We start from the raw sequence: 70,101 nt of genomic DNA, 5'->3' as shown, positions 1-70,101 counted from the left end.
ATGCAGGGAATCTGAGGCAGGGAATCTGAGGCAGGGAATCTGTGGCAGGGTATCAGAGGCGGGGAATCAGAGGCGGGGAATCAGAGGCGGGGAATCAGAGGCAGGGAATCAGAGGCGGGGAATCAGAGATACGGAAAGAGAGGCGTGGAATCAGAGGCGCGGAATCAGAGGCAGGGAATCTGAGGAGGGGAAACCGAGGCAGGGAATCAGAGGCAGGGAATCAGAGGCAGGGAATCAGAGGCAGGCAATCAGAGGCAGGGAATCTGAGGCAGGGAATCTGAGGCAGGGAATCTGAGGCAGGGAATCAGAGGCAGCGAATCTGAGGCAGGGAATCTGAGGCAGGGAATCTGAGGCGGGGAAACAGAGGCGGGGAATCAGAGGCGGGGATTCAGAGGCGCGGAATCAGAGGCAGGGAATCTGAGGAGGGGAAACCGAGGCAGGGAATCAGAGGCAGGGAATCAGAGGCAGGGAATCAGAGGCAGGCAATCAGAGGCAGGGAATCTGAGGCAGGGAATCTGAGGCAGGGAATCAGAGGCAGGCAATCAGAGGCAGGGAATCTGAGGCGGGGAATCTGAGGCAGGGAATCTGAGGCGGGGAATCTGAGGCGGGGAGTCTGAGGCGGGGAATCTGAGGCGGGGAATCTGAGGCGGGGAATCTGAGGCGGGGAATCAGAGGCGGGGAAACAGAGGCAGGGAATCAGAGGCGGGGAATCAGAGGCGGGGAATCAGAGGCGGGGAATAAGAGGCGGGGAATCAGAGTCGGGGAATCAGATGCAGGGAATCTGAGGCAGGGAATCTGAGGCAGGGAATCTGAGGCAGGGAATCGGAGGCGGGGAATCAGAGGCGGGGAATCAGAGGCGGGGAATCAGAGGCAGGGATTCAGAGGCGGGGAATCAGAGATACGGAAAGAGAGGCGTGGAATCAGAGGCGCGGAATCAGAGGCAGGGAATCAGAGGCAGGGAATCATAGGCAGGGAATCAGAGGCAGGGAATCAGAGGCAGGGAATCAGAGGCAGGGAATCAGAGGCAGGCAATCAGAGGCGGGGAATCTGAGGCGGGGAATCTGAGGCATGGAATCTGAGGCGCGGAATCTGAGGCGGGGAATCTTAGGCGGGGAATCTGAGGCCGGGAATCTGAGGCGGGAAATCTGAGGCGGGGAATCTAAGGCGGGGAATCTGAGGCGGGGAATCTGAGGCGGGGAATCTGAGGCGGGGAATCTGAGGTGGGGAATCTGAGGCGGGGAATCTCAGGCGTGGAATCTCAGGCAGGGAATCTGAGGCGGGGAATCTGAGGCGGGGAATCAGAGTCGGGGAATCAGAGGCGGGGAAACAGAGGCAGGGAATCAGAGTCGGGGAATCAGAGGCTGGGAATCAGAGGCGGGGAATAAGAGGCGGGGAATCAAAGGCTGGGAATAAGAGGCAGGGAATCTGAGGCAGGGAATCTGAGGCAGGGAATCTGAGGCAGGAATCAGAGGCGGGGAATCAGAGGCAGGGAATCAGAGGCGGGGAATCAGAGGCAGGGAATCTGAGGCAGGGAATCTAATGCAGGGAATCAGAGCCGGGGAATCTGAGGCAGGGAATCAGACGCGGGGAATCAGAGGCGGGGAATCAGAGGCGGGGAATAAGAGGCGGGGAATCAGAGGCGGGGAATCAGAGGCAGGGAATCTGAGGCAGGGAATCTGATGCATGGTATCTGAGGCGGGGAATCTGAGGCGGGGAATCTGAGGCGGGGAATCTGAGGCGGGGAATCTGAGGCGGGGAATCTGAGGCAGGGAATCTGAGGCAGGGAATCTGAGGTGGGGAATCTGAGGCATGGAATCTCAGGCGGGGAAACAGAGGCAGGGAATCAGAGGCGGGAATCAGACGCGGGGAATCAGAGGCAGGGAAAATGAGGCGGGGAATCAGAGGCGGGGAATCAGAGCAAGGTAATCTGAGGCAAGGAATCTGAGGCAGGGAATCTGAGGCAGGGAATCAGAGGCGGGGAATCAGAGGCGGGGAATCTGAGGCGGGGAATCAGAGGCATGGAATCAGAGGCGGGTTATCAGAGGGGGCAAATGAGATGTGGGAAACTAGATGCAGAGAAAGAGGCACGGAAATAGAGGAAGGCAAAGAGAGGCAGGGTATCTGAGGCAGGGAATCTGAGGCGGGGAATCAGAGACACGGAAAGAGAGGCGGGGAATCAGAGGCGCGGAATCAGAGGCAGGGAATCAGAGGCAGGGATATAGAGGCAGGGAATCAGAGGCAGGGAATCAGAGGCAGGGAATCAGAGGCAGGGAATCTGAGGCGGGGAATCTGAGGTGGGGAATCTGAGGCGGGGTATCTGAGGCGGGGAATCTGAGGCGGGGAACCTGAGGCGGGGTATCTGAGGCAGGGAATCTGAGGCGGGGAATCTGAGGCAGGGAATCTGAGGCGGGGAATCTGAGTCAGGGAATCTCAGGCAGGGAATCAGAGCCGGGGAATCTGACGCGGGGACTCAGAGGCAGGGAATCATAGGCAGGGAATCAGAGTCGGGGAATCAGAGGCGGGGAAACAGAGGCAGGGAATCAGAGTCGGGGAATCAGAGGCTGGGAATCAGAGGCGGGGAATAAGAGGCGGGGAATCTAAGGCTGGGAATAAGAGGAAGGTAATCTGAGGCAGGGAATCTGAGGCAGGGAATCTGAGGCAGGAATCAGAGGCGGGGAATCAGAGGCAGGGAATCAGAGGCGGGGAATCAGAGGCAGGGAATCTGAGGCAGGGAATCTAATGCAGGGAATCAGAGCCGGGGAATCTGAGGCAGGGAATCAGACGCGGGGAATCAGAGGCGGGGAATCAGAGGCGGGGAATAAGAGGCGGGGAATCAGAGGCGGGGAATCAGAGGCAGGGAATCTGAGGCAGGGAATCTGAGGCAGGGAATCTGAGGCGGGGAATCTGAGGCGGGGAATCTGAGGCGGGGAATCTGAGGCGGGGAATCTGAGGCGGGGAATCAGAGGCAGGGAATCTGAGGCAGGGAATCTGAGGTGGGGAATCTGAGGCATGGAATCGCAGGCAGGGAATCAGAGCCGGGGAATCTGAGGCGGGGAATCAGATGCGGGGATTCAGAGGCGGGGAAACAGAGGCAGGGAATCAGAGGCGGGAATCAGAGGCGGGGAATCAGAGGCAGGGAAAATGAGGCGGGGAATCAGAGGCGGGGAATCAGAGGCAGGGAATCTGAGGCAAGGAATCTGAGGCAGGGAATCTGAGGCAGGGAATCAGAGGCGGGGAATCAGAGGCGGGGAATCTGAGGCGGGGAATCAGAGGCATGGAATCAGAGGCGGGTTATCAGAGGGGGCAAATGAGATGTGGGAAACTATATGCAGAGAAAGAGGCACGGAAATAGAGGAAGGCAAAGAGAGGCAGTGTATCTGAGGCAGGGAATCTGAGGCGGGTAATCAGAGACACGGAAAGAGAAGCGGGGAATCAGAGGCGCGGAATCAGAGGTATGGAATCAGAGGCAGGGATATAGAGGCAGGGAATCAGAGGCAGGGAATCAGAGGCAGGGAATCAGAGGCAGGGAATCTGAGGCGGGGAATCTGAGGTGGGGAATCTGAGGCGGGGTATCTGAGGCGGGGAATCTGAGGCGGGGAATCTGAGGCGGTGAATCTGAGGCGGGGAATCTGAGGCGGGGAATCTGAGGCAGGGAATCTGAGGCGGGGTATCTGAGGCAGGGAATCTCAGGCAGGGAATCAGAGCCGGGGAATCTGACGCGGGGACTCAGAGGCAGGGAATCATAGGCAGGGAATCTGAGGCAGGGAATCTCAGGCAGGGAATCAGAGGCGGGGAATAAGAGGCGGGGAATCAGAGGCGAGGAATCAGATGCAGGGAATCTGAGGCAGGGAATCTGAGGCAGGGAATCTGAGGCAGGGAATCAGAGGCGGGGAATCAGAGGGGGCAAATGAGATGTGGGAAACTAGATGCAGAGAAAGAGGCACCGAAATAGAGGCAGGCAAAGAGAGGCATGGTATCAGAGGCAGGGAATCAGAGGCGGGGAATCAGAGATACGGAAAGAGAGGCGTGGAATCAGAGGCGCGGAATCAGAGGCAGGGAATCAGAGGCAGGGAACCAGAGGCATGGAATCAGAGGCAGGGAATCAGAGGCAGGGATTCAGAGGCAGGGAATCAGAGGCAGGCAATCAGAGGCGGGGAATCTGAGGCGGGGAATCTGAGGCGGGGAATCTGAGGCGGGGAATCTGAGGCGGGGAATCTGAGGTGGGGAATCTGAGGCTGGGAATCTGAGGCGGGGAATCTGAGGCGGGAAATCTGAGGCGGGGAATCTGAGGCGGGGAATCTGAGGTGGGGAATCTGAGGCGGGGAATCTGAGGCGGGGAATCTGAGGCGGGGAATCTGAGTCGGGGAATCTGAGGCGGGGAATCTCAGGCGGGGAATCTGAGGCAGGGAATCTGAGGCGGGGAATCTGAGGCGGGGAATCAGAGGCGGGTTATCAGAGGCGGGGAAACAGAGGCAGGGAATCATAGGCGGGGAATCAGATGCTGGGAATCAGAGGCGGGGAATAAGATGCGGGGAATCAAAGGCAGGGAATAAGAGGCAGGGAATCTGAGGCAGGGAATCTGAGGCAGGGATTCTGAGGCAGGAATCAGAGGCGGGGAATCAGAGGCAGGGAATCAGATGCGGGGAATCAGAGGCAGGGAATCTGAGGCAGGGAATCTAATGCAGGGAATCAGAGCCGGGGAATCTGAGGCAGGGAATCAGATGCGGGGAATCAGAGGCGGGGAATCAGAGGCGGGGAATCAGAGGCGGGGAATAAGAGGCGGGGAATCAGAGGTGGGGAATCAGAGGCAGGGAATCTGAGGCAGGGAATCTGAGGCAGGGAATCGGAGGCAGGGAATCAGAGGCGGGGAATCAGAGGCAGGGAATAAGATGCGGGGAATCAGAGGCGGGGAATCAGAGGCATGGAATCAGAGGCGGGTTATCAGAGGGGGCAAATGAGATGTGGGAAACTAGATGCAGAGAAAGAGGCACCGAAATTGAGGCAGGCAAAGAGAGGCAGGGTATCATAGGCAGGGAATTAGAGGCGGGGAATCAGAGATACGGAAAGAGAGGCGTGGAATCAGAGGCGCGGAATCAGAGGCAGGGAATCAGAGGCAGGGAATTGATGAAGGGCATCAGATGAAGGGAATCTGAGGCAGGGAATCAGAGGCAGGCAATCAGAGGCGGGGAATCTGAGGCGGGGAATCTGAGGCAGGGAATCTGAGGCGGGGAATCTGAGGCGGGGAATCTGAGGCGGGGAATCTGAGGCGGGGAATCTGAGGCGGGGTATCTGAGGCGGGGAATCTGAGGCTGGGAATCTGAGGTGGGGAATCTGAGGCGGGGAATCTCAGGCGTGGAATCTCAGGCAGGGAATCTGAGGTGGGGAATCTGAGGCAGGGAATCAGAGTCGGGGAATCAGAGGCGGGGAAACAGAGGCAGGGAATCAGAGTCGGGGAATCAGAGGCTGGGAATCAGAGGCGGGGAATAAGAGGCGGGGAATCAAAGACTGGGAATAAGAGGCAGGGAGTCTGAGGCAGGGAATCTGAGGCAGGGAATCTGAGGCAGGAATCAGAGGCGGGGAATCAGAGGCAGGGAATCAGAGGCGGGGAATCAGAGGCAGGGAATCTGAGGCAGGGAATCTAATGCAGGGAATCAGAGCCGGGGAATCTGAGGCAGGGAATCAGACGCGGGGAATCAGAGGCGGGGAATCAGAGGCGGGGAATAAGAGGCGGGGAATCAGAGGCGGGGAATCAGAGAGGGAATCTGAGGCAGGGAATCTGAGGCAGGGAATCTGAGGCGGGGAATCTGAGGCGGGGAATCTGAGGCGGGGAATCTGAGGCGGGGAATCTGAGGCGGGGAATCTGAGGCAGGGAATCTGAGGCAGGGAATCTGAGGTGGGGAATCTGCGGCATGGAATCTCAGGCAGGGAATCAGAGCCGGGGAATCTGAGGCGGGAATCAGACGCGGGGATTCAGAGGCGGGGAAACAGAGGCAGGGAATCAGAGGCGGGAATCAGAGGCGGGGAATCAGAGGCAGGGAAAATGAGGCGGGGAATCAGAGGCGGGGAATCAGAGGCAGGGAATCTGAGGCAAGGAATCTGAGGCAGGCAATCTGAGGCAGGGAATCAGAGGCGGGGAATCAGAGGCGGGGAATCTGAGGCGGGGAATCAGAGGCATGGAATCAGAGGCGGGTTATCAGAGGGGGCAAATGAGATGTGGGAAACTAGATGCAGAGAAAGAGGCACGGAAATAGAGGAAGTCAAAGAGAGGCAGGGTATCTGAGGCAGGGAATCTGAGGCGGGGAATCTGAGGTGGGGAATCTGACGCGGGGTATCTGAGGCGGGGAATCTGAGGCGGGGAATCTGAGGCAGGGAATCTGAGGCGGGGTATCTGAGGCAGGGAATCTGAGGCGGGGAATCTGAGTCAGGGAATCTCAGGCAGGGAATCAGAGCCGGGGAATCTGACGCGGGGACTCAGAGGCAGGGAATCATAGGCAGGGAATCAGAGTCGGGGAATCAGAGGCGGTGAAACAGAGGCAGGGAATCAGAGTCGGGGAATCAGAGGCTGGGAATCAGAGGCGGGGAATAAGAGGCGGGGTATCTAAGGCTGGGAATAAGAGGCGGGGAATCAGAGGCAGGGAATCAGAGGCGGGGAATCAGAGGCAGGGAATCTGAGTCAGGGAATCTAATGCAGGGAATCAGAGCTGGGGAATCTGAGGCAGGGAATCAGACGCGGGGAATCAGAGGCGGGGAATCAGAGGCGGGGAATAAGAGGCGGGGAATCAGAGGCGGGGAATCAGAGGCAGGGAATCTGAGGCAGGGAATCTGAGGCAGGGAATCTGAGGCGGGGAATCTGAGGTGGGGAATCTGAGGCGGGGAATCTGAGGCGGGGAATCTGAGGCGGGGAATCTGAGGCAGGGAATCTGAGGCAGGGAATCTGAGGTGGGGAATCTGAGGCATGGAATCTCAGGCAGGGAATCAGAGCCGGGGAATCTGAGGCGGGGAATCAGACGCGGGGATTCAGAGGCGGGGAAACAGAGGCAGGGAATCAGAGGCGGGAATCAGAGGCGGGGAATCAGAGGCAGGGAAAATGAGGCGGGGAATCAGAGGCGGGGAATCAGAGGCAGGGAATCTGAGGCAAGGAATCTGAGGCAGGGAATCTGAGGCAGGGAATCAGAGGCGGGGAATCAGAGGCGGGGAATCTGAGGCGGGGAATCAGAGGCATGGAATCAGAGGCGGGTTATCAGAGGGGGCAAATGAGATGTGGGAAACTAGATGCAGAGAAAGAGGCACGGAAATAGAGGAAGGCAAAGAGAGGCAGGGTATCTGAGGCAGGGAATCTGAGGCGGGGAATCAGAGACACGGAAAGAAAGGCGGGGAATCAGAGGCGCGGAATCAGAGGCAGGGAATCAGAGGCAGGGATATAGAGGCAGGGAATTAGAAGCAGGGAATCAGAGGCAGGGAATCAGAGGCAGGGAATCTGAGGCGGGGAATCTGAGGTGGGGAATCTGAGGCGGGGTATCTGAGGCGGGGAATCTGAGGCGGGGAATCTGAGGTGGGGAATCTGAGGCGGGGAATCTGAGGCGGGGAATCTGAGGCAGGGAATCTGAGGCGGGGTATCTGAGGCAGGGAATCTCAGGCAGGGAATCAGAGCCGGGGAATCTGACGCGGGGACTCAGAGGCAGGGAATCATATGCAGGGAATCTGAGGCAGGGAATCTCAGGCAGGGAATCAGAGGCGGGGAATAAGAGGAGGGGAATCAGAGGCGGGGAATCAGATGCAGGGAATCTGAGGCAGGGAATCTGAGGCAGGGTATCTGAGGCAGGGAATCAGAGGCGGGGAATCAGAGGGGGCAAATGAGATGTGGGAAACTAGATGCAGAGAAAGAGGCACCGAAATAGAGACAGGCAAATAGAGGCATGGTATCAGAGGCAGGGAATCAGAGGCGGGGAATCAGAGATACGGAAAGAGAGGCGTGGAATCAGAGGCGCGGAATCAGAGGCAGGGAATCAGAGGCAGGGAACCAGAGGCATGGAATCAGAGGCAGGGAATCAGAGGCAGGGATTCAGAGGCAGGGAATCAGAGGCAGGCAATCAGAGGCGGGGAATCTGAGGCGGGGAATCTGAGGCGGGGAATCTGAGGCGGGGAATCTGAGGCGGGGAGTCTGAGGTGGGGAATCTGAGGCTGGGAATCTGAGGCGGGGAATCTGAGGCGGGAAATCTGAGGCGGGGAATCTGAGGCGGGGAATCTGAGGTGGGGAATCTGAGGCGGGGAATCTGAGGCGGGGAATCTGAGGCGGGGAATCTGAGTCGGGGAATCTGAGGCGGGGAATCTCAGGCGGGGAATCTGAGGCAGGGAATCTGAGGCGGGGAATCTGAGGCGGGGAATCAGAGGCGGGTTATCAGAGGCGGGGAAACAGAGGCAGGGAATCATAGGCGGGGAATCAGATGCTGGGAATCAGAGGCGGGGAATAAGATGCGGGGAATCAAAGGCAGGGAATAAGAGGCAGGGAATCTGAGGCAGGGAATCTGAGGCAGGGATTCTGAGGCAGGAATCAGAGGCGGGGAATCAGAGGCAGGGAATCAGATGCGGGGAATCAGAGGCAGGGAATCTGAGGCAGGGAATCTAATGCAGGGAACCAGAGCCGGGGAATCTGAGGCAGGGAATCAGATGCGGGGAATCAGAGGCGGGGAATCAGAGGCGGGGAATCAGAGGCGGGGAATAAGAGGCGGGGAATCAGAGGTGGGGAATCAGAGGCAGGGAATCTGAGGCAGGGAATCAGAGGCAGGGAATCGGAGGCAGGGAATCAGAGGCGGGGAATCAGAGGCAGGGAATAAGAGGAGGGGAATCAGAGGCGGGGAATCAGAGGCATGGAATCAGAGGCGGGTTATCAGATGGGGCAAATGAGATGTGGGAACCTAGATGCAGAGAAAGAGGCACCGAAATAGAGGCAGGCAAAGAGAGGCAGGGTATCATAGGCTGGGAATTAGAGGCGGGGAATCTGAGGCAGGGAATCTGAGGCAGGGAATCTGAGGCGGGGAATCTGAGGCGGGGAATCTGAGGCGGGGAATCTGAGGCGGGGAATCTGAGGCGGGGAATCTGAGGCAGGGAATCTGAGGCAGGGAATCTGAGGTGGGGAATCTGAGGCATGGAATCTCAGGCAGGGAATCAGAGCCGGGGAATCTGAGGCGGGGAATCAGACGCGGGGATTCAGAGGCGGGGAAACAGAGGCAGGGAATCAGAGGCGGGAATCAGAGGCGGGGAATCAGAGGCAGGGAAAATGAGGCGGGGAATCAGAGGCGGGGAATCAGAGGCAGGGAATCTGAGGCAAGGAATCTGAGGCAGGGAATCTGAGGCAGGGAATCAGAGGCGGGGAATCAGAGGCGGGGAATCTGAGGCGGGGAATCAGAGGCATGGAATCAGAGGCGGGTTATCAGATGGGGCAAATGAGATGTGGGAACCTAGATGCAGAGAAAGAGGCACCGAAATAGAGGCAGGCAAAGAGAGGCAGGGTATCATAGGCAGGGAATTAGAGGCAGGGAATCTGAGGCAGGGAATCTGAGGCAGGGAATCTGAGGCGGGGAATCAGAGGCGGGGAATAAGAGGCGGGGAATCAGAGGTGGGGAATCAGAGGCAGGGAATCTGAGGCAGTGAATCTGAGGCAGGGAATCGGAGGCAGGGAATCAGAGGCGGGGAATCAGAGGCAGGGAATAAGAGGCGGGGAATCAGAGGCGGGGAATCAGAGGCATGGAATCAGAGGCGGGTTATCAGATGGGGCAAATGAGATGTGGGAACCTAGATGCAGAGAAAGAGGCACCGAAATAGAGGCAGGCAAAGAGAGGCAGGGTATCATAGGCAGGGAATTAGAGGCGGGGAACCAGAGGCGGGGAATCAGAGGCGGGGAATCAGAGGCGGGGAATAAGAGGCGGGGAATCAGAGGTGGGGAATCAGAGGCAGGGAATCTGAGGCAGGGAATCTGAGGCAGGGAATCGGAGGCAGGGAATCAGAGGCGGGGAATCAGAGGCAGGGAATAAGAGGCGGGGAATCAGAGGCGGGGAATCAGAGGCAGGGAATCTGAGGCAAGGAATCTGAGGCAGGGAATCTGAGGCAGGGAATCAGAGGCGGGGAATCAGAGGCGGGGAATCTGAGGCGGGGAATCAGAGGCATGGAATCAGAGGCGGGTTATCAGATGGGGCAAATGAGATGTGGGAACCTAGATGCAGAGAAAGAGGCACCGAAATAGAGGCAGGCAAAGAGAGGCAGGGTATCATAGGCAGGGAATTAGAGGCAGGGAATCTGAGGCAGGGAATCTGAGGCAGGGAATCTGAGGCGGGGAATCTGAGGCGGGGAATCAGATGCGGGGAATCAGAGGCGGGGAATCAGAGGCGGGGAATCAGAGGCGGGGAATAAGAGGCGGGGAATCAGAGGCAGGGAATCGGAGGCAGGGAATCAGAGGCGGGGAATCAGAGGCAGGGAATAAGAGGCGGGGAATCAGAGGCGGGGAATCAGAGGCATGGAATCAGAGGCGGGTTATCAGATGGGGCAAATAAGATGTGGGAACCTAGATGCAGAGAAAGAGGCACCGAAATAGAGGCAGGCAAAGAGAGGCAGGGTATCATAGGCAGGGAATTAGAGGCGGGGAATCAGAGGCGGGGAATCAGAGGCGGGGAATCAGAGGCGGGGAATAAGAGGCGGGGAATCAGAGGTGGGGAATCAGAGGCAGGGAATCTGAGGCAGGGAATCTGAGGCAGGGAATCGGAGGCAGGGAATCAGAGGCGGGGAATCAGAGGCAGGGAATAAGAGGCGGGGAATCAGAGACGGGGAATCAGAGGCATGGAATCAGAGGCGGGTTATCAGATGGGGCAAATGAGATGTGGGAACCTAGATGCAGAGAAAGAGGCACCGAAATAGAGGCAGGCAAAGAGAGGCAGGGTATCATAGGCAGGGAATTAGAGGCGGGGAATCAGAGGCGGGGAATCAGAGGCGGGGAATCAGAGGCGGGGAATAAGAGGCGGGGAATCAGAGGTGGGGAATCAGAGGCAGGGAATCTGAGGCAGGGAATCTGAGGCAGGGAATCGGAGGCAGGGAATCAGAGGCGGGGAATCAGAGGCAGGGAATAAGAGGCGGGGAATCAGAGACGGGGAATCAGAGGCATGGAATCAGAGGCGGGTTATCAGATGTGGCAAATGAGATGTGGGAACCTAGATGCAGAGAAAGAGGCACCGAAATAGAGGCAGGCAAAGAGAGGCAGGGTATCATAGGCAGGGAATTAGAGGCGGGGAATCAGAGATACGGAAAGAGAGGCGTGGAATCAGAGGCGCGGAATCAGAGGCAGGGAATCAGAGGCAGGGAATCAGAGGCAGGGAATCAGAGGCAGGGAATCAGAGGCAGGGAATCAGAGGCAGGGAATCAGAGGTGGGGAATCTGAGGCGGGGAATCTGAGGCGGGGAATCTGAGGCGGGGAATCTGAGGCGTGGAATCTGAGGCGGGGAATCTGAGGCGGGGAATCTGAGGCGGGGAATCTGAGGTGGGGAATCTGAGGCGGAGAATCTGAGGCGGGGAATATGAGGTGGGAAATCTGAGGCGGGGAATCTGAGGCGGGGAATCTGAGGCGGGGAATCTGAGGCAGGGAATCTTAGGCAGGGAATCAGAGCCGGGGAATCTGAGGCGGGGAATCAGAGGCGGGGAATCTGAGGCGGGGAATCTGAGGCGGGGAATCTGAGGCGGGTAATCTGAGGCGGGGAATCTGAGGCCGGGAATCTGAGGCGGGAAATCTGAGGCGGGGAATCTGAGGCGGGGAATCTGAGGTGGGGAATCTGAGGCGGGGAATCTCAGGCGTGGAATCTCAGGCAGGGAATCTGAGGCGGGGAATCTGAGGCGGGGAATCAGAGGCGGGGAATCAGAGGCGGGGAAACAGAGGCAGGGAATCAGAGTCGGGGAATCAGAGGCTGGGAATCAGAGGCGGGGAATAAGAGGCGGGGAATCAAAGGCTGGGAATAAGAGGCAGGGAATCTGAGGCAGGAATCAGAGGCGGGGAATCAGAGGCAGGGAATCAGAGGCGGGGAATCAGAGGCAGGGAATCTGAGGCAGGGAATCTAATGCAGGGAATCAGAGCCGGGGAATCTGAGGCAGGGAATCAGACGCGGGGAATCAGAGGCGGGGAATCAGAGGCGGGGAATAAGAGGCGGGGAATCAGAGGCGGGGAATCAGAGGCAGGGAATCTGAGGCAGGGAATCTGAGGCAGGGAATCTGAGGCGGGGAATCTAATGCAGGGAATCAGAGCCGGGGAATCTGAGGCAGGGAATCAGATGCGGGGAATCAGAGGCGGGGAATCAGAGGCGGGGAATCAGAGGCGGGGAATAAGAGGCGGGGAATCAGAGGTGGGGAATCAGAGGCAGGGAATCTGAGGCAGGGAATCTGAGGCAGGGAATCGGAGGCAGGGAATCAGAGGCGGGGAATCAGAGGCAGGGAATAAGAGGCGGGGAATCAGAGGCGGGGAATCAGAGGCATGGAATCAGAGGCGGGTTATCAGATGGGGCAAATGAGATGTGGGAACCTAGATGCAGAGAAAGAGGCACCGAAATAGAGGCAGGCAAAGAGAGGCAGGGTATCATAGGCAGGGAATTAGAGGCGGGGAATCTGAGGCAGGGAATCTGAGGCAGGGAATCTGAGGCGGGGAATCTGAGGCGGGGAATCTGAGGCGGGGAATCTGAGGCGGGGAATCTGAGGCGGGGAATCTGAGGCAGGGAATCTGAGGCAGGGAATCTGAGGTGGGGAATCTGAGGCATGGAATCTCAGGCAGGGAATCAGAGCCGGGGAATCTGAGGCGGGGAATCAGACGCGGGGATTCAGAGGCGGGGAAACAGAGGCAGGGAATCAGAGGCGGGAATCAGAGGCGGGGAATCAGAGGCAGGGAAAATGAGGCGGGGAATCAGAGGCGGGGAATCAGAGGCAGGGAATCTGAGGCAAGGAATCTGAGGCAGGGAATCTGAGGCAGGGAATCAGAGGCGGGGAATCAGAGGCGGGGAATCTGAGGCGGGGAATCAGAGGCATGGAATCAGAGGCGGGTTATCAGATGGGGCAAATGAGATGTGGGAACCTAGATGCAGAGAAAGAGGCACCGAAATAGAGGCAGGCAAAGAGAGGCAGGGTATAATAGGCAGGGAATTAGAGGCAGGGAATCTGAGGCAGGGAATCTGAGGCAGGGAATCTGAGGCGGGGAATCAGAGGCGGGGAATAAGAGGCGGGGAATCAGAGGTGGGGAATCAGAGGCAGGGAATCTGAGGCAGTGAATCTGAGGCAGGGAATCGGAGGCAGGGAATCAGAGGCGGGGAATCAGAGGCAGGGAATAAGAGGCGGGGAATCAGAGGCGGGGAATCAGAGGCATGGAATCAGAGGCGGGTTATCAGATGGGGCAAATGAGATGTGGGAACCTAGATGCAGAGAAAGAGGCACCGAAATAGAGGCAGGCAAAGAGAGGCAGGGTATCATAGGCAGGGAATTAGAGGCGGGGAATCAGAGGCGGGGAATCAGAGGCGGGGAATCAGAGGCGGGGAATAAGAGGCGGGGAATCAGAGGTGGGGAATCAGAGGCAGGGAATCTGAGGCAGGGAATCTGAGGCAGGGAATCGGAGGCAGGGAATCAGAGGCGGGGAATCAGAGGCAGGGAATAAGAGGCGGGGAATCAGAGGCGGGGAATCAGAGGCAGGGAATCTGAGGCAAGGAATCTGAGGCAGGGAATCTGAGGCAGGGAATCAGAGGCGGGGAATCAGAGGCGGGGAATCTGAGGCGGGGAATCAGAGGCATGGAATCAGAGGCGGGTTATCAGATGGGGCAAATGAGATGTGGGAACCTAGATGCAGAGAAAGAGGCACCGAAATAGAGGCAGGCAAAGAGAGGCAGGGTATCATAGGCAGGGAATTAGAGGCAGGGAATCTGAGGCAGGGAATCTGAGGCAGGGAATCTGAGGCGGGGAATCTGAGGCGGGGAATCAGATGCGGGGAATCAGAGGCGGGGAATCAGAGGCGGGGAATCAGAGGCGGGGAATAAGAGGCGGGGAATCAGAGGCAGGGAATAAGAGGCGGGGAATCAGAGGCGGGGAATCAGAGGCATGGAATCAGAGGCGGGTTATCAGATGGGGCAAATAAGATGTGGGAACCTAGATGCAGAGAAAGAGGCACCGAAATAGAGGCAGGCAAAGAGAGGCAGGGTATCATAGGCAGGGAATTAGAGGCGGGGAATCAGAGGCGGGGAATCAGAGGCGGGGAATCAGAGGCGGGGAATAAGAGGCGGGGAATCAGAGGTGGGGAATCAGAGGCAGGGAATCTGAGGCAGGGAATCTGAGGCAGGGAATCGGAGGCAGGGAATCAGAGGCGGGGAATCAGAGGCAGGGAATAAGAGGCGGGGAATCAGAGACGGGGAATCAGAGGCATGGAATCAGAGGCGGGTTATCAGATGGGGCAAATGAGATGTGGGAACCTAGATGCAGAGAAAGAGGCACCGAAATAGAGGCAGGCAAAGAGAGGCAGGGTATCATAGGCAGGGAATTAGAGGCGGGGAATCAGAGGCGGGGAATCAGAGGCGGGGAATCAGAGGCGGGGAATAAGAGGCGGGGAATCAGAGGTGGGGAATCAGAGGCAGGGAATCTGAGGCAGGGAATCTGAGGCAGGGAATCGGAGGCAGGGAATCAGAGGCGGGGAATCAGAGGCAGGGAATAAGAGGCGGGGAATCAGAGACGGGGAATCAGAGGCATGGAATCAGAGGCGGGTTATCAGATGGGGCAAATGAGATGTGGGAACCTAGATGCAGAGTAAGAGGCACCGAAATAGAGGCAGGCAAAGAGAGGCAGGGTATCATAGGCAGGGAATTAGAGGCGGGGAATCAGAGATACGGAAAGAGAGGCGTGGAATCAGAGGCGCGGAATCAGAGGCAGGGAATCAGAGGCAGGGAATCAGAGGCAGGGAATCAGAGGCAGGGAATCAGAGGCAGGGAATCAGAGGCAGGGAATCAGAGGCGGGGAATCTGAGGCGGGGAATCTGAGGCGGGGAATCTGAGGCGGGGAATTTGAGGCGTGGAATCTGAGGCGGGGAATCTGAGGCGGGGAATCTGAGGCGGGGAATCTGAGGTGGGGAATCTGAGGCGGGGAATCTCAGGCGTGGAATCTCAGGCAGGGAATCTGAGGCGGGGAATCTGAGGCGGGGAATCAGAGGCGGGGAATCAGAGGCGGGGAAACAGAGGCAGGGAATCAGAGTCGGGGAATCAGAGGCTGGGAATCAGAGGCGGGGAATAAGAGGCGGGGAATCAAAGGATGGGAATAAGAGGCAGGGAATCTGAGGCAGGAATCAGAGGCGGGGAATCAGAGGCAGGGAATCAGAGGCGGGGAATCAGAGGCAGGGAATCTGAGGCAGGGAATCTAATGCAGGGAATCAGAGCCGGGGAATCTGAGGCAGGGAATCAGACGCGGGGAATCAGAGGCGGGGAATCAGAGGCGGGGAATAAGAGGCGGGGAATCAGAGGCGGGGAATCAGAGGCAGGGAATCTGAGGCAGGGAATCTGAGGCAGGGAATCTGAGGCGGGGAATCTGAGGCGGGGAATCTGAGGCGGGGAATAAGAGGCGGGGAATCAAAGGCAGGGAATAAGAGGCAGGGAATCTGAGGCAGGGAATCTGAGGCAGGGATTCTGAGGCAGGAATCAGAGGCGGGGAATCAGAGGCAGGGAATCAGATGCGGGAAATCAGAGGCAGGGAATCTGAGGCATGGAATCTAATGCAGGGAATCAGAGCCGGAGAATCTGAGGCAGGGAATCAGATGCGGGGAATCTGAGGCTGGGAATCAGAGGCGGGGAATCTGAGGCGGGGAATCTGAGGCGGGGAATCTGAGGCGGGGAATCTGAGGCGGGGAATCTGAGGCCGGGAATCTGAGGCGGGAAATCTGAGGCGGGGAATCTGAGGCGGGGAACCTGAGGCGGGGAATCTGAGGCGGGGAATCTGAGGCAAGGAATCTGAGGTGGGGAATCTGAGGCGGGGAATCTCAGGCGTGGAATCTCAGGCAGGGAATCAGAGGCGGGGAATCTGAGGCAGGGAATCTGAGGCTGGGAATCAGAGGCGGGGAATCAGAGGCGGGGAATCTGAGGCAGGGAATCTTAGGCAGGGAATCAGAGCCGGGGAATCTGAGGCGGGGAATCAGAGGCGGGGAATCTGAGGCGGGGAATCTGAGGCGGGGAATCTGAGGCGGGGAATCTGAGGCAGGGAATCTGAGGCCGGGAATCTGAGGCGGGAAATCTGAGGCGGGGAATCTGAGGCGGGGAATCTGAGGCGGGGAATCTGAGGCGGGGAATCTCAGGCGTGGAATCTCAGGCAGGGAATCTGAGGCGGGGAATCTGAGGCGGGGAATCAGAGGCAGGGAATCAGAGGCAAGGAATCAGAGGCAGGGAATCTGAGGCAGGGAATCTAATGCAGGGAATCAGAGCCGGGGAATCTGAGGCAGGGAATCAGACGCGGGGAATCAGAGGCGGGGAATCAGAGGCGGGGAATAAGAGGCGGGGAATCAGAGGTGGGGAATCAGAGGCAGGGAATCTGAGGCAGGGAATCTGAGGCAGGGAATCTGAGGCGGGGAATCTGTGGCGGGGAATATGAGGCGGGGAATAAGAGGCGGGGAATCAAAGGAAGGGAATAAGAGGCAGGGAATCTGAGGCAGGGAATCTGAGGCAGGGATTCTGAGGCAGGAATCAGAGGCGGGGAATCAGGGGCAGGGAATCAGATGCGGGGAATCAGAGGCAGGGAATCTGAGGCAGGGAATCTAATGCAGGGAATCAGAGCCGGGGAATCTGAGGCAGGGAATCAGATGCGGGGAGTCTGAGGCGGGGAATCAGAGGCGGGGAATCTGAGGCGGGGAATCTGAGGCGGGGAATCTGAGGCGGGAAATCTGAGGCGGGGAATCTGAGGCGGGGAATCTGAGGCGGGGAATCTGAGGCGGGGAATCTGAGGCGGGGAATCTGAGGTGGGGAATCTGAGGCGGGGAATCTCAGGCGTGGAATCTCAGGCAGGGAATCAGAGGCGGGGAATCTGAGGCAGGGAATCTGAGGCAGGGAATAAGAGGCGGGGAATCAGAGGCAGGGAATCAGAGGCGGGGAATCAGAGGCGGGGAATCAGCGGGAGGAAAAGAGATGTGGGGAAAGAGAGGCAGAAAAAGAGGCGCGGAATTAGAGGCAGGGAAAGAGAGGCGGGGAATGAAAGGTGGGGAATCAGAGGCGGGGAAACAGGCGGGTAAACAGTGGCAGGTAAACATTGGTGGATAAATAGAGGCGGGGAAAGAGGCGGGCAAAACATAGTGGTTGAAACTTGTGTGTTTAAAATGAGGTACACAAAACAGATCAAACAGTGTTGTTGAAATTGAGGGAGGGAAAGACAGGCACGGAATGAGTGGAGGGGAAAGAGTGGAGGCGAAATAGAGGCGTAGAGACAGAGGTGGGGAATCAGAGGCGGTGAATCAGAGGCGGTGGAACAGGTGGGTAAACAGAGGCGGGTAAACATAGGCGGATAAATAGAGGCGGGGAAAGAGATGGGTGAAACATAGTGGTTGGAACTTGTGTGTTGAAAATGAGGTACACAGAACAGATCAAACAGAGTTGTTGAAATTGAGGGAGGGAAAGAGAGGCGCGGAAAGAGTGGAGGGGAAAAAGCGGAGGCGAAAGAGAGGGATACAGACAGAGGTGGGGAATCAGAGGCGGGGAATCAGAGGCGGGGAATAAGAGGCGGGCAATCAGTGGCAGGCAATCAGAGGCGGGGAATCAGAGGTGGGGAATAAGAGGCCTGGAATCAGATGCGGGGAATCAGAGGGAGGGAATCTAAGGCAGGGAATCTGAGCCAGAGAATCAGAGCCAGGGAATCTGAGGCAGGGAATCAGAGGTGGGGAATCAGAGGCAGGGAATCAGAGGCAGGGAATTGATGAAGGGCATCAGATGAAGGGAATCTGAGGCAGGGAATCTGAGGCAGGGAATCTGAGGCAGGGAATCTGAGGCAGGGAATCTGAGGCGGGGAATCTGAGGCGGTAAATCTGAGTCGGGGAATCTGAGGCAGGGAATCTGAGGCAGTGAATCAGAGGCATGGAATCAGAGGCGGGTTATCAGAGGGGGCAAATGAGATGTGGGAAACTAGATGCAGAGAAAGAGGCACGGAAATAGAGGCAGGCAAAGAGAGGCAGGGTATCAGAGGCACGGATTCAGAGGCGGGGAATCAGAGACAAGGAAAGAGAGGCGTGGAATCAGAGGCGCGGAATCAGAGGCAGGGAATCAGAGGCAGGGAATCAGAGGCAGGGAATCAGAGGCAGGGAATCAGAGGCAGGGAATCAGAGGCAGGCAATCAGAGGCAGGCAATCAGAGGCAGGGAATCAGAGGCAGGGAATCTGAGGCAGGGAATCTGAGGCGGGGAGTCTGAGGCGGGGAATCTGAGGCGGGGAATCTCAGGCGGGGAAACAGATGCAGGGAATCAGAGGCGGGGAATCAGAGGCGGGGAATCAGAGGCGGGGAATAAGAGGCGGGGAATCAGAGGCGGTGAATCAGATGCAGGGAATCTGAGGCAGGGAATCTGAGGCAGGGAATCTGAGGCAGGGAATCAGAGGCGGGGAATCAGAGGCGGGGAATCAGAGGCGGGGAATCAGAGGCAGGGAATCAGAGGCGGGGAATCAGAGATACGGAAAGAGAGGCGTGGAATCAGAGGCGCGGAATCAGAGGCAGGGAATCTGAGGAGGGGAAACCGAGGCAGGGAATCAGAGGCAGGGAATCAGAGGCAGGGAATCAGAGGCAGGCAATCAGAGGCAGGGAATCTGAGGCAGGGAATCTGAGGCAGGGAATCTGAGGCAGGGAATCAGAGGCAGCGAATCTGAGGCAGGGAATCTGAGGCAGGGAATCTGAGGCGGGGAAACAGAGGCGGGGAATCAGAGGCGGGGATTCAGAGGCGCGGAATCAGAGGCAGGGAATCAGAGGCAGGGATTTAGAGGCAGGGAATCAGAGGCAGGGAATCAGAGGCAGGGAATCAGAGGCAGGGAATCTGAGGCGGGGAATCTGAGGCAGGGAATCTGAGGCGGGGAATCTGAGGCGGGGAGTCTGAGGCGGGGAATCTGAGGCGGGGAATCTGAGGCGGGGAATCTGAGGCGGGGAATCAGAGGCGGGGAAACAGAGGCAGGGAATCAGAGGCGGGGAATCAGAGGCGGGGAATCAGAGGCGGGGAATAAGAGGCGGGGAATCAGAGTCGGGGAATCAGATGCAGGGAATCTGAGGCAGGGAATCTGAGGCAGGGAATCTGAGGCAGGGAATCGGAGGCGGGGAATCAGAGGCGGGGAATCAGAGGCGGGGAATCAGAGGCAGGGAATCAGAGGCGGGGAATCAGAGATACGGAAAGAGAGGCGTGGAATCAGAGGCGCGGAATCAGAGGCAGGGAATCAGAGGCAGGGAATCATAGGCAGGGAATCAGAGGCAGGGAATCAGAGGCAGGGAATCAGAGGCAGGGAATCTGAGGCAGGCAATCAGAGGCGGGGAATCTGAGGCGGGGAATCTGAGGCAGGGAATCTGAGGCGCGGAATCTGAGGCGGGGAATCTTAGGCGGGGAATCTGAGGCCGGGAATCTGAGGCGGGAAATCTGAGGCGGGGAATCTGAGGCGGGGAATCTGAGGCGGGGAATCTGAGGCGGCGAATCTGAGGCGGGGAATCTGAGGTGGGGAATCTGAGGCGGGGAATCTCAGGCGTGGAATCTCAGGCAGGGAATCTGAGGCGGGGAATCTGAGGCGGGGAATCAGAGTCGGGGAATCAGAGGCGGGGAAACAGAGGCAGGGAATCAGAGTCGGAGAATCAGAGGCTGGGAATCAGAGGCGGGGAATAAGAGGCGGGGAATCAAAGGCTGGGAATAAGAGGCAGGGAATCTGAGGCAGGGAATCTGAGGCAGGGAATCTGAGGCAGGAATCAGAGGTGGGGAATCAGAGGCAGGGAATCAGAGGCTGGGAATCAGAGGCAGGGAATCTGAGGCAGGGAATCTAATGCAGGGAATCAGAGCCGGGGAATCTGAGGCAGGGAATCAGACGCGGGGAATCAGAGGCGGAGAATCAGAGGCGGGGAATAAGAGGCGGGGAATCAGAGGCGGGGAATCAGAGGCAGGGAATCTGAGGCAGGGAATCTGATGCAGGGTATCTGAGGCGGGGAATCTGAGGCGGGGAATCTGAGGCGGGGAATCTGAGGCGGGGAATCTGAGGCGGGGAATCTGAGGCAGGGAATCTGAGGCAGGGAATCTGAGGTGGGGAATCTGAGGCATGGAATCTCAGGCAGGGAATCAGAGCCGGGGAATCTGAGGCGGGGAATCAGACGCGGGGATTCAGAGGCAGGTAATCTGAGGCAAGGAATCTGAGGCAGGGAATCTGAGGCAGGGAATCAGAGCCGGGGAATCTGAGGCGGGGAATCAGACGCGGGGATTCAGAGGCAGGTAATCTGAGGCAAGGAATCTGAGGCAGGGAATCTGAGGCAGGGAATCAGAGGCGGGGAATCAGAGGCGGGGAATCTGAGGCGGGGAATCAGAGGCATGGAATCAGAGGCGGGTTATCAGATGGGGCAAATGAGATGTGGGAACCTAGATGCAGAGAAAGAGGCACCGAAATAGAGGCAGGCAAAGAGAGGCAGGGTATCATAGGCAGGGAATTAGAGGCAGGGAATCTGAGGCAGGGAATCTGAGGCAGGGAATCTGAGGCGGGGAATCTGAGGCGGGGAATCAGATGCGGGGAATCAGAGGCGGGGAATCAGAGGCGGGGAATCAGAGGCGGGGAATAAGAGGCGGGGAATCAGAGGCAGGGAATCGGAGGCAGGGAATCAGAGGCGGGGAATCAGAGGCAGGGAATAAGAGGCGGGGAATCAGAGGCGGGGAATCAGAGGCATGGAATCAGAGGCGGGTTATCAGATGGGGCAAATAAGATGTGGGAACCTAGATGCAGAGAAAGAGGCACCGAAATAGAGGCAGGCAAAGAGAGGCAGGGTATCATAGGCAGGGAATTAGAGGCGGGGAATCAGAGGCGGGGAATCAGAGGCGGGGAATCAGAGGCGGGGAATAAGAGGCGGGGAATCAGAGGTGGGGAATCAGAGGCAGGGAATCTGAGGCAGGGAATCTGAGGCAGGGAATCGGAGGCAGGGAATCAGAGGCGGGGAATCAGAGGCAGGGAATAAGAGGCGGGGAATCAGAGACGGGGAATCAGAGGCATGGAATCAGAGGCGGGTTATCAGATGGGGCAAATGAGATGTGGGAACCTAGATGCAGAGAAAGAGGCACCGAAATAGAGGCAGGCAAAGAGAGGCAGGGTATCATAGGCAGGGAATTAGAGGCGGGGAATCAGAGGCGGGGAATCAGAGGCGGGGAATCAGAGGCGGGGAATAAGAGGCGGGGAATCAGAGGTGGGGAATCAGAGGCAGGGAATCTGAGGCAGGGAATCTGAGGCAGGGAATCGGAGGCAGGGAATCAGAGGCGGGGAATCAGAGGCAGGGAATAAGAGGCGGGGAATCAGAGACGGGGAATCAGAGGCATGGAATCAGAGGCGGGTTATCAGATGTGGCAAATGAGATGTGGGAACCTAGATGCAGAGAAAGAGGCACCGAAATAGAGGCAGGCAAAGAGAGGCAGGGTATCATAGGCAGGGAATTAGAGGCGGGGAATCAGAGATACGGAAAGAGAGGCGTGGAATCAGAGGCGCGGAATCAGAGGCAGGGAATCAGAGGCAGGGAATCAGAGGCAGGGAATCAGAGGCAGGGAATCAGAGGCAGGGAATCAGAGGCAGGGAATCAGAGGTGGGGAATCTGAGGCGGGGAATCTGAGGCGGGGAATCTGAGGCGGGGAATCTGAGGCGTGGAATCTGAGGCGGGGAATCTGAGGCGGGGAATCTGAGGCGGGGAATCTGAGGTGGGGAATCTGAGGCGGAGAATCTGAGGCGGGGAATATGAGGTGGGAAATCTGAGGCGGGGAATCTGAGGCGGGGAATCTGAGGCGGGGAATCTGAGGCAGGGAATCTTAGGCAGGGAATCAGAGCCGGGGAATCTGAGGCGGGGAATCAGAGGCGGGGAATCTGAGGCGGGGAATCTGAGGCGGGGAATCTGAGGCGGGGAATCTGAGGCGGGGAATCTGAGGCCGGGAATCTGAGGCGGGAAATCTGAGGCGGGGAATCTGAGGCGGGGAATCTGAGGTGGGGAATCTGAGGCGGGGAATCTCAGGCGTGGAATCTCAGGCAGGGAATCTGAGGCGGGGAATCTGAGGCGGGGAATCAGAGGCGGGGAATCAGAGGCGGGGAAACAGAGGCAGGGAATCAGAGTCGGGGAATCAGAGGCTGGGAATCAGAGGCGGGGAATAAGAGGCGGGGAATCAAAGGCTGGGAATAAGAGGCAGGGAATCTGAGGCAGGAATCAGAGGCGGGGAATCAGAGGCAGGGAATCAGAGGCGGGGAATCAGAGGCAGGGAATCTGAGGCAGGGAATCTAATGCAGGGAATCAGAGCCGGGGAATCTGAGGCAGGGAATCAGACGCGGGGAATCAGAGGCGGGGAATCAGAGGCGGGGAATAAGAGGCGGGGAATCAGAGGCGGGGAATCAGAGGCAGGGAATCTGAGGCAGGGAATCTGAGGCAGGGAATCTGAGGCGGGGAATCTAATGCAGGGAATCAGAGCCGGGGAATCTGAGGCAGGGAATCAGATGCGGGGAATCAGAGGCGGGGAATCAGAGGCGGGGAATCAGAGGCGGGGAATAAGAGGCGGGGAATCAGAGGTGGGGAATCAGAGGCAGGGAATCTGAGGCAGGGAATCTGAGGCAGGGAATCGGAGGCAGGGAATCAGAGGCGGGGAATCAGAGGCAGGGAATAAGAGGCGGGGAATCAGAGGCGGGGAATCAGAGGCATGGAATCAGAGGCGGGTTATCAGATGGGGCAAATGAGATGTGGGAACCTAGATGCAGAGAAAGAGGCACCGAAATAGAGGCAGGCAAAGAGAGGCAGGGTATCATAGGCAGGGAATTAGAGGCGGGGAATCTGAGGCAGGGAATCTGAGGCAGGGAATCTGAGGCGGGGAATCTGAGGCGGGGAATCTGAGGCGGGGAATCTGAGGCGGGGAATCTGAGGCGGGGAATCTGAGGCAGGGAATCTGAGGCAGGGAATCTGAGGTGGGGAATCTGAGGCATGGAATCTCAGGCAGGGAATCAGAGCCGGGGAATCTGAGGCGGGGAATCAGACGCGGGGATTCAGAGGCGGGGAAACAGAGGCAGGGAATCAGAGGCGGGAATCAGAGGCGGGGAATCAGAGGCAGGGAAAATGAGGCGGGGAATCAGAGGCGGGGAATCAGAGGCAGGGAATCTGAGGCAAGGAATCTGAGGCAGGGAATCTGAGGCAGGGAATCAGAGGCGGGGAATCAGAGGCGGGGAATCTGAGGCGGGGAATCAGAGGCATGGAATCAGAGGCGGGTTATCAGATGGGGCAAATGAGATGTGGGAACCTAGATGCAGAGAAAGAGGCACCGAAATAGAGGCAGGCAAAGAGAGGCAGGGTATAATAGGCAGGGAATTAGAGGCAGGGAATCTGAGGCAGGGAATCTGAGGCAGGGAATCTGAGGCGGGGAATCAGAGGCGGGGAATAAGAGGCGGGGAATCAGAGGTGGGGAATCAGAGGCAGGGAATCTGAGGCAGTGAATCTGAGGCAGGGAATCGGAGGCAGGGAATCAGAGGCGGGGAATCAGAGGCAGGGAATAAGAGGCGGGGAATCAGAGGCGGGGAATCAGAGGCATGGAATCAGAGGCGGGTTATCAGATGGGGCAAATGAGATGTGGGAACCTAGATGCAGAGAAAGAGGCACCGAAATAGAGGCAGGCAAAGAGAGGCAGGGTATCATAGGCAGGGAATTAGAGGCGGGGAATCAGAGGCGGGGAATCAGAGGCGGGGAATCAGAGGCGGGGAATAAGAGGCGGGGAATCAGAGGTGGGGAATCAGAGGCAGGGAATCTGAGGCAGGGAATCTGAGGCAGGGAATCGGAGGCAGGGAATCAGAGGCGGGGAATCAGAGGCAGGGAATAAGAGGCGGGGAATCAGAGGCGGGGAATCAGAGGCAGGGAATCTGAGGCAAGGAATCTGAGGCAGGGAATCTGAGGCAGGGAATCAGAGGCGGGGAATCAGAGGCGGGGAATCTGAGGCGGGGAATCAGAGGCATGGAATCAGAGGCGGGTTATCAGATGGGGCAAATGAGATGTGGGAACCTAGATGCAGAGAAAGAGGCACCGAAATAGAGGCAGGCAAAGAGAGGCAGGGTATCATAGGCAGGGAATTAGAGGCAGGGAATCTGAGGCAGGGAATCTGAGGCAGGGAATCTGAGGCGGGGAATCTGAGGCGGGGAATCAGATGCGGGGAATCAGAGGCGGGGAATCAGAGGCGGGGAATCAGAGGCGGGGAATAAGAGGCGGGGAATCAGAGGCAGGGAATAAGAGGCGGGGAATCAGAGGCGGGGAATCAGAGGCATGGAATCAGAGGCGGGTTATCAGATGGGGCAAATAAGATGTGGGAACCTAGATGCAGAGAAAGAGGCACCGAAATAGAGGCAGGCAAAGAGAGGCAGGGTATCATAGGCAGGGAATTAGAGGCGGGGAATCAGAGGCGGGGAATCAGAGGCGGGGAATCAGAGGCGGGGAATAAGAGGCGGGGAATCAGAGGTGGGGAATCAGAGGCAGGGAATCTGAGGCAGGGAATCTGAGGCAGGGAATCGGAGGCAGGGAATCAGAGGCGGGGAATCAGAGGCAGGGAATAAGAGGCGGGGAATCAGAGACGGGGAATCAGAGGCATGGAATCAGAGGCGGGTTATCAGATGGGGCAAATGAGATGTGGGAACCTAGATGCAGAGAAAGAGGCACCGAAATAGAGGCAGGCAAAGAGAGGCAGGGTATCATAGGCAGGGAATTAGAGGCGGGGAATCAGAGGCGGGGAATCAGAGGCGGGGAATCAGAGGCGGGGAATAAGAGGCGGGGAATCAGAGGTGGGGAATCAGAGGCAGGGAATCTGAGGCAGGGAATCTGAGGCAGGGAATCGGAGGCAGGGAATCAGAGGCGGGGAATCAGAGGCAGGGAATAAGAGGCGGGGAATCAGAGACGGGGAATCAGAGGCATGGAATCAGAGGCGGGTTATCAGATGGGGCAAATGAGATGTGGGAACCTAGATGCAGAGTAAGAGGCACCGAAATAGAGGCAGGCAAAGAGAGGCAGGGTATCATAGGCAGGGAATTAGAGGCGGGGAATCAGAGATACGGAAAGAGAGGCGTGGAATCAGAGGCGCGGAATCAGAGGCAGGGAATCAGAGGCAGGGAATCAGAGGCAGGGAATCAGAGGCAGGGAATCAGAGGCAGGGAATCAGAGGCAGGGAATCAGAGGCGGGGAATCTGAGGCGGGGAATCTGAGGCGGGGAATCTGAGGCGGGGAATTTGAGGCGTGGAATCTGAGGCGGGGAATCTGAGGCGGGGAATCTGAGGCGGGGAATCTGAGGTGGGGAATCTGAGGCGGGGAATCTCAGGCGTGGAATCTCAGGCAGGGAATCTGAGGCGGGGAATCTGAGGCGGGGAATCAGAGGCGGGGAATCAGAGGCGGAGAAACAGAGGCAGGGAATCAGAGTCGGGGAATCAGAGGCTGGGAATCAGAGGCGGGGAATAAGAGGCGGGGAATCAAAGGATGGGAATAAGAGGCAGGGAATCTGAGGCAGGAATCAGAGGCGGGGAATCAGAGGCAGGGAATCAGAGGCGGGGAATCAGATGCAGGGAATCTGAGGCAGGGAATCTAATGCAGGGAATCAGAGCCGGGGAATCTGAGGCAGGGAATCAGACGCGGGGAATCAGAGGCGGGGAATCAGAGGCGGGGAATAAGAGGCGGGGAATCAGAGGCGGGGAATCAGAGGCAGGGAATCTGAGGCAGGGAATCTGAGGCAGGGAATCTGAGGCGGGGAATCTGAGGCGGGGAATCTGAGGCGGGGAATAAGAGGCGGGGAATCAAAGGCAGGGAATAAGAGGCAGGGAATCTGAGGCAGGGAATCTGAGGCAGGGATTCTGAGGCAGGAATCAGAGGCGGGGAATCAGAGGCAGGGAATCAGATGCGGGAAATCAGAGGCAGGGAATCTGAGGCATGGAATCTAATGCAGGGAATCAGAGCCGGGGAATCTGAGGCAGGGAATCAGATGCGGGGAATCTGAGGCTGGGAATCAGAGGCGGGGAATCTGAGGCGGGGAATCTGAGGCGGGGAATCTGAGGCGGGGAATCTGAGGCGGGGAATCTGAGGCCGGGAATCTGAGGCGGGAAATCTGAGGCGGGGAATCTGAGGCGGGGAACCTGAGGCGGGGAATCTGAGGCGGGGAATCTGAGGCAAGGAATCTGAGGTGGGGAATCTGAGGCGGGGAATCTCAGGCGTGGAATCTCAGGCAGGGAATCAGAGGCGGGGAATCTGAGGCAGGGAATCTGAGGCTGGGAATCAGAGGCGGGGAATCAGAGGCGGGGAATCTGAGGCAGGGAATCTTAGGCAGGGAATCAGAGCCGGGGAATCTGAGGCGGGGAATCAGAGGCGGGGAATCTGAGGCGGGGAATCTGAGGCGGGGAATCTGAGGCGGGGAATCTGAGGCAGGGAATCTGAGGCCGGGAATCTGAGGCGGGAAATCTGAGGCGGGGAATCTGAGGCGGGGAATCTGAGGCGGGGAATCTGAGGCGGGGAATCTCAGGCGTGGAATCTCAGGCAGGGAATCTGAGGCGGGGAATCTGAGGCGGGGAATCAGAGGCAGGGAATCAGAGGCAAGGAATCAGAGGCAGGGAATCTGAGGCAGGGAATCTAATGCAGGGAATCAGAGCCGGGGAATCTGAGGCAGGGAATCAGACGCGGGGAATCAGAGGCGGGGAATCAGAGGCGGGGAATAAGAGGCGGGGAATCAGAGGTGGGGAATCAGAGGCAGGGAATCTGAGGCAGGGAATCTGAGGCAGGGAATCTGAGGCGGGGAATCTGTGGCGGGGAATATGAGGCGGGGAATAAGAGGCGGGGAATCAAAGGAAGGGAATAAGAGGCAGGGAATCTGAGGCAGGGAATCTGAGGCAGGGATTCTGAGGCAGGAATCAGAGGCGGGGAATCAGGGGCAGGGAATCAGATGCGGGGAATCAGAGGCAGGGAATCTGAGGCAGGGAATCTAATGCAGGGAATCAGAGCCGGGGAATCTGAGGCAGGGAATCAGATGCGGGGAGTCTGAGGCGGGGAATCAGAGGCGGGGAATCTGAGGCGGGGAATCTGAGGCGGGGAATCTGAGGCGGGAAATCTGAGGCGGGGAATCTGAGGCGGGGAATCTGAGGCGGGGAATCTGAGGCGGGGAATCTGAGGCGGGGAATCTGAGGTGGGGAATCTGAGGCGGGGAATCTCAGGCGTGGAATCTCAGGCAGGGAATCAGAGGCGGGGAATCTGAGGCAGGGAATCTGAGGCAGGGAATAAGAGGCGGGGAATCAGAGGCAGGGAATCAGAGGCGGGGAATCAGAGGCGGGGAATCAGCGGGAGGAAAAGAGATGTGGGGAAAGAGAGGCAGAAAAAGAGGCGCGGAATTAGAGGCAGGGAAAGAGAGGCGGGGAATGAAAGGTGGGGAATCAGAGGCGGGGAAACAGGCGGGTAAACAGTGGCAGGTAAACATTGGTGGATAAATAGAGGCGGGGAAAGAGGCGGGCAAAACATAGTGGTTGAAACTTGTGTGTTTAAAATGAGGTACACAAAACAGATCAAACAGTGTTGTTGAAATTGAGGGAGGGAAAGACAGGCACGGAATGAGTGGAGGGGAAAGAGTGGAGGCGAAATAGAGGCGTAGAGACAGAGGTGGGGAATCAGAGGCGGTGAATCAGAGGCGGTGGAACAGGTGGGTAAACAGAGGCGGGTAAACATAGGCGGATAAATAGAGGCGGGGAAAGAGATGGGTGAAACATAGTGGTTGGAACTTGTGTGTTGAAAATGAGGTACACAGAACAGATCAAACAGAGTTGTTGAAATTGAGGGAGGGAAAGAGAGGCGCGGAAAGAGTGGAGGGGAAAAAGCGGAGGCGAAAGAGAGGGATACAGACAGAGGTGGGGAATCAGAGGCGGGGAATCAGAGGCGGGGAATAAGAGGCGGGCAATCAGTGGCAGGCAATCAGAGGCGGGGAATCAGAGGTGGGGAATAAGAGGCCTGGAATCAGATGCGGGGAATCAGAGGGAGGGAATCTAAGGCAGGGAATCTGAGCCAGAGAATCAGAGCCAGGGAATCTGAGGCAGGGAATCAGAGGTGGGGAATCAGAGGCAGGGAATCAGAGGCAGGGAATTGATGAAGGGCATCAGATGAAGGGAATCTGAGGCAGGGAATCTGAGGCAGGGAATCTGAGGCAGGGAATCTGAGGCAGGGAATCTGAGGCGGGGAATCTGAGGCGGTAAATCTGAGTCGGGGAATCTGAGGCAGGGAATCTGAGGCAGTGAATCAGAGGCATGGAATCAGAGGCGGGTTATCAGAGGGGGCAAATGAGATGTGGGAAACTAGATGCAGAGAAAGAGGCACGGAAATAGAGGCAGGCAAAGAGAGGCAGGGTATCAGAGGCACGGATTCAGAGGCGGGGAATCAGAGACAAGGAAAGAGAGGCGTGGAATCAGAGGCGCGGAATCAGAGGCAGGGAATCAGAGGCAGGGAATCAGAGGCAGGGAATCAGAGGCAGGGAATCAGAGGCAGGGAATCAGAGGCAGGCAATCAGAGGCAGGCAATCAGAGGCAGGGAATCAGAGGCAGGGAATCTGAGGCAGGGAATCTGAGGCGGGGAGTCTGAGGCGGGGAATCTGAGGCGGGGAATCTCAGGCGGGGAAACAGATGCAGGGAATCAGAGGCGGGGAATCAGAGGCGGGGAATCAGAGGCGGGGAATAAGAGGCGGGGAATCAGAGGCGGTGAATCAGATGCAGGGAATCTGAGGCAGGGAATCTGAGGCAGGGAATCTGAGGCAGGGAATCAGAGGCGGGGAATCAGAGGCGGGGAATCAGAGGCGGGGAATCAGAGGCAGGGAATCAGAGGCGGGGAATCAGAGATACGGAAAGAGAGGCGTGGAATCAGAGGCGCGGAATCAGAGGCAGGGAATCTGAGGAGGGGAAACCGAGGCAGGGAATCAGAGGCAGGGAATCAGAGGCAGGGAATCAGAGGCAGGCAATCAGAGGCAGGGAATCTGAGGCAGGGAATCTGAGGCAGGGAATCTGAGGCAGGGAATCAGAGGCAGCGAATCTGAGGCAGGGAATCTGAGGCAGGGAATCTGAGGCGGGGAAACAGAGGCGGGGAATCAGAGGCGGGGATTCAGAGGCGCGGAATCAGAGGCAGGGAATCAGAGGCAGGGATTTAGAGGCAGGGAATCAGAGGCAGGGAATCAGAGGCAGGGAATCAGAGGCAGGGAATCTGAGGCGGGGAATCTGAGGCAGGGAATCTGAGGCGGGGAATCTGAGGCGGGGAGTCTGAGGCGGGGAATCTGAGGCGGGGAATCTGAGGCGGGGAATCTGAGGCGGGGAATCAGAGGCGGGGAAACAGAGGCAGGGAATCAGAGGCGGGGAATCAGAGGCGGGGAATCAGAGGCGGGGAATAAGAGGCGGGGAATCAGAGTCGGGGAATCAGATGCAGGGAATCTGAGGCAGGGAATCTGAGGCAGGGAATCTGAGGCAGGGAATCGGAGGCGGGGAATCAGAGGCGGGGAATCAGAGGCGGGGAATCAGAGGCAGGGAATCAGAGGCGGGGAATCAGAGATACGGAAAGAGAGGCGTGGAATCAGAGGCGCGGAATCAGAGGCAGGGAATCAGAGGCAGGGAATCATAGGCAGGGAATCAGAGGCAGGGAATCAGAGGCAGGGAATCAGAGGCAGGGAATCTGAGGCAGGCAATCAGAGGCGGGGAATCTGAGGCGGGGAATCTGAGGCAGGGAATCTGAGGCGCGGAATCTGAGGCGGGGAATCTTAGGCGGGGAATCTGAGGCCGGGAATCTGAGGCGGGAAATCTGAGGCGGGGAATCTGAGGCGGGGAATCTGAGGCGGGGAATCTGAGGCGGCGAATCTGAGGCGGGGAATCTGAGGTGGGGAATCTGAGGCGGGGAATCTCAGGCGTGGAATCTCAGGCAGGGAATCTGAGGCGGGGAATCTGAGGCGGGGAATCAGAGTCGGGGAATCAGAGGCGGGGAAACAGAGGCAGGGAATCAGAGTCGGAGAATCAGAGGCTGGGAATCAGAGGCGGGGAATAAGAGGCGGGGAATCAAAGGCTGGGAATAAGAGGCAGGGAATCTGAGGCAGGGAATCTGAGGCAGGGAATCTGAGGCAGGAATCAGAGGTGGGGAATCAGAGGCAGGGAATCAGAGGCTGGGAATCAGAGGCAGGGAATCTGAGGCAGGGAATCTAATGCAGGGAATCAGAGCCGGGGAATCTGAGGCAGGGAATCAGACGCGGGGAATCAGAGGCGGGGAATCAGAGGCGGGGAATAAGAGGCGGGGAATCAGAGGCGGGGAATCAGAGGCAGGGAATCTGAGGCAGGGAATCTGATGCAGGGTATCTGAGGCGGGGAATCTGAGGCGGGGAATCTGAGGCGGGGAATCTGAGGCGGGGAATCTGAGGCGGGGAATCTGAGGCAGGGAATCTGAGGCAGGGAATCTGAGGTGGGGAATCTGAGGCATGGAATCTCAGGCAGGGAATCAGAGCCGGGGAATCTGAGGCGGGGAATCAGACGCGGGGATTCAGAGGCAGGTAATCTGAGGCAAGGAATCTGAGGCAGGGAATCTGAGGCAGGGAATCAGAGCCGGGGAATCTGAGGCGGGGAATCAGACGCGGGGATTCAGAGGCAGGTAATCTGAGGCAAGGAATCTGAGGCAGGGAATCTGAGGCAGGGAATCAGAGGCGGGGAATCAGAGGCGGGGAATCTGAGGCGGGGAATCAGAGGCATGGAATCAGAGGCGGGTTATCAGAGGGGGCAAATGAGATGTGGGAAACTAGATGCAGAGAAAGAGGCACGGAAATAGAGGAAGGCAAAGAGAGGCAGGGTATCTGAGGCAGGGAATCTGAGGCGGGGTATCAGAGACACGGAAAGAGAGGCGGGGAATCAGAGGCGCGGAATCAGAGGCAGGGAATCAGAGGCAGGGATATAGAGGCAGGGAATCAGAGGCAGGGAATCAGAGGCAGGGAATCAGAGGCAGGGAATCTGAGGCGGGGAATCTGAGGTGGGGAATCTGAGGCGGGGTATCTGAGGCGGGGAATCTGAGGCGGGGAACCTGAGGCGGGGAATCTGAGGCAGGGAATCTGAGGCGGGGAATCTGAGGCAGGGAATCTGAGGCGGGGAATCTGAGTCAGGGAATCTCAGGCAGGGAATCAGAGCCGGGGAATCTGACGCGGGGACTCAGAGGCAGGGAATCATAGGCAGGGAATCAGAGTCGGGGAATCAGAGGCGGGGAAACAGAGGCAGGGAATCAGAGTCGGGGAATCAGAGGCTGGGAATCAGAGGCGGGGAATAAGAGGCGGGGAATCTAAGGCTGGGAATAAGAGGCAGGTAATCTGAGGCAGGGAATCTGAGGCGCGGAATCTGAGGCGGGGAATCTTAGGCGGGGAATCTGAGGCCGGGAATCTGAGGCGGGAAATCTGAGGCGGGGAATCTGAGGCGGGGAATCTGAGGCGGGGAATCTGAGGCGGGGAATCTGAGGCGGGGAATCTGAGGTGGGGAATCTGAGGCGGGGAATCTCAGGCGTGGAATCTCAGGCAGGGAATCTGAGGCGGGGAATCTGAGGCGGGGAATCAGAGTCGGGGAATCAGAGGCGGGGAAACAGAGGCAGGGAATCAGAGTCGGGGAATCTGAGGCGGGGAATCTGAGGCCGGGAATCTGAGGCGGGAAATCTGAGGCGGGGAATCTGAGGTGGGGAATCTGAGGCGGGGAATCTGAGGCGGGGAATCTGAGGCGGGGAATCTGAGGTGGGGAATCTGAGGCGGGGAATCTCAGGCGTGGAATCTCAGGCAGGGAATCTGAGGCGGGGAATCTGAGGCGGGGAATCAGAGTCGGGGAATCAGAGGCGGGGAAACAGAGGCAGGGAATCAGAGTCGGGGAATCAGAGGCTGGGAATCAGAGGCGGGGAATAAGAGGCGGGGAATCAAAGGCTGGGAATAAGAGGCAGGGAATCTGAGGCAGGGAATCTGAGGCAGGGAATCTGAGGCAGGAATCAGAGGCGGGGAATCAGAGGCAGGGAATCAGAGGCGGGGAATCAGAGGCAGGGAATCTGAGGCAGGGAATCTAATGCAGGGAATCAGAGCCGGGGAATCTGAGGCAGGGAATCAGACGCGGGGAATCAGAGGCGGGGAATCAGAGGCGGGGAATAAGAGGCGGGGAATCAGAGGCGGGGAATCAGAGGCAGGGAATCTGAGGCAGGGAATCTGATGCAGGGTATCTGAGGCGGGGAATCTGAGGCGGGGAATCTGAGGCGGGGAATCTGAGGCGGGGAATCTGAGGCGGGGAATCTGAGGCAGGGAATCTGAGGCAGGGAATCTGAGGTGGGGAATCTGAGGCATGGAATCTCAGGCAGGGAATCAGAGCCGGGGAATCTGAGGCGGGGAATCAGACGCGGGGATTCAGAGGCGGGGAAACAGAGGCAGGGAATCAGAGGCGGGAATCAGAGGCGGGGAATCAGAGGCAGGGAAAATGAGGCGGGGAATCAGAGGCAGGGAATCAGAGGCAGGTAATCTGAGGCAAGGAATCTGAGGCAGGGAATCTGAGGCAGGGAATCAGAGGCGGGGAATCAGAGGCGGGGAATCTGAGGCGGGGAATCAGAGGCATGGAATCAGAGGCGGGTTATCAGAGGGGGCAAATGAGATGTGGGAAACTAGATGCAGAGAAAGAGGCACGGAAATAGAGGAAGGCAAAGAGAGGCAGGGTATCTGAGGCAGGGAATCTGAGGCGGGGAATCAGAGACACGGAAAGAGAGGCGGGGAATCAGAGGCGTGGAATCAGAGGCAGGGAATCAGAGGCAGGGATATAGAGGCAGGGAATCAGAGGCAGGGAATCAGAGGCAGGGAATCAGAGGCAGGGAATCTGAGGCGGGGAATCTGAGGTGGGGAATCTGAGGCGGGGTATCTGAGGCGGGGAATCTGAGGCGGGGAACCTGAGGCGGGGAATCTGAGGCAGGGAATCTGAGGCGGGGAATCTGAGGCAGGGAATCTGAGGCGGGGAATCTGAGTCAGGGAATCTCAGGCAGGGAATCAGAGCCGGGGAATCTGACGCGGGGACTCAGAGGCAGGGAATCATAGGCAGGGAATCAGAGTCGGGGAATCAGAGGCGGGGAAACAGAGGCAGGGAATCAGAGTCGGGGAATCAGAGGCTGGGAATCAGAGGCGGGGAATAAGAGGCGGGGAATCTAAGGCTGGGAATAAGAGGCAGGTAATCTGAGGCAGGGAATCTGAGGCAGGGAATCTGAGGCAGGAATCAGAGGCGTGGAATCAGAGGCAGGGAATCAGAGGCGGGGAATCAGAGGCAGGGAATCTGAGGCAGGGAATCTAATGCAGGGAATCAGAGCCGAGGAATCAGACGCGGGGAATCAGAGGTGGGGAATCAGAGGCGGGGAATAAGAGGCGGGGAATCAGAGGCGGGGAATCAGTGGCAGGGAATCTGAGGCAGGGAATCTGAGGCAGGGAATCTGAGGCGGGGAATCTGAGGCGGGGAATCTGAGGCGGGGAATCTGAGGCGGGGAATCTGAGGCGGGGAATCAGAGGCAGGGAATCTGAGGCAGGGAATCTGAGGTGGGGAATCTGAGGCATGGAATCGCAGGCAGGGAATCAGAGCCGGGGAATCTGAGGCGGGGAATCAGACGCGGGAATTCAGAGGCGGGGAAACAGAGGCAGGGAATCAGAGGCGGGAATCAGAGGCGGGGAATCAGAGGCAGGGAAAATGAGGCGGGGAATCAGAGGCGGGGAATCAGAGGCAGGGAATCTGAGGCAAGGAATCTGAGGCAGGGAATCTGAGGCAGGGAATCAGAGGCGGGGAATCAGAGGCGGGGAATCTGAGGCGGGGAATCAGAGGCATGGATTCAGAGGCGGGTTATCAGAGGGGGCAAATGAGATGTGGGAAACTATATGCAGAGAAAGAGGCACGGAAATAGAGGAAGGCAAAGAGAGGCAGGGTATCTGAGGCAGGGAATCTGAGGCGGGTAATCAGAGACACGGAAAGAGAAGCGGGGAATCAGAGGCACGGAATCAGAGGCAGGGAATCAGAGGCAGGGATATAGAGGCAGGGAATCAGAGGCAGGGAATCAGAGGCAGGGAATCAGAGGCAGGGAATCTGAGGCGGGGAATCTGAGGTGGGGAATCTGAGGCGGGGTATCTGAGGCGGGGAATCTGAGGCGGGGAATCTGAGGCGGTGAATCTGAGGCGGGGAATCTGAGGCGGGGAATCTGAGGCAGGGAATAAGAGGCGGGGAATCAGAGGCAGGGAATCTCAGGCAGGGAATCAGAGGCGGGGAATCAGAGGCGGGGAATCAGCGGGAGGAAAAGAGATGTGGGGAAAGAGAGGCAGAAAAAGAGGCGCGGAATTAGAGGCAGGGAAAGAGAGGCGGGGAATGAAAGGTGGGGAATCAGAGGCGGGGAAACAGGCGGGTAAACAGTGGCAGGTAAACATTGGTGGATAAATAGAGGCGGGGAAAGAGGCGTGCAAAACATAGTGGTTGGAACTTGTGTGTTTAAAATGAGGTACACAAAACAGATCAAACAGTGTTGTTGAAATTGAGGGAGGGAAAGACAGGCACGGAATGAGTGGAGGGGAAAGAGTGGAGGCGAAATAGAGGCGTAGAGACAGAGGTGGGGAATCAGAGGCGGGGAATCAGAGGCGGTGGAACAGGTGGGTAAACAGAGGCGGGTAAACATAGGCGGATAAATAGAGGCGGGGAAAGAGATGGGTGAAACATAGTGGTTGGAACTTGTGTGTTGAAAATGAGGTACACAGAACAGATCAAACAGAGTTGTTGAAATTGAGGGAGGGAAAGAGAGGCACGGAAAGAGTGGAGGGGAAAAAGCGGAGGCGAAAGAAAGGGATACAGACAGAGGTGGGGAATCAGAGGCGGGGAATCAGAGGCGGGGAATAAGAGGCGGGCAATCAGTGGCAGGCAATCAGAGGCGGGGAATCAGAGGTGGGGAATAAGAGGCCTGGAATCAGATGCGGGGAATCAGAGGCAGGGAATCTAAGGCAGGGAATCTGAGCCAGAGAATCAGAGCCAGGGAATCTGAGGCAGGGAATCAGAGGTGGGGAATCAGAGGCAGGGAATCAGAGGCAGGGAATTGATGAAGGGCATCAGATGAAGGGAATCTGAGGCAGGGAATCTGAGGCAGGGAATCTGAGGCAGGGAATCTGAGGCAGGGAATCTGAGGCGGGGAATCTGACGCGGTAAATCGGAGTCGGGGAATCTGAGGCAGGGAATCTGAGGCAGTGAATCAGAGGCATGGAATCAGAGGCGGGTTATCAGAGGGGGCAAATGAGATGTGGGAAACTAGATGCAGAGAAAGAGGCACGGAAATAGAGGCAGGCAAAGAGAGGCAGGGAATCAGAGGCACGGATTCAGAGGCGGGGATTCAGAGACAAGGAAAGAGAGGCGTGGAATCAGAGGCGCGGAATCAGAGGCAGGGAATCAGAGGCAGGGAATCAGAGGCAGGGAATCAGAGGCAGGGAATCAGAGGCAGGGAATCAGAGGCAGGCAATCAGAGGCAGGCAATCAGAGGCAGGGAATCAGAGGCAGGGAATCTGAGGCAGGGAATCTGAGGCGGGGAGTCTGAGGCGGGGAATCTGAGGCGGGGAATCTGAGGCGGGGAATCTGAGGCGGGGAATCAGAGGCGGGGAAACAGAGGCAGGGAATCAGAGGCGGGGAATCAGAGGCGGGGAATCAGAGGCGGGGAATAAGAGGCGGGGAATCAGAGGCGGTGAATCAGATGCAGGGAATCTGAGGCAGGGAATCTGAGGCAGGGAATCTGTGGCAGGGTATCAGAGGCGGGGAATCAGAGGCGGGGAATCAGAGGTGGGGAATCAGAGGCAGGGAATCAGAGGCGGGGAATCAGAGATACGGAAAGAGAGGCGTGGAATCAGAGGCGCGGAATCAGAGGCAGGGAATCTGAGGAGGGGAAACCGAGGCAGGGAATCAGAGGCAGGGAATCAGAGGCAGGGAATCAGAGGCAGGCAATCAGAGGCAGGGAATCTGAGGCAGGGAATCTGAGGCAGGGAATCTGAGGCAGGGAATCAGAGGCAGCGAATCTGAGGCAGGGAATCTGAGGCAGGGAATCTGAGGCGGGGAAACAGAGGCGGGGAATCAGAGGCGGGGATTCAGAGGCGCGGAATCAGAGGCAGGGAATCTGAGGAGGGGAAACCGAGGCAGGGAATCAGAGGCAGGGAATCAGAGTCAGGGAATCAGAGGTAGGCAATCAGAGGCAGGGAATCTGAGGCAGGGAATCTGAGGCAGGGAATCAGAGGCAGGCAATCAGAGGCAGGGAATCTGAGGCGGGGAATCTGAGGCAGGGAATCTGAGGCGGGGAATCTGAGGCGGGGAGTCTGAGGCGGGGAATCTGAGGCGGGGAATCTGAGGCGGGGAATCTGAGGCGGGGAATCAGAGGCGGGGAAACAGAGGCAGGGAATCAGAGGCGGGGAATCAGAGGCGGGGAATCAGAGGCGGGGAATAAGAGGCGGGGAATCAGAGTCGGGGAATCAGATGCAGGGAATCTGAGGCAGGGAATCTGAGGCAGGGAATCTGAGGCAGGGAATCGGAGGCGGGGAATCAGAGGCGGGGAATCAGAGGCGGGGAATCTGACGCGGTAAATCGGAGTCGGGGAATATGAGGCAGGGAATCTGAGGCAGTGAATCAGAGGCATGGAATCAGAGGCGGGTTATCAGAGGGGGCAAATGAGATGTGGGAAACTAGATGCAGAGAAAGAGGCACGGAAATAGAGGCAGGCAAAGAGAGGCAGGGAATCAGAGGCACGGATTCAGAGGCGGGGATTCAGAGACAAGGAAAGAGAGGCGTGGAATCAGAGGCGCGGAATCAGAGGCAGGGAATCAGAGGCAGGGAATCAGAGGCAGGGAATCAGAGGCAGGGAATCAGAGGCAGGGAATCAGAGGCAGGCAATCAGAGGCAGGCAATCAGAGGCAGGGAATCAGAGGCAGGGAATCTGAGGCAGGGAATCTGAGGCGGGGAGTCTGAGGCGGGGAATCTGAGGCGGGGAATCTGAGGCGGGGAATCTGAGGCGGGGAATCAGAGGCGGGGAAACAGAGGCAGGGAATCAGAGGCGGGGAATCAGAGGCGGGGAATCAGAGGCGGGGAATAAGAGGCGGGGAATCAGAGGCGGTGAATCAGATGCAGGGAATCTGAGGCAGGGAATCTGAGGCAGGGAATCTGTGGCAGGGTATCAGAGGCGGGGAATCAGAGGCGGGGAATCAGAGGCGGGGAATCAGAGGCAGGGAATCAGAGGCGGGGAATCAGAGATACGGAAAGAGAGGCGTGGAATCAGAGGCGCGGAATCAGAGGCAGGGAATCTGAGGAGGGGAAACCGAGGCAGGGAATCAGAGGCAGGGAATCAGAGGCAGGGAATCAGAGGCAGGCAATCAGAGGCAGGGAATCTGAGGCAGGGAATCTGAGGCAGGGAATCTGAGGCAGGGAATCAGAGGCAGCGAATCTGAGGCAGGGAATCTGAGGCAGGGAATCTGAGGCGGGGAAACAGAGGCGGGGAATCAGAGGCGGGGATTCAGAGGCGCGGAATCAGAGGCAGGGAATCTGAGGAGGGGAAACCGAGGCAGGGAATCAGAGGCAGGGAATCAGAGTCAGGGAATCAGAGGTAGGCAATCAGAGGCAGGGAATCTGAGGCAGGGAATCTGAGGCAGGGAATCAGAGGCAGGCAATCAGAGGCAGGGAATCTGAGGCGGGGAATCTGAGGCAGGGAATCTGAGGCGGGGAATCTGAGGCGGGGAGTCTGAGGCGGGGAATCTGAGGCGGGGAATCTGAGGCGGGGAATCTGAGGCGGGGAATCAGAGGCGGGGAAACAGAGGCAGGGAATCAGAGGCGGGGAATCAGAGGCGGGGAATCAGAGGCGGGGAATAAGAGGCGGGGAATCAGAGTCGGGGAATCAGATGCAGGGAATCTGAGGCAGGGAATCTGAGGCAGGGAATCTGAGGCAGGGAATCGGAGGCGGGGAATCAGAGGCGGGGAATCAGAGGCGGGGAATCAGAGGCAGGGATTCAGAGGCGGGGAATCAGAGATACGGAAAGAGAGGCGTGGAATCAGAGGCGCGGAATCAGAGGCAGGGAATCAGAGGCAGGGAATCATAGGCAGGGAATCAGAGGCAGGGAATCAGAGGCAGGGAATCAGAGGCAGGGAATCAGAGGCAGGCAATCAGAGGCGGGGAATCTGAGGCGGGGAATCTGAGGCATGGAATCTGAGGCGCGGAATCTGAGGCGGGGAATCTTAGGCGGGGAATCTGAGGCCGGGAATCTGAGGCGGGCAATCTGAGGCGGGGAATCTAAGGCGGGGAATCTCAGGCGGGGAATCTGAGGCGGGGAATCTGAGGCGGGGAATCTGAGGTGGGGAATCTGAGGCGGGGAATCTCAGGCGTGGAATCTCAGGCAGGGAATCTGAGGCGGGGAATCTGAGGCGGGGAATCAGAGTCGGGGAATCAGAGGCGGGGAAACAGAGGCAGGGAATCAGAGTCGGGGAATCAGAGGCTGGGAATCAGAGGCGGGGAATAAGAGGCGGGGAATCAAAGGCTGGGAATAAGAGGCAGGGAATCTGAGGCAGGGAATCTGAGGCAGGGAATCTGAGGCAGGAATCAGAGGCGGGGAATCAGAGGCAGGGAATCAGAGGCGGGGAATCAGAGGCAGGGAATCTGAGGCAGGGAATCTAATGCAGGGAATCAGAGCCGGGGAATCTGAGGCAGGGAATCAGACGCGGGGAATCAGAGGCGGGGAATCAGAGGCGGGGAATAAGAGGCGGGGAATCAGAGGCGGGGAATCAGAGGCAGGGAATCTGAGGCAGGGAATCTGATGCATGGTATCTGAGGCGGGGAATCTGAGGCGGGGAATCTGAGGTGGGGAATCTGAGGCGGGGAATCTGAGGCGGGGAATCTGAGGCAGGGAATCTGAGGCAGGGAATCTGAGGTGGGGAATCTGAGGCATGGAATCTCAGGCAGGGAATCAGAGCCGGGGAATCTGAGGCGGGGAATCTGAGGCAGGGAATCTGAGGCAGGGAATCTGAGGTGGGGAATCTGAGGCATGGAATCTCAGGCAGGGAATCAGAGCCGGGGAATCTGAGGCGGGGAATCAGACGCGGGGATTCAGAGGCGGGGAAACAGAGGCAGGGAATCAGAGGCGGGAATCAGAGGCGGGGAATCAGAGGCAGGGAAAATGAGGCGGGGAATCAGAGGCGGGGAATCAGAGGCAGGTAATCTGAGGCAAGGAATCTGAGGCAGGGAATCTGAGGCAGGGAATCAGAGGCGGGGAATCAGAGGCGGGGAATCTGAGGCGGGGAATCAGAGGCATGGAATCAGAGGCGGGTTATCAGAGGGGGCAAATGAGATGTGGGAAACTAGATGCAGAGAAAGAGGCACGGAAATAGAGGAAGGCAAAGAGAGGCAGGGTATCTGAGGCAGGGAATCTGAGGCGGGGAATCAGAGACACGGAAAGAGAGGCGGGGAATCAGAGGCGCGGAATCAGAGGCAGGGAATCAGAGGCAGGGATATAGAGGCAGGGAATCAGAGGCAGGGAATCAGAGGCAGGGAATCAGAGGCAGGGAATCTGAGGCGGGGAATCTGAGGTGGGGAATCTGAGGCGGGGTATCTGAGGCGGGGAATCTGAGGCGGGGAACCTGAGGCGGGGAATCTGAGGCAGGGAATCTGAGGCGGGGAATCTGAGGCAGGGAATCTGAGGCGGGGAATCTGAGTCAGGGAATCTCAGGCAGGGAATCAGAGCCGGGGAATCTGACGCGGGGACTCAGAGGCAGGGAATCATAGGCAGGGAATCAGAGTCGGGGAATCAGAGGCGGGGAAACAGAGGCAGGGAATCAGAGTCGGGGAATCAGAGGCTGGGAATCAGAGGCGGGGAATAAGAGGCGGGGAATCTAAGGCTGGGAATAAGAGGCAGGTAATCTGAGGCAGGGAATCTGAGGCAGGGAATCTGAGGCAGGAATCAGAGGCGCGGAATCAGAGGCAGGGAATCAGAGGCGGGGAATCAGAGGCAGGGAATCTGAGGCAGGGAATCTAATGCAGGGAATCAGAGCCGGGGAATCAGACGCGGGGAATCAGAGGTGGGGAATCAGAGGCGGGGAATAAGAGGCGGGGAATCAGAGGCGGGGAATCAGAGGCAGGGAATCTGAGGCAGGGAATCTGAGGCAGGGAATCTGAGGCGGGGAATCTGAGGCGGGGAATCTGAGGTGGGGAATCTGAGGCGGGGAATCTGAGGCGGGGAATCAGAGGCAGGGAATCTGAGGCAGGGAATCTGAGGTGGGGAATCTGAGGCATGGAATCGCAGGCAGGGAATCAGAGCCGGGGAATCTGAGGCGGGGAATCAGACGCGGGAATTCAGAGGCGGGGAAACAGAGGCAGGGAATCAGAGGCGGGAATCAGAGGCGGGGAATCAGAGGCAGGGAAAATGAGGCGGGGAATCAGAGGCGGGGAATCAGAGGCAGGGAATCTGAGGCAAGGAATCTGAGGCAGGGAATCTGAGGCAGGGAATCAGAGGCGGGGATTCAGAGGTGGGGAATCTGAGGCGGGGAATCAGAGGCATGGATTCAGAGGCGGGTTATCAGAGGGGGCAAATGAGATGTGGGAAACTATATGCAGAGAAAGAGGCACGGAAATAGAGGAAGGCAAAGAGAGGCAGGGTATCTGAGGCAGGGAATCTGAGGCGGGTAATCAGAGACACGGAAAGAGAAGCGGGGAATCAGAGGCGCGGAATCAGAGGCAGGGAATCAGAGGCAGGGATATAGAGGCAGGGAATCAGAGGCAGGGAATCAGAGGCAGGGAATCAGAGGCAGGGAATCTGAGGCGGGGAATCTGAGGTGGGGAATCTGAGGCGGGGTATCTGAGGCGGGGAATCTGAGGCGGGGAATCTGAGGCGGTGAATCTGAGGCGGGGAATCTGAGGCGGGGAATCTGAGGCAGGGAATAAGAGGCGGGGAATCAGAGGCAGGGAATCTCAGGCAGGGAATCAGAGGCGGGGAATCAGAGGCGGGGAATCAGCGGGAGGAAAGGAGATGTGGGGAAAGAGAGGCAGAAAAAGAGGCGCGGAATTAGAGGCAGGGAAAGAGAGGCGGGGAATGAAAGGTGGGGAATCAGAGGCGGGGAAACAGGCGGGTAAACAGTGGCAGGTAAACATTGGTGGATAAATAGAGGCGGGGAAAGAGGCGGGCAAAACATAGTGGTTGGAACTTGTGTGTTTAAAATGAGGTACACAAAACAGATCAAACAGTGTTGTTGAAATTGAGGGAGGGAAAGACAGGCACGGAATGAGTGGAGGGGAAAGAGTGGAGGCGAAATAGAGGCGTAGAGACAGAGGTGGGGAATCAGAGGCGGGGAATCAGAGGCGGTGGAACAGGTGGGTAAACAGAGGCGGGTAAACATAGGCGGATAAATAGAGGCGGGGAAAGAGATGGGTGAAACATAGTGGTTGGAACTTGTGTGTTGAAAATGAGGTACACAGAACAGATCAAACAGAGTTGTTGAAATTGAGGGAGGGAAAGAGAGGCACGGAAAGAGTGGAGGGGAAAAAGCGGAGGCGAAAGAGAGGGATACAGACAGAGGTGGGGAATCAGAGGCGGGGAATCAGAGGCGGGGAATAAGAGGCGGGCAATCAGTGGCAGGCAATCAGAGGCGGGGAATCAGAGGTGGGGAATAAGAGGCCTGGAATCAGATGCGGGGAATCAGAGGCAGGGAATCTAAGGCAGGGAATCTGAGCCAGAGAATCAGAGCCAGGGAATCTGAGGCAGGGAATCAGAGGTGGGGAATCAGAGGCAGGGAATCAGAGGCAGGGAATTGATGAAGGGCATCAGATGAAGGGAATCTGAGGCAGGGAATCTGAGGCAGGGAATCTGAGGCAGGGAATCTGAGGCAGGGAATCTGAGGCGGGGAATCTGACGCGGTAAATCGGAGTCGGGGAATCAGAGGCATGGAATCAGAGGCGGGTTATCAGAGGGGGCAAATGAGATGTGGGAAACTAGATGCAGAGAAAGAGGCACGGAAATAGAGGCAGGCAAAGAGAGGCAGGGAATCAGAGGCACGGATTCAGAGGCGGGGATTCAGAGACAAGGAAAGAGAGGCGTGGAATCAGAGGCGCGGAATCAGAGGCAGGGAATCAGAGGCAGGGAATCAGAGGCAGGGAATCAGAGGCAGGGAATCAGAGGCAGGGAATCAGAGGCAGGCAATCAGAGGCAGGCAATCAGAGGCAGGGAATCAGAGGCAGGGAATCTGAGGCAGGGAATCTGAGGCGGGGAGTCTGAGGCGGGGAATCTGAGGCGGGGAATCTGAGGCGGGGAATCTGAGGCGGGGAATCAGAGGCGGGGAAACAGAGGCAGGGAATCAGAGGCGGGGAATCAGAGGCGGGGAATCAGAGGCGGGGAATAAGAGGCGGGGAATCAGAGGCGGTGAATCAGATGCAGGGAATCTGAGGCAGGGAATCTGAGGCAGGGAATCTGTGGCAGGGTATCAGAGGCGGGGAATCAGAGGCAGGGAATCTGAGGAGGGGAAACCGAGGCAGGGAATCAGAGGCAGGGAATCAGAGGCAGGGAATCAGAGGCAGGCAATCAGAGGCAGGGAATCTGAGGCAGGGAATCTGAGGCAGGGAATCAGAGGCAGGCAATCAGAGGCAGGGAATCTGAGGCGGGGAATCTGAGGCAGGGAATCTGAGGCGGGGAATCTGAGGCGGGGAGTCTGAGGCGGGGAATCTGAGGCGGGGAATCTGAGGCGGGGAATCTGAGGCGGGGAATCAGAGGCGGGGAAACAGAGGCAGGGAATCAGAGGCGGGGAATCAGAGGCGGGGAATCAGAGGCGGGGAATAAGAGGCGGGGAATCAGAGTCGGGGAATCAGATGCAGGGAATCTGAGGCAGGGAATCTGAGGCAGGGAATCTGAGGCAGGGAATCGGAGGCGGGGAATCAGAGGCGGGGAATCAGAGGCGGGGAATCAGAGGCAGGGATTCAGAGGCGGGGAATCAGAGATACGGAAAGAGAGGCGTGGAATCAGAGGCGCGGAATCAGAGGCAGGGAATCAGAGGCAGGGAATCATAGGCAGGGAATCAGAGGCAGGGAATCAGAGGCAGGGAATCAGAGGCAGGGAATCAGAGGCAGGCAATCAGAGGCGGGGAATCTGAGGCGGGGAATCTGAGGCATGGAATCTGAGGCGCGGAATCTGAGGCGGGGAATCTTAGGCGGGGAATCTGAGGCCGGGAATCTGAGGCGGGAAATCTGAGGCGGGGAATCTAAGGCGGGGAATCTGAGGCGGGGAATCTGAGGCGGGGAATCTGAGGCGGGGAATCTGAGGTGGGGAATCTGAGGCGGGGAATCTCAGGCGTGGAATCTCAGGCAGGGAATCTGAGGCGGGGAATCTGAGGCGGGGAATCAGAGTCGGGGAATCAGAGGCGGGGAAACAGAGGCAGGGAATCAGAGTCGGGGAATCAGAGGCTGGGAATCAGAGGCGGGGAATAAGAGGCGGGGAATCAAAGGCTGGGAATAAGAGGCAGGGAATCTGAGGCAGGGAATCTGAGGCAGGGAATCTGAGGCAGGAATCAGAGGCGGGGAATCAGAGGCAGGGAATCAGAGGCGGGGAATCAGAGGCAGGGAATCTGAGGCAGGGAATCTAATGCAGGGAATCAGAGCCGGGGAATCTGAGGCAGGGAATCAGACGCGGGGAATCAGAGGCGGGGAATCAGAGGCGGGGAATAAGAGGCGGGGAATCAGAGGCGGGGAATCAGAGGCAGGGAATCTGAGGCAGGGAATCTGATGCATGGTATCTGAGGCGGGGAATCTGAGGCGGGGAATCTGAGGTGGGGAATCTGAGGCGGGGAATCTGAGGCGGGGAATCTGAGGCAGGGAATCTGAGGCAGGGAATCTGAGGTGGGGAATCTGAGGCATGGAATCTCAGGCAGGGAATCAGAGCCGGGGAATCTGAGGCGGGGAATCAGACGCGGGGATTCAGAGGCGGGGAAACAGAGGCAGGGAATCAGAGGCGGGAATCAGAGGCGGGGAATCAGAGGCAGGGAAAATGAGGCGGGGAATCAGAGGCGGGGAATCAGAGGAAGGTAATCTGAGGCAAGGAATCTGAGGCAGGGAATCTGAGGCAGGGAATCAGAGGCGGGGAATCAGAGGCGGGGAATCTGAGGCGGGGAATCAGAGGCATGGAATCAGAGGCGGGTTATCAGAGGGGGCAAATGAGATGTGGGAAACTAGATGCAGAGAAAGAGGCACGGAAATAGAGGAAGGCAAAGAGAGGCAGGGTATCTGAGGCAGGGAATCTGAGGCGGGGAATCAGAGACACGGAAAGAGAGGCGGGGAATCAGAGGCGCGGAATCAGAGGCAGGGAATCAGAGGCAGGGATATAGAGGCAGGGAATCAGAGGCAGGGAATCAGAGGCAGGGAATCAGAGGCAGGGAATCTGAGGCGGGGAATCTGAGGTGGGGAATCTGAGGCGGGGTATCTGAGGCGGGGAATCTGAGGCGGGGAACCTGAGGCTTGGAATCTGAGGCAGGGAATCTGAGGCGGGGATTCTGAGGCAGGGAATCTGAGGCGGGGAATCTGAGTCAGGGAATCTCAGGCAGGGAATCAGAGCCGGGGAATCTGACGCGGGGACTCAGAGGCAGGGAATCATAGGCAGGGAATCAGAGTCGGGGAATCAGAGGCGGGGAAACAGAGGCAGGGAATCAGAGTCGGGGAATCAGAGGCTGGGAATCAGAGGCGGGGAATAAGAGGCGGGGAATCTAAGGCTGGGAATAAGAGGCAGGTAATCTGAGGCAGGGAATCTGAGGCAGGGAATCTGAGGCAGGAATCAGAGGCGGGGAATCAGAGGCAGGGAATCAGAGGCGGGGAATCAGAGGCAGGGAATCTGAGGCATGGAATCTAATGCAGGGAATCAGAGCCGGGGAATCTGAGGCAGGGAATCAGACGCGGGGAATCAGAGGCGGGGAATCAGAGGCGGGGAATAAGAGGCGGGAAATCAGAGGCGGGGAATCAGAGGCAGGGAATCTGAGGCAGGGAATCTGAGGCAGGGAATCTGAGGCGGGGAATCTGAGGCGGGGAATCTGAGGCGGGGAATCTGAGGCGGGGAATCTGAGGCGGGGAATCAGAGGCAGGGAATCTGAGGCAGGGAATCTGAGGTGGGGAATCTGAGGCATGGAATCGCAGGCAGGGAATCAGAGCCGGGGAATCTGAGGCGGGGAATCAGATGCGGGGATTCAGAGGCGGGGAAACAGAGGCAGGGAATCAGAGGCGGGAATCAGAGGCGGGGAATCAGAGGCAGGGAAAATGAGGCGGGGAATCAGAGGCGGGGAATCAGAGGCAGGGAATCTGAGGCAAGGAATCTGAGGCAGGGAATCTGAGGCAGGGAATCAGAGGCGGGGAATCAGAGGCGGGGAATCTGAGGCGGGGAATCAGAGGCATGGAATCAGAGGCGGGTTATCAGAGGGGGCAAATGAGATGTGGGAAACTATATGCAGAGAAAGAGGCACGGAAATAGAGGAAGGCAAAGAGAGGCAGTGTATCTGAGGCAGGGAATCTGAGGCGGGTAATCAGAGACACGGAAAGAGAAGCGGGGAATCAGAGGCGCGGAATCAGAGGCATGGAATCAGAGGCAGGGATATAGAGGCAGGGAATCAGAGGCAGGGAATCAGAGGCAGGGAATCAGAGGCAGGGAATCTGAGGCGGGGAATCTGAGGTGGGGAATCTGAGGCGGGGTATCTGAGGCGGGGAATCTGAGGCGGGGAATCTGAGGCGGTGAATCTGAGGCGGGGAATCTGAGGCGGGGAATCTGAGGCAGGGAATCTGAGGCGGGGTATCTGAGGCAGGGAATCTCAGGCAGGGAATCAGAGCCGGGGAATCTGACGCGGGGACTCAGAGGCAGGGAATCATAGGCAGGGAATCTGAGGCAGGGAATCTCAGGCAGGGAATCAGAGGCGGGGAATAAGAGGCGGGGAATCAGAGGCGGGGAATCAGATGCAGGGAATCTGAGGCAGGGAATCTGAGGCAGGGAATCTGAGGCAGGGAATCAGAGGCGGGGAATCAGAGGGGGCAAATGAGATGTGGGAAACTAGATGCAGAGAAAGAGGCACCGAAATAGAGGCAGGCAAAGAGAGGCATGGTATCAGAGGCAGGGAATCAGAGGCGGGGAATCAGAGATACGGAAAGAGAGGCGTGGAATCAGAGGCGCGAAATCAGAGGCAGGGAATCAGAGGCAGGGAACCAGAGGCATGGAATCAGAGGCAGGGAATCAGAGGCAGGGATTCAGAGGCAGGGAATCAGAGGCAGGCAATCAGAGGCGGGGAATCTGAGGCGGGGAATCTGAGGCGGGGAATCTGAGGCGGGGAATCTGAGGCGGGGAATCTGAGGTGGGGAATCTGAGGCTGGGAATCTGAGGCGGGGAATCTGAGGCGGGAAATCTGAGGCGGGGAATCTGAGGCGGGGAATCTGAGGTGGGGAATCTGAGGCGGGGAATCTGAGGCGGGGAATCTGAGGCGGGGAATCTGAGTCGGGGAATCTGAGGCGGGGAATCTCAGGCGGGGAATCTGAGGCAGGGAATCTGAGGCGGGGAATCTGAGGCGGGGAATCAGAGGCGGGTTATCAGAGGCGGGGAAACAGAGGCAGGGAATCATAGGCGGGGAATCAGATGCTGGGAATCAGAGGCGGGGAATAAGATGCGGGGAATCAAAGGCAGGGAATAAGAGGCAGGGAATCTGAGGCAGGGAATCTGAGGCAGGGATTCTGAGGCAGGAATCAGAGGCGGGGAATCAGAGGCAGGGAATCAGATGCGGGGAATCAGAGGCAGGGAATCTGAGGCAGGGAATCTAATGCAGGGAATCAGAGCCGGGGAATCTGAGGCAGGGAATCAGATGCGGGGAATCAGAGGCGGGGAATCAGAGGCGGGGAATCAGAGGCGGGGAATAAGAGGCGGGGAATCAGAGGTGGGGAATCAGAGGCAGGGAATCTGAGGCAGGGAATCTGAGGCAGGGAATCGGAGGCAGGGAATCAGAGGCGGGGAATCAGAGGCAGGGAATAAGAGGCGGGGAATCAGAGGCGGGGAATCAGAGGCATGGAATCAGAGGCGGGTTATCAGAGGGGGCAAATGAGATGTGGGAAACTAGATGCAGAGAAAGAGGCACCGAAATTGAGGCAGGCAAAGAGAGGCAGGGTATCATAGGCAGGGAATTAGAGGCGGGGAATCAGAGATACGGAAAGAGAGGCGTGGAATCAGAGGCGCGGAATCAGAGGCAGGGAATCAGAGGCAGGGAATTGATGAAGGGCATCAGATGAAGGGAATCTGAGGCAGGGAATCAGAGGCAGGCAATCAGAGGCGGGGAATCTGAGGCGGGGAATCTGAGGCAGGGAATCTGAGGCGGGGAATCTGAGGCGGGGAATCTGAGGCGGGGAATCTGAGGCGGGGAATCTGAGGCGGGGTATCTGAGGCGGGGAATCTGAGGCGGGGAATCTGAGGTGGGGAATCTGAGGCGGGGAATCTCAGGCGTGGAATCTCAGGCAGGGAATCTGAGGTGGGGAATCTGAGGCGGGGAATCAGAGTCGGGGAATCAGAGGCGGGGAAACAGAGGCAGGGAATCAGAGTCGGGGAATCAGAGGCTGGGAATCAGAGGCGGGGAATAAGAGGCGGGGAATCAAAGACTGGGAATAAGAGGCAGGGAGTCTGAGGCAGGGAATCTGAGGCAGGGAATCTGAGGCAGGAATCAGAGGCGGGGAATCAGAGGAAGGGAATCAGAGGCGGGGAATCAGAGGCAGGGAATCTGAGGCAGGGAATCTAATGCAGGGAATCAGAGCCGGGGAATCTGAGGCAGGGAATCAGACGCGGGGAATCAGAGGCGGGGAATCAGAGGCGGGGAATAAGAGGCGGGGAATCAGAGGCGGGGAATCAGAGGCAGGGAATCTGAGGCAGGGAATCTGAGGCAGGGAATCTGAGGCGGGGAATCTGAGGCGGGGAATCTGAGGCGGGGAATCTGAGGCGGGGAATCTGAGGCGGGGAATCTGAGGCAGGGAATCTGAGGCAGGGAATCTGAGGTGGGGAATCTGCGGCATGGAATCTCAGGCAGGGAATCAGAGCCGGGGAATCTGAGGCGGGAATCAGACGCGGGGATTCAGAGGCGTGGAAACAGAGGCAGGGAATCAGAGGCGGGAATCAGAGGCGGGGAATCAGAGGCAGGGAAAATGAGGCGGGGAATCAGAGGCGGGGAATCAGAGGCAGGGAATCTGAGGCAAGGAATCTGAGGCAGGGAATCTGAGGCAGGGAATCAGAGGCGGGGAATCAGAGGCGGGGAATCTGAGGCGGGGAATCAGAGGCATGGAATCAGAGGCGGGTTATCAGAGGGGGCAAATGAGATGTGGGAAACTAGATGCAGAGAAAGAGGCACGGAAATAGAGGAAGGCAAAGAGAGGCAGGGTATCTGAGGCAGGGAATCTGAGGCGGGGAATCAGAGACACGGAAAGAAAAGCGGGGAATCAGAGGCGCGGAATCAGAGGCAGGGAATCAGAGGCAGGGATATAGAGGCAGGGAATTAGAGGCAGGGAATCAGAGGCAGGGAATCAGAGGCAGGGAATCTGAGGCGGGGAATCTGAGGTGGGGAATCTGAGGCGGGGTATCTGAGGCGGGGAATCTGAGGCGGGGAATCTGAGGTGGGGAATCTGAGGCGGGGAATCTGAGGCGGGGAATCTGAGGCAGGGAATCTGAGGCGGGGTATCTGAGGCAGGGAATCTCAGGCAGGGAATCAGAGCCGGGGAATCTGACGCGGGGACTCAGAGGCAGGGAATCATATGCAGGGAATCTGAGGCAGGGAATCTCAGGCAGGGAATCAGAGGCGGGGAATAAGAGGAGGGGAATCAGAGGCGGGGAATCAGATGCAGGGAATCTGAGGCAGGGAATCTGAGGCAGGGTATCTGAGGCAGGGAATCAGAGGTGGGGAATCAGAGGGGGCAAATGAGATGTGGGAAACTAGATGCAGAGAAAGAGGCACCGAAATAGAGACAGGCAAAGAGAGGCATGGTATCAGAGGCAGGGAATCAGAGGCGGGGAATCAGAGATACGGAAAGAGAGGCGTGGAATCAGAGGCGCGGAATCAGAGGCAGGGAATCAGAGGCAGGGAACCAGAGGCATGGAATCAGAGGCAGGGAATCAGAGGCAGGGATTCAGAGGCAGGGAATCAGAGGCAGGCAATCAGAGGCGGGGAATCTGAGGCGGGGAATCTGAGGCGGGGAATCTGAGGCGGGGAATCTGAGGCGGGGAGTCTGAGGTGGGGAATCTGAGGCTGGGAATCTGAGGCGGGGAATCTGAGGCGGGAAATCTGAGGCGGGGAATCTGAGGCGGGGAATCTGAGGTGGGGAATCTGAGGCGGGGAATCTGAGGCGGGGAATCTGAGGCGGGGAATCTGAGTCGGGGAATCTGAGGCGGGGAATCTCAGGCGGGGAATCTGAGGCAGGGAATCTGAGGCGGGGAATCTGAGGCGGGGAATCAGAGGCGGGTTATCAGAGGCGGGGAAACAGAGGCAGGGAATCATAGGCGGGGAATCAGATGCTGGGAATCAGAGGCGGGGAATAAGATGCGGGGAATCAAAGGCAGGGAATAAGAGGCAGGGAATCTGAGGCAGGGAATCTGAGGCAGGGATTCTGAGGCAGGAATCAGAGGCGGGGAATCAGAGGCAGGGAATCAGATGCGGGGAATCAGAGGCAGGGAATCTGAGGCAGGGAATCTAATGCAGGGAATCAGAGCCGGGGAATCTGAGGCAGGGAATCAGATGCGGGGAATCAGAGGCGGGGAATCAGAGGCGGGGAATCAGAGGCGGGGAATAAGAGGCGGGGAATCAGAGGTGGGGAATCAGAGGCAGGGAATCTGAGGCAGGGAATCTGAGGCAGGGAATCGGAGGCAGGGAATCAGAGGCGGGGAATCAGAGGCAGGGAATAAGAGGCGGGGAATCAGAGGCGGGGAATCAGAGGCATGGAATCAGAGGCGGGTTATCAGATGGGGCAAATGAGATGTGGGAACCTAGATGCAGAGAAAGAGGCACCGAAATAGAGGCAGGCAAAGAGAGGCAGGGTATCATAGGCTGGGAATTAGAGGCGGGGAATCTGAGGCAGGGAATCTGAGGCAGGGAATCTGAGGCGGGGAATCTGAGGCGGGGAATCTGAGGCGGGGAATCTGAGGCGGGGAATCTGAGGCGGGGAATCTGAGGCAGGGAATCTGAGGCAGGGAATCTGAGGTGGGGAATCTGAGGCATGGAATCTCAGGCAGGGAATCAGAGCCGGGGAATCTGAGGCGGGGAATCAGACGCGGGGATTCAGAGGCGGGGAAACAGAGGCAGGGAATCAGAGGCGGGAATCAGAGGCGGGGAATCAGAGGCAGGGAAAATGAGGCGGGGAATCAGAGGCGGGGAATCAGAGGCAGGGAATCTGAGGCAAGGAATCTGAGGCAGGGAATCTGAGGCAGGGAATCAGAGGCGGGGAATCAGAGGCGGGGAATCTGAGGCGGGGAATCAGAGGCATGGAATAAGAGGCGGGTTATCAGATGGGGCAAATGAGATGTGGGAACCTAGATGCAGAGAAAGAGGCACCGAAATAGAGGCAGGCAAAGAGAGGCAGGGTATCATAGGCAGGGAATTAGAGGCAGGGAATCTAAGGCAGGGAATCTGAGGCAGGGAATCTGAGGCGGGGAATCAGAGGCGGGGAATAAGAGGCGGGGAATCAGAGGTGGGGAATCAGAGGCAGGGAATCTGAGGCAGTGAATCTGAGGCAGGGAATCAGAGGCAGGGAATCAGAGGCGGGGAATCAGAGGCAGGGAATAAGAGGCGGGGAATCAGAGGCGGGGAATCAGAGGCATGGAATCAGAGGCGGGTTATCAGATGGGGCAAATGAGATGTGGGAACCTAGATGCAGAGAAAGAGGCACCGAAATAGAGGCAGGCAAAGAGAGGCAGGGTATCATAGGCAGGGAATTAGAGGCGGGGAATCAGAGGCGGGGAATCAGAGGCGGGGAATCAGAGGCGGGGAATAAGAGGCGGGGAATCAGAGGTGGGGAATCAGAGGCAGGGAATCTGAGGCAGGGAATCTGAGGCAGGGAATCGGAGGCAGGGAATCAGAGGCGGGGAATCAGAGGCAGGGAATAAGAGGCGGGGAATCAGAGGCGGGGAATCAGAGGCAGGGAATCTGAGGCAAGGAATCTGAGGCAGGGAATCTGAGGCAGGGAATCAGAGGCGGGGAATCAGAGGCGGGGAATCTGAGGCGGGGAATCAGAGGCATGGAATCAGAGGCGGGTTATCAGATGGGGCAAATGAGATGTGGGAACCTAGATGCAGAGAAAGAGGCACCGAAATAGAGGCAGGCAAAGAGAGGCAGGGTATCATAGGCAGGGAATTAGAGGCAGGGAATCTGAGGCATGGAATCTGAGGCAGGGAATCTGAGGCGGGGAATCTGAGGCGGGGAATCAGATGCGGGGAATCAGAGGCGGGGAATCAGAGGCGGGGATTCAGAGGCGGGGAATAAGAGGCGGGGAATCAGAGGCAGGGAATCGGAGGCAGGGAATCAGAGGCGGGGAATCAGAGGCAGGGAATCTGAGACAAGGAATCTGAGGCAGGGATTCTGAGGCAGGGAATCAGAGGCGGGGAAGCAGAGGCGGGGAAATCAGAGGCGGGGAATCAGAGGCATGGAATCAGAGGCGGGCTATCAGAGGGGGCAAATGAGATGTGGGAAACTAGATGCAGAGAAAGAGACACGGAAATAGAGGCAGGCAAAGAGAGGCAGGGTATGTGAGGCAGGGAATCTGAGGCGGGGAATCAGAGACACGGAAAGTGAGGCGGGGAATCAGAGGCGCAGAATCAGAGGCAGGCAATCAGAGGCAGGGCTTTAGAGGCGGGGAATCAGAGGCAGGGAATCTGAGGCAGGGAATCTGAGGCAGGCAATCTGAGGCGGGGAATCAGAGGCGGGGAATCAGAGGCAGGGAATCAGAGGCAGGGAATCAGAGGCAGGGAATCAGATGAAGGGAATCAGATGAAGGGAATCTGAGGCAGGGAATCTGAGACAGGGAATCTGAGGCAGGGAATCTGAGGCGGGGAATCTGAGGTGGGGAATGTGAGGCGGGGAATCTGAGGTGGGGAATCTGAGGCGGGGAATCTGAGGCGGGGAATCTGAGGCGGTGAATCTGAGTCGGGGTATCTGAGGCAGGGGTTCTGAGGCAGTGAATCAGAGGCATGGAATCAGAGGAGGGTTATCAGAGGGGGCAAATGAGATGTGGGAAACTAGATGCAGAGAAAGAGGCACGGAAATAGAGGCAGGCAAAGAGAGGCAGGGTATCAGAGGCAGGGAATCAGAGGCAGGGAATCAGAGACAAGGAAAGAGAGGCGTGGAATCAGAGGTGCGGAATCAGAGGCAGGGAATCAGAGGCAGGGAATCAGAGGCAGGGAATCAGAGGCAGGCAATCAGAGGCAGGGAATCAGAGGCAGGGAATCACAGGCGGGGAATCAGAGGCAGGGAATCAGAGGCAGGGAATCAGAGGCAGGGAATCAGATGAAGGGAATCAGATGAAGGGAATCTGAGGCTGGGAATCTGAGGCAGGGAATCTGAGGCAGGGAATCTGAGGCGGGGAATCTGAGGCGGGGAATCTGAGGCGTGGAATCTGAGGCGGGGAATCTGAGGCAGGGAATCTGAGGCGGGGAATCTGAGGCGGGGAATCTGAGGCGGGGAATCTGAGGCAGGGAATCTGAGGCGGGGATTCTGAGGCATGGAATCTCAGGCAGGGAATCAGAGCCGGGGAATCTGAGGCGGGGAATCAGACGCGGGGAATCAGACGCGGGGAAACAGAGGCAGGGAATCAGAGGCGAGGAATCAGAGGCGGGGAATCAGAGGCGGGGAATAAGAGGCGGGTAATCAGAGGCAGGGAATCTGAGGCAAGGAATCTGAGGCAGGGAATCTGAGGCAGGGAATCAGAGGCGGGGAATCAGAGGTGGGGAATCAGAGGCATGGAATCAGAGGTGGGTTATCAGAGGGGGCAATTGAGATGTGGGAAACTAGATGCAGAGGAAGAGGCACGGAAATAGAGGCAGGCAAAGAGAGGCAGGGTATCAGAGGCAGGGAATCAGAGGCGGGGAATCAGAGACACGGTCAGAGAGGCGTGGAATCAGCCGTGCGGAATCAGAGGCAGGGAATCAGAGGCAGGGAATCAGAGGCAGGGAATCAGAGGCAGGGTATCAGAGGGAGGGAATCAGAGGCAGGGAATCAGAGGAAGGCAATCAGAGGCAGGGAATCTGAGGCAGGGAATCAGAGGCGGGGAATCAGAGGCGGGGAATCAGAGGTGGGGAATAGGAGGCGGGGAATCAGAGGCGGGGAATCAGAGGCAGGGAATCTGAGGCAAGGAATCTGAGGCAGGGATTCTGAGGCAGGGAATCAGAGGCGGGGAAGCAGAGGCGGGGAAATCAGAGGCGGGGAATCAGAGGCATGGAATCAGAGGCGGGCTATCAGAGGGGGCAAATGAGATGTGGGAAACTAGATGCAGAGAAAGAGGCACGGAAATAGAGGCAGGCAAAGAGAGGCAGGGTATGTGAGGCAGGGAATCTGAGGCGGGGAATCAGAGACACGGAAAGAGAGGCGGGGAATCAGAGGCGCAGAATCAGAGGCAGGCAATCAGAGGCAGGGATTTAGAGGCGGGGAATCAGAGGCAGGGAATCTGAGGCAGGGAATCTGAGGCAGGCAATCTGAGGCGGGGAATCAGAGGCGGGGAATCAGAGGCAGGGAATCAGAGGCAGGGAATCAGAGGCAGGGAATCAGATGAAGGGAATCAGATGAAGGGAATCTGAGGCAGGGAATCTGAGACAGGGAATCTGAGGCAGGGAATCTGAGGTGGGGAATCTGAGGTGGGGAATGTGAGGCGGGGAATCTGAGGTGGGGAATCTGAGGCGGGGAATCTGAGGTGGGGAATCTGAGGCGGTGAATCTGAGGCAGGGAATCTGAGGCAGAGAATCTGAGGCATGGAATCTCAGGCTGGGAATCAGAGCCGGGGAATCTGAGGCGGGGAATCAGACGCGGGGAATCAGAGGCGGGGATACAGAGGCAGGGAATCAGAGGCGCGGAATCAGAGGCGGGGTATCAGAGGCGGGGAATAAGAGGCGGGGAATCAGAGGCGGGGAATCAGAGGCGGGGAATCAGAGGCGGGGAATCAGAGGCATGGAATCAGAGGCGGGTTATCAGAGGGGGCAAATGAGATGTGGGAAACTAGATGCAGAGAAAGAGGCACGGAAATAGAGGCAGGCAAAGAGAGGTAGGGTATGTGAGGCAGGGAATCTGAGGCGGGGAATCAGAGACACGGAAAGAGAGGCGGGGAATCAGAGGCGCGGAATCTGAGGCAGTGAATCAGAGGCAGGGATTTAGAGGCAGGGAATCAGAGGCAGGGAATCAGAAGCAGGCAATCAGAGGCAGGGAATCTGAGGCGGGGAACCTGAGGTGGGGAATCTGAGGCGGGGAATCTGAGGCGGGGAATCTGAGGCGGGGAATCTGAGGCGGGGAATCTGAGGCGGGGAATCTGAGGCGGGGAATCTGAGGCAGGCAATCTGAGGCGGGGATTCTGAGGCAGGGAATCTCAGGCAGGGAATCAGAGCCGGGGAATCTGACGCGGGGACTCAGAGGCAGGGAATCATAGGCAGGGAATCTGAGGCAGGGAATCTGAGGCAGGGAATCAGAGCCGGGGAATCTGAGGCGGGGAATCAGAGGCGGGGAATCAGAGGCTGGGAAACAGAGGCAGGGAATCAGAGGCGGGGAATCAGAGGCGGGTAATCAGAGGCGGGGAATAAGAGGCGGGGAATCAGAGGCGGGGAATCAGATGCAGGGAATCTGAGGCAGGGAATCTGAGGCAGGGAATCAGAGGCGTGGTATCAGAGGCGGGGAATCAGAGGCAGGGAATCAGAGGTGGGGAATCAGAGGCATGGAATCAGAGGCGGGTTATCAGAGGGGGCAAATGAGATGTGGGAAACTAGATGCAGAGAAAGAGGCACCAAAATAGAGGCAGGCAAAGAGAGGCAGGGTATCAGAGGCAGGGAATTAGAGGCGGGGAATCAGAGATACGGAAAGAGAGGCGTGGAATCAGAGGCGCGGAATCAGAGGCAGGGAATCAGAGGCAGGGAATCAGAGGCAGGGAATCAGAGGCAGGGAATCAGAGGCAGGGAATCAGAGGCAGGCAATCAGAGGCATGCAATCAGAGGCAGGGAATCTGAGGTGGGGAATCTGAGGCAGGGAATCTGAGGCGGGGAATGTGAGGCGGGGAATCTGAGGCGGGGAATCTGAGGCGGGGAATCTGAGGCGGGGAATCTGAGGCGGGGAATCTGAGGCGGGGAATCTGAGGCGGGGAATCTGATGCGGGAAATCTGAGGCGTGGAATCTGAGGCGGGGAATATGAGGCGGGGAATCTGAGGCGGGGAATCTGAGGCGGGGAATCTCAGGCGGGGAATCTGAGGCAGGGAATCTGAGGCGGGGAATCTGAGGCGGGGAATCAGGGGCTGGGAATCAGAGGCGGGGAAACAGAGGCAGGTAATCAGAGGCGGGGAATCAGAGGCTGGGATTCAGAGGCGGGGAATAAGAGGCGGGGAATCAAAGGCGGGGAATCAGAAGCAGTGAATCTGAGGCAGGGAATCTGAGGCAGGGAATCTGAGGCAGGAATCAGAGGCGGGGAATCAGAGGCAGGGAATCAGAGGCGGGGAATCAGAGGCAGGGAATCTGAGGCAGGGAATCTGATGCAGGGAATCAGAGCCGGGGAATCTGAGGCAGGGAATCAGACACGGGGAATCAGAGGCGGGGAATCAGAGGCGGGGAATAAGAGGCGGGGAATCAGAGGCGGGGAATCAGAGGCAGGGAATCTGAGGCAGGGAATCTGAGGCAGGGAATCTGAGGCAGGGAATCAGAGGTGGGGAATCAGAGGCAGGGAATCAGAGGCGGGGAATCAGAGGCGGGGAATCAGCGGGAGGAAAAGCGTTGTGGGGAAAGAGAGGCAGAGAAAGAGGCGCGGAAATAGAGGCAGGGAAAGAGAGGCGGGGAATGAAAGGTGGGGAATCAGAGGTGGGGAAACAGGCGGGTAAACAGAGGCAGGTAAACATAGGTGGATAAATAGAGGCGGGGAAAGAGGCGGGCAAAACATAGTGGTTGGAACTTGTGTGTTTAAAATCAGGTACACAAAACAGATCAAACAGTGTTGTTGAAATTGAGGGAGGGAAAGACAGGCAAGGAAAGATTGGAGTGTAAAGAGTGGAGGCGAAAGAGAGGCGTCGAGACAGAGGTGGGGAATCAGGGGCGGGGAATCAGAGGCGGTGAAACAGGTGTGTAAACAGAGGCGGGTAAACATAGGCAGAAAAATAGAGGCGGGGAAAGTGATGGGTGAAACATAGTGGTTGGAACTTGTGTGTTGAAAATGAGGTACACAGAACAGATCAAACAGAGTTGTTGAAATTGAGGGAGGGAAAGAGAGGCGCGGAAAGAGTGTAGGGGAAAAAGCGGAGGCGAAAGAGAGCCATACAGACAGAGGTGGGGAATCAGAGGCGGGGAATCAGAGGCGGGGAATCAGAGGCGGGCAATCAGTGGCAGGCAATCAGAGGTGGGGAATCAGAGGTGGGGAATAAGAGGCCTGGAATCAGAGGCGGGGAATCAGAGGCGTGGAATCAGAGGAGGGGAATCAGAGGAGGGGAATCAGAGGCGGGGAATCAGAGGCGGGGAATCGGAGGCAGGGAATCTGAGGCAGTGAATCTGAGGCAGGGAATCTGAGGCATGGAATCTGAGGCAGGGAATCTGAGGCGGGGAATCTGAGGCGGTAAATCTGAGTTGGGGAATCTGAGGCACGGAATCTGAGGCAGTGAATCAGAGGCATGGAATCAGAGGCGGGTTATCAGAGGGGGCAAATGAGATGTGGGAAACTAGATGCAGAGAAAGAGGCACGGAAATAGAGGCAGGCAAAGTGAGGCAGGGTATCAGAGGCAGGGAATCAGAGACGGGGTATCTGAGGCGGGGAATCTGAGGCGGGGAATCTGAGGCAGGGAATCTGAGGCGGGGATTCTGAGGCATGGAATCTCAGGCAGGGAATCAGAGCCGGGGAATCTGAGGCGGGGAATCAGACGCGGGGAATCAGACGCGGGGAAACAGAGGCAGGGAATCAGAGGCGGGGAATCAGAGGTGGGGAATCAGAGGCGGGGAATAAGAGGCGGGGAATCAGAGGCAGGGAATCTGAGGCAAGGAATCTGAGGCAGGGAATCTGAGGCAGGGAATCAGAGGCGGGGAATCAGAGGTGGGGAATCAGAGGCATGGAATCAGAGGTGGGTTATCAGAGGGGGCAATTGAGATGTAGGAAACTAGATGCAGAGGAAGAGGCACGGAAATAGAGGCAGGCAAAGAGAGGCAGGGTGTCAGAGGCAGGGAATCAGAGGCGGGGAATCAGAGACACGGTCAGAGAGGCGTGGAATCAGCCGTGCGGAATCAGAGGCAGGGAATCAGAGGCAGGGAATCAGAGGCAGGGAATCAGAGGCAGGGAATCAGAGGCAGGGAATCAGAGGGAGGGAATCAGAGGCAGGGAATCTGAGGCAGGGAATCAGAGGCGGGGAATCAGAGGCGGGGAATCAGAGGCGGGGAATAGGAGGTGGGGAATCAGAGGCGGGGAATCAGAGGCAGGGAATCTGAGGCAAGGAATCTGAGGCAGGGATTCTGAGGCAGGGAATCAGAGGCGGGGAAGCAGAGGCGGGGAAATCAGAGGCGGGGAATCAGTGGCATGGAATCAGAGGCGGGTTATCAGAGGGGGCAAATGAGATGTGGGAAACTAGATGCAGAGAAAGAGGCACGGAAATAGAGGCAGGCAAAGAGAGGCAGGGTATGTGAGGCAGGGAATCTGAGGCGGGGAATCAGAGACACGGAAAGAGAGGCGGGGAATCAGAGGCGCGGAATCAGAGGCAGGCAATCAGAGGCAGGGATTTAGAGGCGGGGAATCAGAGGCAGGGAATCTGAGGCAGGGAATCTGAGGCAGGCAATCTGAGGCGGGGAAACAGAGGCGGGGAATCAGAGGCAGGGAATCAGAGGCAGGGAATCAGAGGCAGGGAATCAGATGAAGGGAATCAGATGAAGGGAATCTGAGGCTGGGAATCTGAGACAGGGAATCTGAGGCAGGGAATCTGAGGCGGGGAATCTGAGGTGGGGAATGTGAGGCGGGGAATCTGAGGTGGGGAATCTGAGGCGGGGAATCTGAGGCTGGGAATCTGAGGTGGTGAATCTGAGGCAGGGAATCTGAGGCAGGGAATCTGAGGCATGGAATCTCAGGCTGGGAATCAGAGCCGGGGAATCTGAGGCGGGGAATCAGACGCGGGGAATCAGAGGCGGGGATACAGAGGCAGGGAATCAGAGGCGGGGAATCAGAGGCGGGGTATCAGAGGCGGGGAATAAGAGGCGGGGAATCAGAGGCGGGGAATCAGAGGCAGGGAATCTGAGGCAAGGAATCTGAGGCAGGGATTCTGAGGCAGGGAATCAGAGGCGGGGAATCAGAGGCGGGGAATCAGAGGCGGGGAATCAGAGGCATGGAATCAGAGGCGGGTTATCAGAGGGGGCAAATGAGATGTGGGAAACTAGATGCAGAGAAAGAGGCACGGAAATAGAGGCAGGCAAAGAGAGGCAGGGTATGTGAGGCAGGGAATCTGAGGCGGGGAATCAGAGACACGGAAAGAGAGGCGGGGAATCAGAGGCGTGGAATCAGATGCAGTGAATCAGAGGCGGGGATTTAGAGGCAGGGAATCAGAGGCAGGGAATCAGAGGCAGGCAATCAGAGGCAGGGAATCTGAGGCGGGGAATCTGAGGTGGGGAATCTGAGGCGGGGAATCTGAGGCGGGGAATCTGAGGCGGGGAATCTGAGGTGGGGAATCTGAGGCGGGGAATCTGAGGTGGGGAATCTGAGGCAGGGAATCTGAGGCGGGGATTCTGAGGCAGGGAATCTCAGGCAGGTAATCAGAGCCGGGGAATCTGACGCAGGGACTCAGAGGCAGGGAATCATAGGCAGGGAATCTGAGGCAGGGAATCTCAGGCAGGGAATCAGAGCCGGGGAATCTGAGGCGGGGAATCAGAGGCGGGGAATCAGAGGCTGGGAAACAGAGGCAGGGAATCAGAGGCGGGGAATCAGAGGCGGGTAATCAGAGGCGGGGAATAAGAGGCGGGGAATCAGAGGCAGGGAATCAGATGCAGGGAATCTGAGGCAGGGAATCTGAGGCAGGGAATCTGAGGCAGGGAATCAGAGGCGGGGTATCAGAGGCGGGGAATCAGAGGCAGGGAATCAGAGGTGGGGAATCAGAGGCATGGAATCAGAGGCAGGTTATCAGAGGGGGCAAATGAGATGTGGGAAACTAGATGCAGAGAAAGAGGCACCAAAATAGAGGCAGGCAAAGAGAGGCAGGGTATCAGAGGCAGAGAATCAGAGGCAAGGAATCAGAGATACGGAAAGAGAGGCGTGGAATCAGAGGCATGGAATCAGAGGCAGGGAATCAGAGGCAGGGAATCAGAGGCAGGGAATCAGAGGCAGGGAATCAGAGGCAGGGAATCAGAGGCAGGCAATCAGAGGCAGGCAATCAGAGGCAGGGAATCTGAGGCGGGGAATCTGAGGCGGGGAATCTGAGGCAGGAATCAGAGGCGGGGAATCAGAGGCAGGGAATCAGAGGTGGGGAATCAGAGGCAGGGAATCTGAGGCGGGGAATCTGAGGCGGGGAATGTGAGGCGGGGAATCTGAGGCGGGGAATCTGAGGCGGGGAATCTGAGGCGGGGAATCTGAGGCGGGGAATCTGAGGCGGGGAATCTGAGGTGGGGAATCTGATGCGGGGAATCTGAGGCGTGGAATCTGAGGCGGGGAATCTGAGGCGGGGAATCTGAGGCGGGGAATCAGAGGCGGGGAATCTCAGGCGGGGAATCTGAGGCAGGGAATCTGAGGCGGGGAATCTGAGGCGGGGAATCAGAGGCTGGGAATCAGAGGCGGGGAAACAGAGGCAGGTAATCAGAGGCGGGGAATCAGAGGCTGGGATTCAGAGGCGGGGAATAAGAGGCGGGGAATCAAAGGCGGGGAATCAGAAGCAGTGAATCTGAGGCAGGGAATCTGAGGCAGGGAATCTGAGGCAGGAATCAGAGGCGGGGAATCAGAGGCAGGGAATCTGAGGCAGGGAATCTGATGCAGGGAATCAGAGCCGGGGAATCTGAGGCAGGGAATCAGACACGGGGAATCAGAGGCAGGGAATCAGAGGCGGGGAATAAGAGGCGGGGAATCAGAGGCGGGGAATCAGAGGCAGGGAATCTGAGGCAGGGAATCTGAGGCAGGGAATCTGAGGCAGGGAATCAGAGGCGGGGAATCAGAGGCAGGGAATCAGAGGCGGGGAATCAGAGGCGGGGAATCAGCGGGAGGAAATGCGTTGTGGGGAAAGAGAGGCAGAGAAAGAGGCGCGGAAATAGAGGCAGGGGAAGAGAGGCGGGGAATGAAAGGTGGGGAATCAGAGGTGGGGAAACAGGCGGGTAAACAGAGGCAGGTAAACAGGTGGATAAATAGATGCGGGGAAAGAGGCGGGCAAAACATAGTGGTTGGAACTTGTGTGTTTAAAATCAGGTACACAAAACAGATCAAACAGTGTTGTTGAAATTGAGGGACGGAAAGACAGGCAAGGAAAGAGTGGAGTGGAAAGAGTGGAGGCGAAAGAGAGGCGTTGAGACAGAGGTGGGGATTCAGAGGCGGGTAATCAGAGGCAGTGAAACAGGTGTGTAAACAGAGGCGGGTAAACATAGGCGGAAAAATAGAGGCGGGGAAAGTGATGGGTGAAACATAGTGGTTGGAACTTGTGTGTTGAAAATGAGGTACACAGAACAGATCAAACAGAGTTGTTGAAATTGAGGGAGGGAAAGAGAGGCGCAGAAAGAGTGTAGGGGAAAAAGCGGAGGCGAAAGAGAGGCATACAGACAGAGGTGGGGAATCAGAGGCGGGGAATCAGAGGCGGGGAATCAGAGGCGGGCAATCAGTGGCAGGCAATCAGAGGTGGGGAATCTGAGGCAGGGAATCTGAGGCAGGGAATCTGAGGCAGGGAATCAGAGGCGGGGAATCAGAGGCAGGGAATCAGAGGCGGGGAATCAGAGGCAGGGAATCTGAGGCAGGGAATCTGATGCAGGGAATCAGAGCCGGGGAATCTGAGGCAGGGAATCAGAGGCGGGGAATCAGAGGCGGGGAATCCGAGGCGGGTAATAAGAGGCGGGGAATCAGAGGCGGGGAATCAGAGGCAGGGAATCTGAGGCAGGGAATCTGAGGCAGGGAATCTGAGGCAGGGAATCAGAGGCGGGGAATCAGAGGCAGGGAATCAGAGGCGTGGAATCAGAGGCGGGGAATCAGTGGGAGGAAAAGAGATGTGGGGAAAGAGAGGCAGAAAAAGAGGTGCGGAAATAGAGGCAGGGAAAGAGAGGCGGGGAATGAAAGGTGGGGCATCAGACGCGGGGAAACAGAGGCAGGGAATCAGAGGCGGGGAATCAGAGGCGGGGAATCAGAGGCGGGGAATAAGAGGCGGGTAATCAGAGGCAGGGAATCTGAGGCAAGGAATCTGAGGCAGGGAATCTGAGGCAGGGATTCAGAGGCGGGGAATCAGAGGTGGGGAATCAGAGGCATGGAATCAGAGGTGGGTTATCAGAGGGGGCAATTGAGATGTGGGAAACTAGATGCAGAGGAAGAGGCACGGAAATAGAGGCAGGCAAAGAGAGGCAGGGTATCAGAGGCAGGGAATCAGAGGCGGGGAATCAGAGACACGGTCAGAGAGGCGTGGAATCAGCCGTGTGGAATCAGAGGCAGGGAATCAGAGGCAGGGAATCAGAGGCAGGGAATCAGAGGCAGGGAAACAGAGGGAGGGAATCAGAGGCAGGGAATCAGAGGAAGGCAATCAGAGGCAGGGAATCTGAGGCAGGGAATCAGAGGCGGGGAATCAGAGGCGGGGAATCAGAGGCGGGGAATAGGAGGCGGGGAATCAGAGGCGGGGAATCAGAGGCAGGGAATCTGAGGCAAGGAATCTGAGGCAGGGATTCTGAGGCAGGGAATCAGAGGCGGGGAAGCAGAGGCGGGGAAATCAGAGGCGGGGAATCAGAGGCATGGAATCAGAGGCGGGCTATCAGAGGGGGCAAATGAGATGTGGGAAACTAGATGCAGAGAAAGAGGCACGGAAATAGAGGCAGGCAAAGAGAGGCAGGGTATGTGAGGCAGGGAATCTGAGGCGGGGAATCAGAGACACGGAAAGAGAGGCGGGGAATCAGAGGCGCAGAATCAGAGGCAGGCAATCAGAGGCAGGGATTTAGAGGCGGGGAATCAGAGGCAGGGAATCTGAGGCAGGGAATCTGAGGCAGGCAATCTGAGGCGGGGAATCAGAGGCGGGGAATCAGAGGCAGGGAATCAGAGGCAGGGAATCAGAGGCAGGGAATCAGATGAAGGGAATCAGATGAAGGGAATCTGAGGCAGGGAATCTGAGACAGGGAATCTGAGGCAGGGAATCTGAGGCGGGGAATCTGAGGTGGGGAATGTGAGGCGGGGAATCTGAGGTGGGGAATCTGAGGCGGGGAATCTGAGGCGGGGAATCTGAGGCGGTGAATCTGAGGCAGGGAATCTGAGGCAGAGAATCTGAGGCATGGAATCTCAGGCTGGGAATCAGAGCCGGGGAATCTGAGGCGGGGAATCAGACGCGGGGAATCAGAGGCGGGGATACAGAGGCAGGGAATCAGAGGCGCGGAATCAGAGGCGGGGTATCAGAGGCGAGGAATAAGAGGCGGGGAATCAGAGGCGGGGAATCAGAGGCGAGGAATCAGAGGCGGGGAATCAGAGGCATGGAATCAGAGGCGGGTTATCAGAGGGGGCAAATGAGATGTGGGAAACTAGATGCAGAGAAAGAGGCACGGAAATAGAGGCAGGCAAAGAGAGGCAGGGTATGTGAGGCAGGGAATCTGAGGCGGGGAATCAGAGACACGGAAAGAGAGGCGAGGAATCAGAGGCGCGGAATCTGAGGCAGTGAATCAGAGGCAGGGAATCTGAGGCGGGGAACCTGAGGTGGGGAATCTGAGGCGGGGAATCTGAGGCGGGGAATCTGAGGCGGGGAATCTGAGGCGGGGAATCTGAGGCGGGGAATCTGAGGCGGGGAATCTGAGGCAGGCAATCTGAGGCGGGGATTCTGAGGCAGGGAATCTCAGGCAGGGAATCAGAGCCGGGGAATCTGACGCGGGGACTCAGAGGCAGGGAATCATAGGCAGGGAATCTGAGGCAGGGAATCTGAGGCAGGGAATCAGAGCCGGGGAATCTGAGGCGGGGAATCAGAGGCGGGGAATCAGAGGCTGGGAAACAGAGGCAGGGAATCAGAGGTGGGGAATCAGAGGCGGGTAATCAGAGGCGGGGAATAAGAGGCGGGGAATCAGAGGCGGGGAATCAGATGCAGGGAATCTGAGGCAGGGAATCTGAGGCAGGGAATCAGAGGCGGGGTATCAGAGGCGGGGAATCAGAGGCAGGGAATCAGAGGTGGGGAATCAGAGGCATGGAATCAGAGGCGGGTTATCAGAGGGGGCAAATGAGATGTGGGAAACTAGATGCAGAGAAAGAGGCACCAAAATAGAGGCAGGCAAAGAGAGGCAGGGTATCAGAGGCAGGGAATTAGAGGCGGGGAATCAGAGATACGGAAAGAGAGGCGTGGAATCAGAGGCGCGGAATCAGAGGCAGGGAATCAGAGGCAGGGAATCAGAGGCAGGGAATCAGAGGCAGGGAATCAGAGGCAGGGAATCAGAGGCAGGCAATCAGAGGCATGCAATCAGAGGCAGGGAATCTGAGGTGGGGAATCTGAGGCAGGGAATCTGAGGCGGGGAATGTGAGGCGGGGAATCTGAGGCGGGGAATCTGAGGCGGGGAATCTGAGGCGGGGAATCTGAGGCGGGGAATCTGAGGCGGGGAATCTGAGGCGGGGAATCTGATGCGGGAAATCTGAGGCGTGGAATCTGAGGCGGGGAATATGAGGCGGGGAATCTGAGGCGGGGAATCTCAGGCGGGGAATCTGAGGCAGGGAATCTGAGGCGGGGAATCTGAGGCGGGGAATCAGGGGCTGGGAATCAGAGGCGGGGAAACAGAGGCAGGTAATCAGAGGCGGGGAATCAGAGGCTGGGATTCAGAGGCGGGGAATAAGAGGCGGGGAATCAAAGGCGGGGAATCAGAAGCAGTGAATCTGAGGCAGGGAATCTGAGGCAGGGAATCTGAGGCAGGAATCAGAGGCGGGGAATCAGAGGCAGGGAATCAGAGGCGGGGAATCAGAGGCAGGGAATCTGAGGCAGGGAATCTGATGCAGGGAATCAGAGCCGGGGAATCTGAGGCAGGGAATCAGACACGGGGAATCAGAGGCGGGGAATCAGAGGCGGGGAATAAGAGGCGGGGAATCAGAGGCGGGGAATCAGAGGCAGGGAATCTGAGGCAGGGAATCTGAGGCAGGGAATCTGAGGCAGGGAATCAGAGGCGGGGAATCAGAGGCAGGGAATCAGAGGCGTGGAATCAGAGGCGGGGAATCAGCGGGAGGAAAAGCGTTGTGGGGAAAGAGAGGCAGAGAAAGAGGCGCAGAAATAGAGGCAGGGAAAGAGAGGCGGGGAATGAAAGGTGGGGAATCAGAGGTGGGGAAACAGGCGGGTAAACAGAGGCAGGTAAACATAGGTGGATAAATAGAGGCGGGGAAAGAGGCGGGCAAAACATAGTGGTTGGAACTTGTGTGTTTAAAATCAGGTACACAAAACAGATCAAACAGTGTTGTTGAAATTGAGGGAGGGAAAGACAGGCAAGGAAAGATTGGAGTGGAAAGAGTGGAGGCGAAAGAGAGGCGTCGAGACAGAGGTGGGGAATCAGGGGCGGGGAATCAGAGGCGGTGAAACAGGTGTGTAAACAGAGGCGGGTAAACATAGGCAGAAAAATAGAGGCGGGGAAAGTGATGGGTGAAACATAGTGGTTGGAACTTGTGTGTTGAAAATGAGGTACACAGAACAGATCAAACAGAGTTGTTGAAATTGAGGGAGGGAAAGAGAGGCGCGGAAAGAGTGTAGGGGAAAAAGCGGAGGCGAAAGAGAGCCATACAGACAGAGGTGGGGAATCAGAGGCGGGGAATCAGAGGCGGGGAATCAGAGGCGGGCAATCAGTGGCAGGCAATCAGAGGTGGGGAATCAGAGGTGGGGAATAAGAGGCCTGGAATCAGAGGCGGGGAATCAGAGGCGTGGAATCAGAGGAGGGGAATCAGAGGAGGGGAATCAGAGGCGGGGAATCAGAGGCGGGGAATCGGAGGCAGGGAATCTGAGGCAGGGAATCTGAGGCAGGGAATCTGAGGCATGGAATCTGAGGCAGGGAATCTGAGGCGGGGAATCTGAGGCGGTAAATCTGAGTTGGGGAATCTGAGGCACGGAATCTGAGGCAGTGAATCAGAGGCATGGAATCAGAGGCGGGTTATCAGAGGGGGCAAATGAGATGTGGGAAACTAGATGCAGAGAAAGAGGCACGGAAATAGAGGCAGGCAAAGTGAGGCAGGGTATCAGAGGCAGGGAATCAGAGGCGGGGAATCTGAGGCGGGGAATCTGAGGCGGGGAATCTGAGGCAGGGAATCTGAGGCGGGGATTCTGAGGCATGGAATCTCAGGCAGGGAATCAGAGCCGGGGAATCTGAGGCGGGGAATCAGACGCGGGGAATCAGACGCGGGGAAACAGAGGCAGGGAATCAGAGGCGGGGAATCAGAGGTGGGGAATCAGAGGCGGGGAATAAGAGGCGGGGAATCAGAGGCAGGGAATCTGAGGCAAGGAATCTGAGGCAGGGAATCTGAGGCAGGGAATCAGAGGCGGGGAATCAGAGGTGGGGAATCAGAGGCATGGAATCAGAGGTGGGTTATCAGAGGGGGCAATTGAGATGTAGGAAACTAGATGCAGAGGAAGAGGCACGGAAATAGAGGCAGGCAAAGAGAGGCAGGGTGTCAGAGGCAGGGAATCAGAGGCGGGGAATCAGAGACACGGTCAGAGAGGCGTGGAATCAGCCGTGCGGAATCAGAGGCAGGGAATCAGAGGCAGGGAATCAGAGGCAGGGAATCAGAGGCAGGGAATCAGAGGGAGGGAATCAGAGGCAGGGAATCTGAGGCAGGGAATCAGAGGCGGGGAATCAGAGGCGGGGAATCAGAGGCGGGGAATAGGAGGTGGGGAATCAGAGGCGGGGAATCAGAGGCAGGGAATCTGAGGCAAGGAATCAAGGCAGGGATTCTGAGGCAGGGAATCAGAGGCGGGGAAGCAGAGGCGGGGAAATCAGAGGCGGGGAATCAGTGGCATGGAATCAGAGGCCGGTTATCAGAGGGGGCAAATGAGATGTGGGAAACTAGATGCAGAGAAAGAGGCACGGAAATAGAGGCAGGCAAAGAGAGGCAGGGTATGTGAGGCAGGGAATCTGAGGCGTGGAATCAGAGACACGGAAAGAGAGGCGGGGAATCAGAGGCGCGGAATCAGAGGCAGGCAATCAGAGGCAGGGATTTAGAGGCGGGGAATCAGAGGCAGGGAATCTGAGGCAGGGAATCTGAGGCAGGCAATCTGAGGCTGGGAAACAGAGGCGGGGAATCAGAGGCAGGGAATCAGAGGCAGGGAATCAGAGGCAGGGAATCAGATGAAGGGAATCAGATGAAGGGAATCTGAGGCGGGGAATCAGACGCGGGGAATCAGAGGCGGGGATACAGAGGCAGGGAATCAGAGGCGGGGAATCAGAGGCGGGGTATCAGAGGCGGGGAATAAGAGGCGGGGAATCGGAGGCGGGGAATCAGAGGCAGGGAATCTGAGGCAAGGAATCTGAGGCAGGGATTCTGAGGCAGGGAATCAGAGGCGGGGAATCAGAGGCGGGGAATCAGAGGCGGGGAATCAGAGGCATGGAATCAGAGGCGGGTTATCAGAGGGGGCAAATGAGATGTGGGAAACTAGATGCAGAGAAAGAGGCACGGAAATAGAGGCAGGCAAAGAGAGGCAGGGTATGTGAGGCAGGGAATCTGAGGCGGGGAATCAGAGACACGGAAAGAGAGGCGGGGAATCAGAGGCGTGGAATCAGATGCAGTGAATCAGAGGCGGGGATTTAGAGGCAGGGAATCAGAGGCAGGGAATCAGAGGCAGGCAATCAGAGGCAGGGAATCTGAGGCGGGGAATCTGAGGTGGGGAATCTGAGGCGGGGAATCTGAGGCGGGGAATCTGAGGCGGGGAATCTGAGGCGGGGAATCTGAGGCGGGGAATCTGAGGCGGGGAATCTGAGGCAGGGAATCTGAGGCGGGGATTCTGAGGCAGGGAATCTCAGGCAGGTAATCAGAGCCGGGGAATCTGACGCAGGGACTCAGAGGCAGGGAATCATAGGCAGGGAATCTGAGGCAGGGAATCTCAGGCAGGGAATCAGAGCCGGGGAATCTGAGGCGGGGAATCAGAGGCGGGGAATCAGAGGCTGGGAAACAGAGGCAGGGAATCAGAGGCGGGGAATCAGAGGCGGGTAATCAGAGGCGGGGAATAAGAGGCGGGGAATCAGAGGCGGGGAATCAGATGCAGGGAATCTGAGGCAGGGAATCTGAGGCAGGGAATCTGAGGCAGGGAATCAGAGGCGGGGTATCAGAGGCGGGGAATCAGAGGCAGGGAATCAGAGGTGGGGAATCAGAGGCATGGAATCAGAGGCAGGTTATCAGAGGGGGCAAATGAGATGTGGGAAACTAGATGCAGAGAAAGAGGCACCAAAATAGAGGCAGGCAAAGAGAGGCAGGGTATCAGAGGCAGAGAATCAGAGGCAAGGAATCAGAGATACGGAAAGAGAGGCGTGGAATCAGAGGCATGGAATCAGAGGCAGGGAATCAGAGGCAGGGAATCAGAGGCAGGGAATCAGAGGCAGGGAATCAGAGGCAGGGAATCAGAGGCAGGCAATCAGAGGCAGGCAATCAGAGGCAGGGAATCTGAGGCGGGGAATCTGAGGCGGGGAATCTGAGGCAGGAATCAGAGGCGGGGAATCAGAGGCAGGGAATCAGAGGTGGGGAATCAGAGGCAGGGAATCTGAGGCGGGGAATCTGAGGCGGGGAATGTGAGGCGGGGAATCTGAGGCGGGGAATCTGAGGCGGGGAATCTGAGGCGGGGAATCTGAGGCGGGGAATCTGAGGCGGGGAATCTGAGGCGGGGAATCTGATGCGGGGAATCTGAGGCGTGGAATCTGAGGCGGGGAATCTGAGGCGGGGAATCTGAGGCGGGGAATCAGAGGCGGGGAATCTCAGGCGGGGAATCTGAGGCAGGGAATCTGAGGCGGGGAATCTGAGGCGGGGAATCAGAGGCTGGGAATCAGAGGCGGGGAAACAGAGGCAGGTAATCAGAGGCGGGGAATCAGAGGCTGGGATTCAGAGGCGGGGAATAAGAGGCGGGGAATCAAAGGCGGGGAATCAGAAGCAGTGAATCTGAGGCAGGGAATCTGAGGCAGGGAATCTGAGGCAGGAATCAGAGGCGGGGAATCAGAGGCAGGGAATCTGAGGCAGGGAATCTGATGCAGGGAATCAGAGCCGGGGAATCTGAGGCAGGGAATCAGACACGGGGAATCAGAGGCAGGGAATCAGAGGCGGGGAATAAGAGGCGGGGAATCAGAGGCGGGGAATCAGAGGCAGGGAATCTGAGGCAGGGAATCTGAGGCAGGGAATCTGAGGCGGGGAATCAGAGGCAGGGAATCAGAGGCGGGGAATCAGAGGCGGGGAATCAGCGGGAGGAAAAGCGTTGTGGGGAAAGAGAGGCAGAGAAAGAGGCGCGGAAATAGAGGCAGGGGAAGAGAGGCGGGGAATGAAAAGTGGGGAATCAGAGGTGGGGAAACAGGCGGGTAAACAGAGGCAGGTAAACAGGTGGATAAATAGATGCGGGGAAAGAGGCGGGCAAAACATAGTGGTTGGAACTTGTGTGTTTAAAATCAGGTACACAAAACAGATCAAACAGTGTTGTTGAAATTGAGGGACGGAAAGACAGGCAAGGAAAGAGTGGAGTGGAAAGAGTGGAGGCGAAAGAGAGGCGTCGAGACAGAGGTGGGGATTCAGAGGCGGGTAATCAGAGGCAGTGAAACAGGTGTGTAAACAGAGGCGGGTAAACATAGGCGGAAAAATAGAGGCGGGGAATGTGATGGGTGAAACATAGTGGTTGGAACTTGTGTGTTGAAAATGAGGTACACAGAACAGATCAAACAGAGTTGTTGAAATTGAGGGAGGGAAAGAGAGGCGCAGAAAGAGTGTAGGGGAAAAAGCGGAGGCGAAAGAGAGGCATACAGACAGAGGTGGGGAATCAGAGGCGGGGAATCAGAGGCGGGGAATCAGAGGCGGGCAATCAGTGGCAGGCAATCAGAGGTGGGGAATCTGAGGCAGGGAATCTGAGGCAGGGAATCTGAGGCAGGGAATCAGAGGCGGGGAATCAGAGGCAGGGAATCAGAGGCGGGGAATCAGAGGCAGGGAATCTGAGGCAGGGAATCTGATGCAGGGAATCAGAGCCGGGGAATCTGAGGCAGGGAATCAGAGGCGGGGAATCAGAGGCGGGGAATCCGAGGCGGGTAATAAGAGGCGGGGAATCAGAGGCGGGGAATCAGAGGCAGGGAATCTGAGGCAGGGAATCTGAGGCAGGGAATTTGAGGCAGGGAATCAGAGGCGGGGAATCAGAGGCAGGGAATCAGAGGCGTGGAATCAGAGGCGGGGAATCAGCGGGAGGAAAAGAGATGTGGGGAAAGAGAGGCAGAAAAAGAGGTGCGGAAATAGAGGCAGGGAAAGAGAGGCGGGGAATGAAAGGTGGGGAATCAGAGGCGGGGAAACAGGTGGGTAAACAGAGGCAGGTAAACAT

This window comes from Narcine bancroftii, chromosome 3 (genome assembly GCF_036971445.1).
Source record: "Narcine bancroftii isolate sNarBan1 chromosome 3, sNarBan1.hap1, whole genome shotgun sequence".
Taxonomy (NCBI): domain Eukaryota; kingdom Metazoa; phylum Chordata; class Chondrichthyes; order Torpediniformes; family Narcinidae; genus Narcine; species Narcine bancroftii.
The sequence above is the reverse complement of the archived record's forward strand: the minus strand, read 5'-3'. Positions refer to the sequence as shown.